Genomic DNA, 52,353 nt, shown 5'->3' with positions numbered 1-52,353 from the left:
TGTTTGTTTTGTATGTGCTATCACATATCAAAACAAAATGAAACGTGTTTAACAACTTTATACAATCAGTATGTGTCCAAAATATATCTCTCAAAACATCAGAATTCTCCCGTCTTCTTGTCCAATACACATAATTTTCTTGTTGTATTAACTTCAACAGATGCTGCATTTCTGTATACGGACCTCTCAACGATGATCGATAAGTACTCCTTGCTTTATATATTTGACTTGGAATTGTCAGATTAGCTTTATTTCTCTCTTTCAAAGCATTTAGGATGAATCTGGGGGCAAGCTTATACTTTGTCATGTCATTGACAAATTTCCTCTCTTCTTCATTTAAACGCCCCAAATAAGAATGACCAGTTACAGTATCAAGTAGATCATGATTATGTGTTCCACAACGAACACTAATTTTCCATCCTTCACCGACACTTAAGGGTATACATCTGAGAGTAAACGGACAATTTTCCTTATGAGAACAAGTCACTGTTGATTTTGATTTATATCTTCCACCTCTTTCGCATCCCAAAATCAATTTTTCTTTTCTTCCCCTCTTTCCGGTTGCTTTATCTGAACGAATGATGACAATTAAAATTCCATTTTCTCTTCCAATGGTTTTTGCCCATTCAAACACAGATTCTCGTGAAGGAAATACCTACAAAATATGTTTCAAATAAAACTTCAAATATATAGTTATAATAAAAAATTTATCCGTGATAGATTATCAGTAATATTTATACCTGATCGGTAATGAATTTGTCCATAGAATCTATTATATTTCTTGAGGCAGGAACCTCAACTCTACTCATACCTGTTTTCAAAAATAGTAATAAATATAAATAATAATGATAAATTTTAAAAAAAAAATTGAAAGTTTCGAAACTTTGACATTGATGTAAACTTTCGAAATTGCTGGAAAACTAGGTTTCGGAACTTTCAGCTTCAACCAAAGTTTCGAACATTTTGGGTTTCGAAAGTTTCGAATTGAACCAAAGCTTCGAAAGTTTCATCACACAAAACCTCGAAAGTTTCAGATTTAACCAAATCTTCGAATGTTTCATCAAATTCATGCTTCGAAGCTTTCATACTTAAGCAAAGTTTCGAATTTTTCATCAAATTCATGCTTCGAAGCTTTCATACTTAAGCAAAGTTTCGAATGTTTTGTGATTTCTGGGAAAATTGCATTTCGAATCTTTGGATTTTTCACAAAAGGTTCGAAAGTGTTGTTGAAATCTGACCTCTGATTGTTTCGAAAGTTTGAAACTTTCGAATAATAGAATTTTTTTGAAAAACTTTCGAAAGTGGGGGTGAGAAAAGAGTGTAGTAAATTTACTGATAAATTTTATATAAAGTAAAAAGGGTAGATTGGTCAATAACAAATTATGGGGGTGACAGGTAAAACTGTGGGGGTGCACAATACATTTCTCTATATATATATATATAAATGATAAGTGAGAAAAATAATCAAAATGTATGGCTTAAAATTAAGGGCCTGTTTGATTTTAATTTTAAAAACTCTATTATAGTTTTTAAAAATTTAAAAATTAAAAAAAAAATTGGGTTACATATTTTTAAATACTGGTTTATAAAAGTATTTTTAATATTATAGTTTTTAAAATTAAAAAAGGAAAACATGTAAAGAGTGTTTTGCTTTTCGTTTTTTCAATTTTAAATTTAAAAAAAAAAACACAAAAAAGTTATTTTCATTAATGGTATAATTGTAATTTTGTTGAACTTATAAAATAAAAAAATTTGCTCATGCAGAAATGAGAAGCCATGGAAACACTCGCGCGTTGGAGCACAAACCCTAAATTTGCAATTCCAACTCTATCTCATGATCGATCAAGTTCATCCACTTCATTCCCTCTTCTTGATCATTGTTGTGTTCTTCATTCTCTCTGATAATTTCTTTGGTTAGTTTTTTTTTTCCTTTCTTTCGGTTACGAATTTTTTGAATTTGGGTTTTAAATTGAATTTTATTTTTCGAATTAAGTTGGTTTCATTTGTTGATTTCCTTAGTTTTCTTTGTGTTTTGAATCATGATCTATTTGTAATTAATATTAGCATATATATGAGATCAATGAGTATAAATTTGGTGTTTATAAAGTCAATATTTTGTTTATGTGTTTTTTTGTTTGTTTGTTTCATTTTTCTCTTTAATTCTTGTTTGAATGAAGAGTATGAATTCTTATTACATAATTTTTTATGCAAATAATTTGTGACCACGAAATAAGACGTGCAATAGTTAGCATTACAGTACAACACATGATCCAACAAATCTAAACTTTAGACAGATTATAAAAACTGGTTGTTATGCAAATGTTTGTATTTAATATAGAATATCCAGAGTTTTTTCCATCAGTGTTTGATATTCTACCAAGTATAGCCTAATACACATTGATTGGAAAATATTATGAAATCAACATGTAAGAACTTAATATACATTACTAACACATTAGAATTCAATTGAGACACAAACAAACCATAATATATCAGAAATAATCAAACGGAATTAGTTAAACAATAAACATTTGAGTGAACGACATTAAAATTTGGTACCTCAACTATGAATTTGTAGATGGTGCTGCCAATTTCAGCTATCAATTTCCCATATAATGAATCATTAATGCATGGTAATATCGAACCCAAGCTACTGTTCTGTGAACTTCTCACAAATTCCTCAAATGCAGAACATGCATCATCTGCAAAACTGCATCCACATTGAAAATAGAGTTTAATGACTTCAATCATAGTTGCTATAATTCAAACCAAAAATGTTTGATGTGCATCCACTTTTTAATACACATGTGACACATTTAATCGCGTACAATAACGTGATTAATTAAGTTCACTAAAAAGCATAACAAATATTTGAATGGAAGGTTGATATGTTATTATGGCTGGTTTCCATGTTGATATTAATAGAAATTGAAACTTCTGCCACTGCACCTTTGTGCTTCTTCTCCCATCACCACCAACTACAATAGCATCACTCTTGTTCTCAACTATAAACTGGGTCCCTCATTCGTGCTTCAACTTCATAGGCAAGTGAGTTCACTGCATCTTCTCTTTGGTGAGGGAGGAGTTCGTTAAGAAGCTTTGTCACATTGCTAGCACCAAATATTTTGTGCACACTTGCTAATTTTTGTGGCTCTTCTGGTGGGAAGTATGGTGCAAAGATGCATCCTAGTATGCATTTTCTCCTTAAGAATTTGCACGCAACACATGGAGAATTGTAAGAGCTAGATGATGTCATTTTTATTTAGTTTATTGCCTTTCAAATACTATATTCATTCAGATCTTCACACTTCATCATATGATGCAACCTTTTAACTAATTCTTTACATTGAAACTTCTTTTTCCATCAAGATAAAAATTTCAAAGGTCACTTAATAGTTTTAAATTATGGCTGCATTTTCATTTTCGTTGTTTGAGAATTTTTATACTTTGAAGAATATTTTGATATTTTGTACTACTATTTTTATCCTTTTTTTAATTTTTTCAAGAAATATATATTTTTTCTTTCCCCTTTCTCTTTACCCTTTCTATACATTAGCTAGAGAAAATCAACAATGAGTTCTTTGTTTCAACTCTCAAACATGAAACTGAATTTATTAGGTAGCATCTTACTGAATTTATTAGGTAGCAGTTTATGCTTTGGTTTAGAATACATTGTTTTTTTTTTCCTCTCTCATTCTTGTTTATGTGTTGTTTCAAAGAACATTAAACTCTATTTCTATTTTTACCTCACAATTTAAATTTTCTCATAATTGATGACATGCTTGTATTGTTTCAGGTACATGAGAAAGCTTCTCAATTTCAAAAGAAGAGATGTGACCATTATAAGTTATTGGAAATCCTATTCAACAAAAATAATGCTACTGGAGTACTTCACCATTCATCTACACAAGACCCACCAAATACTGATGAAGAAAATGAGCTTGATAATCAATACCTTAACATTGGAAGTGCAAGTCATGTACGTGTCGATGAAGATGATTCAGACGATGATATACAAGCAATGGAGCGCGTCTGACGAAGTGGAAAACAAAAAGTACAAGTAATATCCAAAAAAGAGTCAACATCACAACAAATGGGACATGCGTTTGCAGCATGGGCTCACTCATCTTTGACGAGAGTAGAGAAGTATAGCAAGGATAAGAGCAGGTATAGGAGTGTGGAGGCTACCTCGCGTGTAACATTTGATTGTTCTCTAACTAAGTGTGTGGATGCTCTTGAAGAGATAGAAGGCATTCCATATGACATCTATGGAAAAACCTGGAAAAGTTTAAGGATCCTGATTGGAGGGAAATGTTTATGGGGAAACGTGGATGGGTACTTACACTTTAAGGATAACACGTTACTTGAATATGTGGTGATAATGATTGGATATATGTTTCTCTTAGTACTTCTTTTATGATCTTTATGGTTGCGTACTTATGTCTATTTCCTGAACAATTGTATGCATTTTTTTTATGAGTTGTTTTGAATTGTTTTGTTATGTTTTGAAATTGTATGCCGAGAACGTATAAATATAGTTACAGTCATCCCAAAACGAAATAAGTACAACCACCAAAAGAAAGATATCAAGTCCCTATACAACAAAGCTAATATGATCATACTCTAGCAACTACAATAACATGGGTGACCCCCACACACTCCACAAGTCCTGTATGACGCAACATCCATCTTCGAGGTAACCTCCTATTCATCAACATCCATAGACGGATCGCTCTCTTCAGAAATCAGATCCACCCACGAGATAGGTGGCTTCGGCGGCGCTGGAACCTCAAAACAGTCTGCTACTTTAGTCTTAGTTGGTAAGGGGTCATTCACTGGAAGATGAAACTCTGACTCGACCCGCCTAGATGGCCCTACGATCTCTCGCTCCACGGGCATCGACCCCTTATCCTTTCTGTCAGTCCCTGGTCCAACCATTGTATCCTCAGCTCCCACGGTGGCCTATGCCTCCACTCTAACTGAGGAATCCTTCGCATCTTCCCAAGCACTAATCAGGAAGGTACCAGATAATCGATCTTCTCGCAAGTGAGTTCCACAAGAAATACTGCCCCAACTTTCCTACTAGTCCTCACTACCCTCCCCGTATAATTAATGTATCCATATTGAAATTATATTTTAACATAGAAACATAATCATCAAATAGTAGATGCATGTATGATTATTTTATTTTACTATTTAATTCTAACTTTTCTACAATTCTCTCATATATAGTATATATATAGATATTCAAGAGACATATAAATAATTAAATATAGATTTCTCTCTTAATTAGTTGATCTATAAAAAAATAATATTCCATCCACTTCTTTTTATAAGAGACAATTGAATGAACAAAATATGAATCAAATAGATAAACTTTTATTAAATGTCACTTATAAAAATGGATAAAAGGAGTATCATTTTTTTAAAATCTCACAATTATTTAAATGCACATTTGACTTTTAATTAGTTGGTTTGCAAATGAATATATTTTAGTCAATTGATTGATGATCAACATATGTCCCGTGTATAGTTTGTACAATATATTTTAATTAGTATAACATTTTGTTTTACTTCTACCTATAAAAACATTTAAGAGATGCACTGATAATTAAATACATATTTTTTTTAACTAATTGATTCATGAATATTGATTAGTGTTAAATATATGTCCCTGTATGATTTAAACAATGAATTATATTTAGGTTAAATTACTCTTTTAGTCTCTTGACTTATTTTTAGGTTTCACTTGAATCCCCTAATTATTTTTCGTTCCGTTTTGGTCCTTTAATTATACTTACGTTAGTCAAATTGGTCATTTTCGTTAACTTCTGTTAAAAAATATTAAGTTTTGCGATCTCTTTCATACCGCTCATCTTCAAACTCATTATTTTTTCTCATTCATTCAAAAAATCTAGAAAATTAATCAAACTTATGATCTTCAAACTCATAAACTATCAAATCTATAACTTACAAATTCAAATCCATGACATTTGAAACTTAAAAAGAAAATGAAAAATTCCTAAGTCAATTCTTCTTCTTTAGAGTTCCCATATGAATTACAAATCTATTATTTAAAGGTTTTTTTTTAAATAAAAATTAATAAATTTATCATCATCATCTTCATCATCCAAACTTAAAAATTTATCACCCTTTAACTAAAAAATACATCAAACCCATAATCTTCAAACTCAACCACAAATCCAGAAAAAACTAATCAAACTAAAACATTTTAAATCCAAAATAGGTAGAGATGACATCAAATTAATGTTAAACATGAAATATGAAATTAGTGAAGAGTAGTGAATCTTCTTGTTTAGAATCCTTTGTAAATTACAAAAAAAAAAAAAGGTTTTTCATTTATATGAGTTTGAAATGTTATGAATTTGAATTTGAAAGGTTATGTTTGAAATAAAGATAACAATTAGATTCAGACCCAGTGGGTAACCACAATGGATAGGGTAAAAACCCGCATAATGGATATGATGAAATAATCAAACCCGAAAGATAACTATTTGCAAACTTTTTAAGAAGTTGATTATGATGAATAGATAAATAATTGTAACTTTATAGCTAAGAATTATGTCTTATTAATCGTGACTTTATAATTATACTTGCCATTTTCTATCAATTATTTTTATAGATCTCGAATAATATTATCATAGGACTTACAACTTCATAAAATATTATGATGGATATTTGAATGTGCATTGTAACGAGTGTTCATTTGAAATGTTTTGAGTTAGAAAATATTGGCTAAATACCACCCGTGGTCCCTTAACTTAATTCCAGTTAACGTTTTAGCCATTTATCTTTTTTTTTTCTTCCTGATTTGGTCCTTTATTTTAATTTTAAGTGACAATTTGATCTTTTATATTTTAAAATGTCAACAATATTATCTTTTTTTTTTTTTACAAAAATTCATCAAAATTTTCAAACAAAACTCTTAAAATTAATTATATTCTTCAATATAATAGAAATTTCATCAAATTCGTAACTCAAATCTTCAAATAAACTCATATTTTCATACTTTATTTGATGTTGTTAGGGATAAAGGACTAAATCAAAAAAAAAAAAGATAAAGGACTAAAACGTTAACTTAAATTAAGTTAAGGGACCACAGGTGGTATTTAGCTAAAAATATTTTGGTTGATAATACTTTAAGATTAGATTTAAGATATTTGGCTAATTTTTAAATTTAATCACAACAATATCATTTATCTATTGATCTATTTTAGTTAAAGCGTGAGTAATAGATATGAGTACGGACACTTAGGTACCCATAAGGTAAGGGTACGGGTATTAAAGTTGATATCCAAGTGGGTACAGACACGTGTATGAGTATTTTTTTAAACTGCGGATATGGGGACGAGTACTATAGTACCCTACCCATTGTCATCCTTAGTTTGAAAGTCATAGGTTTAATGAATTTTCAAGATCTTTAGATTAAAAAAGATCATATATTTCTGGTTATATGGATTTGAAGATGAGTGAGATGAAAAAGATGGTAAAAGTTAATATTTTTTGATAGAAATTAAGAGAAATTGCCAACTTGACTAATAGAAGTATAGTTAAGGAACCAAAACGGAACGAAAAATAGTTAAGAAATTAAAATAAACTCCAAAAATAAGTTAAGAGACTAAAATAGTAATTTAACCTTATATTTAATTAAGATGACACATTAACTAATTGATGGATTAACTAATTGATTAATCAATATCATATTTGAAATAATCAATTAGTGACATATGTTCTATATATAGGTTATAAAATAAGTTATAATTAATGTATTATAATTTTCTTAAATATTATCAAAAAATATATTATAACAACACTAATAACAAATGCATGTTTTTTCTCTTAATTAATTGATTTGTAAATAATTACTTTTTAACAAATTAATTAGTGACAAACATATATTCCCATGTATGATTTATATAATAAATTATATTAAGTTATGATAATTTTATACACTCATAATAAAATACATATTTATCACTTAACTAATTTTTGCATATATATATATTAATTGGGATTGATTTCGATTATGTCAAAATGTTTATGTAATATCTAAGTAATATAAGTAAATGATATGAAAATGTGTTTTAAAAAAAAAAGAAATGTTAACAAGTACCTAATATTAGGACACTTTTAAGACATTTAAAGTAAAAAAAAAAATATCTTTAAAGTTTGCATTTAACTTAAAATTAAATTGCCAACACAACTAAATGTGCGTCATATAACACTTCATGAATACAATCAAATTAAATGAAAAGAGGAGGATTTCTAATGCGTATGTATTGTAACATGGCTAGAGAAGTCAAACATAGGGTGATTGTGAAACATATGAATGTTATATTTCCACACACAAGACAAACACTTCATGCCTCCAAATTTTCAACACCAAAGTTTGGAAACTTGAACTTTTTATCAAATGTATATCGAGCTTAAATGCTTTACAGACAAACGAATCCATTTAACTACCCACCAAAATAAATTAAATAATTATATAATACCACTCGAAGGAGTCTCATGAGTTAGGGCGGTCAAAACTATTGGAAATGTTGTACAGGCAAACTTAACCGTAGGAGTCAAGACATTTAGTAACTACATGAATTATCTTCCAGAAAAATGTACAAAACATCACTATTTACAATAGGTATATGGACACTCCATTTCAGTACAGGTCATTCTGTTATCTTAGGGGTAACTTCGAGGTCCTCTTGAAACATAAAGTTGATACCTGGTTATCCATGTATTGCGTGCAGTGAGCCTTACTGACAGATCTCGAAGGCAGGGAAAAGTGGTGGAAATAAATCCCAAAATTCTGAAACATCATAAGCTACTTAGGGGCACATAGAGGCAATAGAGTAAAGAAATGTAAGAAAGTAAACTTCTAATGTAAAACATAGGGCATGTTTGGTAAAACATTATTTGATTTCATTTGATGATTATGTTAATGATTAAAAACAACTACCTTCTTTTTTCCTTGTTTTCTGTTATCAGTTATCACACGCTACTAGTATTTTTCAAATGCTAACTTAGGGTCACTTAAAGGCAATAGAGTAAAGAAATGTAAGAAAATACACTTCCAAAAGAAAACATAGAGCATGTTTGGTAAAATATTTATTTGATATTTTTGTTAATGATTAGAAAAATTACCTTCTTTTTTCCTTGTTTTCTCCATCCCTAAATAAGTGTTACATTTGTAAAACTCCCAATTTATTATTCTTATGCTTTATATTTAAGATAATTTAGATATACAAATGGATAATAAGGGTAATATGATAAAATCACTATTCTCTCACTTTCATTAATTATATTTTCATAATTCTTAAATGTGACAGTTATTTAGAGATAAATGGAACAACTTTTTTATAATCATTAGTTAAGGTCATGGTTTTTATAATCGCAAGTCAACTAGTAGACTCGAATGAGTTTATGATGATAGGAATAAACACAGAAACACGATAACAAACAATACGCAACGAATATAAAATTCCTCCAACTTACAATAACATGTAAAGAGCAACAACAAATATATGGTAGCAAATTGATCAAATAAAAACGCGTAAAGAACATCGATATTTTAACGTGGAAAACTCCTCAATGTAAGGGTAAAAACCACGGATCGTCCAGACCAAAGAAATAGCTATATTATAATCAAATAAGGGTATAAAAGAGTCTCAAAATGATGCACAAATTGTACCTACAGCCAGACAAAATAACAAAACACTAAAGCTTAAAAATGAAAAACACCCCCAAAACTGCTAATTTGCAAGCATTGTTTCTCCCTCTCCAAATGTCGTTTCCGCAAATCCGACCACTGAAAACGAAGACTTGTATGTTGCAAACCTGCTGTCCAAGAATCAGTTTGATCCAACGATTAATGAATGCACCATCAATGTTTTTTTGAGACTGATTTGACAAAATCAAAAATAGAGTTTACTATTCTCTTTTCTCTTTTGGTAGCAGCCTTTTGTTTTCAAAATACTCTCTTACCACACTAATAAAACATATCTCCACTTGAATAAGTGAGACACATAATAGACTACAATATTTGGGGCTTTCTACACATAGGAAGGGAGCTCAATACCTATTTCTCCCTCACAACTATGTGGAGAAAATCGTCAAACCGGCAATATCACAACAAGTTTCAAACTTTCCTCTTGGTAATGCTTTAGTCGTCATATCAGAACCATTATAATCAATATGAACTTTAGCCAACTCCGACAACTTTCCAAAACATCACATATCCAATGATATCTCACTTCAATGTGTTTGGACCTACTATGGAATGTCGAATTCTTACCAAGATGAATAGCACTTTGACTATTGACAAATAATACATATTTGTCCCGAATAAACTCAAGCTTTTGCAAAAACTTCTTCAACCAAATCAACTTTTTGCATGCTTCGGTAAAGACAATGAACTCTACCTTAGTCGTAGACAATGTTACACATTTATGTAATCTGAACTGTCAAGCCACAACTCCCTCTGCAAATTTAATCATGTAGTCTGAAGTGGACTTCCTTAAATCAATATCTCCAACCATATCTAAGTCAGAGTACCCCACCAAAATAGATTAGTCACCTCCAAAACAAAGCCTCATGCATGTAGTACCACAAAGATAAGGAATATGTGACCGAACTAGATCACCATCAGCCAAAATGTTCTTTCTCAAGTGTAGTCTTCTCCACCTTATCAATGTCTTCAATAGTTTGGTCTTTCATGAACACTACATCATGACTTATAATAACATTTTTCTCTATAGGATCATACAATTTATAGCCAAATTCATCATCACCATAACCAATGAAGATACACTACTTTGACTTTACATCCAACTTGGATCTTTCATCATTCAGAACATACACAAATGCCTTAAACCAAAGAATCTCAAATGATCATATTTGACGTTCTTGCAAAACCATACCTATTTGGTAACTCACTATTCAAAGTGTTCGATTCATCCTCCTTGATAAACCATGCAACCAAGGAGTTTTAGAAGTCTTTTCATGTGTTATATCTTGCTGTTTGCAATAGACATCGAAGGGTCCACAATACTCACCATTGTTGTCTGCCTCTCAACCAAAACATGAAATTGTTTGAATTTCTCCAACACTTGGTATTTTGTCTTCAAAGCATAAACCCATAGTTTCCTGGAACAGTCTCAATAAAGTAACAAAATAAAGTGCACCACTAAGATTTTACCTTTAAAAGGCTACAAACGTCAGAATACACCAACTGAAGCAACTCTAACTTTCTGAAGGGAGGATGTTTTTTGAAGGATACTTTAGTTTGTTTACCAACCATGCACTGAGAATATTTCTCTACATCTACATTCTTCAATCTTAGAAGCACATCCTTTTTGTCTAAATAATTTAACCATTTTTCACTTATATGGCTAAGCCTTTGGTGCCACAGATGATTTCATATTCACAATATCCACACTATTTTTAGCGACCAAAACTTTTGTCCAATACAGTTTACTAATTTTTTCTCCCTTAACCACAACCAAGTTACCTTTGCTGAGTTTTCACTTTCCAGAAGCTAAATGATTATCAAAACCAATATCATCAAGCATATGCCCAGAGATCAAATTGAAGCGAACATCTAGAGCATGTTTGCCTCATTTAAGCAACAATTGCATTCACATGTTGGTTTGCAAGCATACATCACCAACACCAATTACCTTAGATACACCATCATTACTCATCTTCAAAACTCCAAAGTCACCCTGAAGTATAAGATGTGAAGAACTCCTTCCTCGATGTAACATGTAGTGTAGCACCACTATCAATTATCCACATGTTCTCATCAGATACAAGATTAACTAACTCATGATCACAACGAATAACAAGAGCATCACTAGTAACAATAGTAACACGACCATCATCACGACCACTTTGTTTTTGCTTACCCTTCTTGTCTTTATACTCCTTTTTCCACTGAAAACAATTCTTTTGTATGTGTCATGTTATATGACAATAATGACACTCTACATTTTTGTATCTAGACTTGGACTTGGACTTGCATCTGCTATTTTCTCTACCACCCTTCAATTCTTTTTTATGACTTCTCCACCTATTTTAAGTGACAAGAACTTTAGATTGAGACGAAGAACCTTGTGCCTTCCTTCTCATCTCCTTATTCAAAACACCACTCTTAACCGTTTCCAAAGAAACAACACCTTTAAGAGCTAAACTTGTGATAGAAACCCGAAATATCTCCCAAGACTCTGGTAAAGATAACAATAGAAATAGTCTCAAAAACTCATTATCAAACTTGATACCCATTCCTGACATCTAATCAATAAGCCCCTGAAATTCACTCAAATGGTTTGAAATAGAAGTCTGCTCTTTATACTTCAAACTTATGAAACTACTCAGTAAGAACAATTTATTATTCTCTGATTTAAAGGCAAACAAAGTTTGTATCTACTCCCACATAGCTTTTGAATTTGTTTCATTAGCAATATATTTATAAACATTATCTTCTACATATTGCCTAACAAAACTACATATCTGTTGATGTTCAAAATCACATTCTTCCGTAGATTTACCATTCGATTGTCCAAGAATCAGCTCGATCCAATAGTTAGCGAATATGCAATCGATATTTTTCTAAAACTGGTTTGACAAAATCAGAAATAGAGATTACTCATCTTTTTTCTCCTTTGGTGGCTGCCTTTTTTTTTTTCTCAAAATACTCTCTTACAACCCTAATAAGATCCTGTTCCACTTGAATAAGTAAAACACATAATGCACTATAATATTTGGGCCTTTCTCCACATAGGAGGGAGTTCAATACCTATGATATGAGTCTAGGATGCCAAGACGAGTTGACTCACACTCAGACTCATTTTCGTGGTAGACTCGATTTGACTCAGATAAAATTGTGAGTCCAAAGCGAGTTCACGAGTACAATATAATTTTTGAAGAAAAAAAAAACAAAAAAGCATGATAGACCTCACTGTTTCACACAAAAAATCCCTAAAAGGAAGTTAGAAGATCTCTCTTGTGTCTCTTCCTTTCTGCCTCGCCTCTCTGTGCTCTACTTTACTTTCATTTTGTTGTTTTTATGCGTGCTCTACATTTGTTTCATTCTTGTTTTTTTCTTTATGCAGTAGGAAGGAACTACATCTTAATCTACATACTTTGTTACTTTGCTTGCTTTATTATGGAGTTTTTGTTAGGAAATCTTGGCTTCCTAACAGTTTGAAATTGGAATTTTTATGTAAATTGATGTTTTATTATGTATGTCATTTATTGGTTTTAAAGTTATTATTCAAGTCTATGAACCTTTCACGAGTCTACGCAGACTCGAAAGTCTGACAACCTTGTTTCAGATATAAAATGAAAACAAAATATTTCCTCAAACTAAACAAGACCTTAATTACTCTAGATGCATTGATGACAAAAAAAAATTCCGAGTCAATTTTTAAGAGATCATACCTCAATTATTGCCAAAACTGCGCAGTAATTCCAATCTTACTAGGTTCAAATTTCTGCATAAGGCAAGCCTCTTAGTCTTGACTGCATCATTTAAAAATAATACAAATCTGAGACAAATCCATCAACAAAAATAAATGCTTAAAAGCATTGTTTAAACTTCGACCTTTGATTTTCTAGACTTCCAGCCTTCTGACTTCCCAGGCTGGGGAAGATAAGAATATTTCTCAAAGGAATTTAAGGCAGCAACTCCATCCATACCAGAGTCGAGAATTGGGGAAAAACCCTATAGCAATTCAAAAGAGGTTACCTAGCTATCTATATATCACAACAATTTCAAAAGTAAAGATGAAACTTCACATGGGTATTGAATATCACAATAATCACTTTCTTAAATTAAATAAAAACAATTCAAGATATGCAAAAGACCGTTTTGTGAAGTTTAGTTGGTCCATGTCTTCAATTCAAATTATACTGTATCCGAGTTGCGAAAAAAAGCCTCAGCCATAAAATTATTGCTTTAGGCATTACACTAGAAAATGGAATGGGTTTTGTCTCTCAACAGCAATTAAGTATTAGCTTCATGCAAAAGAGTAACTAACGATATGATTCAATCTTACCACTTCCTTTGAAGCAATTTTTCCTGTTTCCTCGTGGTTTTTCACTTCCAAAGAATCAGAGAAAAACAATATCTGGGGAGAATATGTTAGTAAATACTACGATTAAAAGAACAGCAAACAGAAAAGGTTGACCCAGCTGGAGCTGGACCAGTTGAAACGGCAAATTATGATACAAAAAGGCACAATTAGATGTTAGAATCAAGCACAAGAGAAACAAGGTTGTCTAATATTGTAAAATTCACCTTGTCGAGTAACTGAACATTTGATGAACTGGTTGCCATGACCTGAACACCGAGCAAATTTTTGGAATTACTGCAAAAGGGACAAAAAATTGTGCTGAAAACACACCCATCTTCTGGACACCATATACCCTGATCCGGTGTATTTTTAGATATTCTATTGCAAATACGTTGATCAACAAATGAAGATTCTGTAACAATAACTGGTACACTCTTTGCTGTATCAGCGGTGTAAGTTTCCAGTCTCTTTTTCAAAAGGAATCTCAAGTGAACTTTTGATGATGAAATTAAAGAGCATGTAAGATATAGCTGGTTCTCATGTAGTCCCAATGGGTTTTTGCAGAGTGAACAAAACAGCTGTAACCTTTTGCTTAGTACAGGGGCAGGTGATGAACATGAACCAGGTAAATTGCTCGTTGGTAACTGAGAAGATTGTGAGTTCAAAATTCTCCCAAGACCACATTCAGTTCCATGAGTTTCTTCAATGTGGTTTATAAATGGTACGACCATGGGCTTTTTCCTTTTTTGACTATGAGAATTAACACTCAAATTCAAAGATGATTCTGTTTCTGGAACATTTTTTTCAGTTACATTCTTTTCAGGAGTGACTGTTATTGATGTTTTACTTCCAGTAGTTGAAGACACTGGAAAACTTGACAAGCGATCCATTGCAAATTGAGCAGAAGCCTCAATTATGGTGGAATCAGAATTGTCATCCTTAGAGTAATCGGAGCTGGCAGCATCATTGCCAATATCTAAACACGGGCTTTCCTTGACTATGGAGGTTTCTTCATGTGTAATTGTCACAGACAATGCCCCAGTGAACCTGTAAGAAATCTAAAGCTTTTTAGTAGATGAAAGGATAACTTTGGTCTAGATGCAAGTGAGAATTAAGATACTAGTAGAAAGACCTATAATCATAAGGTAAAATCCTACTAAAATTTCAACTTTTAATATTACACTTTAACAAAATAGTTCATCCAGGCCAAAATGATCAATTGATATCTTTATTTTTTCACCCAGAAGAGAACAAACTAGAGCACCAACATTGCCAACTACATAACCACATGCTTAAAGATCAGCTATTATGAATTTATGACTAAAGGTAAATTGATACATGTTAAGTCAATAGATATAGAATCAGCTGAGGTTGTGTGCACTCCAAGTTGCGCTGAAAAGAAGAGTGATATCCCTTGCATGTTTATAGGAATTAACTCAGTATTTAAGAATAAACACTGGAACAATATCTATATTAACGGGAAAAAAAGGTCATGTCCTCTTATAAGTGTACAAATCAAGGAATTAAAATGCTATAAAGAATGGAGCTGTGCTCCTTGCAGTAATGGATCGCAAAAAACTAGAAAGAAACAAACAATATCCCGGAACCTGAGGGAGGGCCAGCTTCATAATCTCAATACCACTCAAAACTCTGGATGCCCAAGAATGCCTATAGATTACTCCTCCTCCTCCTCCTCCTCCATGTGTCCTGTCTGTTATTTCTCACCTATCTCCTCACTTTCCACATCTCCTGATGTTACATGCTTCATCTTTCTCTCTTACACCCGCAGACCTAGACCCCAGGTCTATTCCCCTCTTCGTTCTTTATACTCATTGTGATGTGCACATTATTTATGGGCCTATCCATACTCCACCCTCACAAGTTTCACCTTGTCCTCCAAGTGAAATTCAGGAAAGACTTATCACTTTGTTGAATGAGGGTAAAATAGAAAGAAATATGGTGAAACCGTGTTTAAACTACACATTAGAGACTCTTTATATAGGATTAAAAGCAATAAGATAACTACAGATATTCTATCCCTATTTATAAGATATGAGATGATATAATGGAAAACTAATCCTAAAAGATAAACAAAGATATTCTAAGATAATATCAAGATATGATAAAATTGATGGAGGAGGGTTGCCTTCCATGGAGGTTGCTTGGGTGGGTTGCAGTTGCAGACAATAATCAGAAAATAAAATATTAAATATTCTTTTTTAGTACCCATTAATTATGAGCCTCCCATTCATTGTGGGCCTGTAACATGCCTACAATTTTTTAAAATATAAGGGCCAAAGAACACAAACTTGGTGGTATAACCAAGTAAGGATTCTAGTCAACACAGAATCCTTGAATTAGATATGTTCATCATTAGGTTTAGTTAACAAAAAACACACCGTCCAATTATAATAAAATGTTGAAACAAGGGGGAAACAAGAATACCTTTCTGTCAGATTACAGCATTGTATGTTGATATGGTCTTTGAAATTATATGTGTTACTACTCCTTTGACCTGATGGCTGACTTTCAGCAAGACTGCAAGAGTTTGGTATGGGAATGGCAATGTTATCCTCAATAACTGAGGTTTCTTTCTCACCTCCACAGCTAGACTTGTTCAGTTTCTGACTTTTCTTTCTTGTGAACCTCATATTTTCATCCTTGTTTTGGACTCCATCACCATTTAAGTCCAAATTCTGTGTGGCATGCACTGTATTCCTGCAATACCGCTCCTACAGCAAGTTAAACAGATCAATAATTATTTTCCACCAAGCCCAGAAGGGAAACAGGGAGCACTATATCAAGGACAAATTAAGCCAAAACGTCATGTACCTGGGCATTCTTAAAGAACAACTTTAGTCCTTCCAGTGACAAATCAAAACTGTCGTACACTTTCAAGGGTCTTCTTAACCACTTTGAAATTAATGCTTTATTCCTTTCTTCACAAAAGCGTTCATCTAATTCCACAATAATATTTACAACAATTATGATAAAAATGTTCGAAGAACAATATCAAATAAACCTTAGTTCAAGAATACATAAATGGGAAAAGACAACATGGAAACAAAATAAATTGATTCTAAACCAAAAAAATGGCTTGTGAGATGGAGCTGCCTGCTCTCGTGATTATTTATCAATGGCATGGTGTCTACAAAAACTCAAAATAAACTTAAAGGAATCAGTTTTGAACAAGCTGATGGAAAGAGAACAGTTTCAAATTTCTATTCGGTGCTGCTGTAAACCCTCATACTGCAACCACAGGGTAGTATTCCGTACTCTGGAAAACCTAGCCAATTCCACCTTCCTTCTCTTCCAAATTTAAAAATCAGTTTTGAAACTCTGAACCTAAAAGGGACAGAAACAAGATAAAAGGAGGGAAGGGAACTGAAATAATTGCAAGCTCAGCGTGATTACCCAATAGGATGATTGCTCCATAATCAAGTCTATGCCGTATACAGCGCCCTACAAAATGTAAATGGTAACCAGCATAACTAGAAAATATAGGTAACAAAAATCTGCTTAGGTTAGAATATGATAAATAAAACAGAACCAAGTTTTACCTGCTGCTTGATTTAAAGCTCGGAACGCTTGGTGGCAGTACCACTCATTTCCGCCTAAGAGTTGTTTGGATGATTTGAATGTGTCATTATACTTCTTCTTTAGTGAAACTTGAATATCATTTCTGTTATAATAAATCAGGCAGGCAGTCAGAGAAATGTATTCCCATTGTGGGTGCCTTATTAAGAAAAATTATTTATAAGAGAAAAGAAAGGACTCTTACATGTTTGGAAACGGGATACCAACAATAATCTGAGGTTGTCAAGAACATACAATTTTTAGTGAAAAATTACACTGATTACTGAAACTGGAGTGTCTATACTCCATAGTCAAACCCATTGTAGGCTAGTGGCAATTTGACCACTTTACCAATCATAACAACTAACCTTTATTTTAATAATCTGAAAATATACCTTATTTTAATCCACCTACTTAGCCAAATGAGACATGGATATTTCCCCGTCCATAAAGTGAAAAATTAATTTATAAGTAGAATGAAGGATACAACTAGTCTAGCATTATCATCGGAGAAATCAATTCCTTCAGAAACCTGCAAGAATTATAATAAATACAACCATATAATGAGACCATTTTCACATTTATGCTAAAGTTACATGTTGAATAAGAGAGAACATGGTATAAAATGGTGAAACTGTGTCTCAACTATATAGTGGAGTCAGTTTTTTATAAGCTTAAGGCAATAAACAAAATAAATATAGCGTCAGTTTGATGATCATGATAAGAGAGACAAGATATTAAAAGCCATCATATTTTGCAATAGGATAGAATAACTAAATCTTGTCTCCAATCATATCTTATCCGTCAAATTAGCATAAAGCTATTATCAATAATATTCAAACCCTTATTATTTTCTCTTCTCATTTTCTCTAAAATCCCACAACTTCAACATAGCATCTAGAGCCTATTTCGATCCTCCTTAAACAATCTTGCATTTGTTCCGCTGTCGAGTTCCCAACTGTTAGAGAATATAATCATAGTTTCTCTTTTCCAACATTCCGACATGTTTCACTCGTTTTCCGTTCAGTTCGCTACTGCCGCCGCTGACACTATTTCCGGCAAAAAGCGTCGTCATCTCCAGATCAAATCATGCCTGAAAGCGCGTCGCCAAAAGCCATCACATGCGCTCTCACGCGCTGCTAATCTCTCATGCGGGTAGATCTCACGCGCCGCTGTCTCCACAGCATGCTTTGACGCATCTCAGTTGCTGCTTGGTCAGCCAATCGCGCCTCAATCTTGAAGTTTCGAATCTGCCCTCGTATTCTAGTTTCAAGCTACGGTTAAACCTACTTCCATTGTGTGCGAAATCTCCCAATCTACACAACCCAGATTTTTTTAAGTCAAAAGTTGATTCACGCGTGTGCCTCCAAGATCTGTCGTCTACTCTGTCGCTGCTGGAAAAGTTTTCCAACAAGTTTTCCGAAACAACCATTGTCTCTCCTGTTTTGGATGCATTTTCTCACATCGTTGATCAATCATGGCTTCGTTTCATTAGAGTTGCGCTGCTTCCTCTTTGGTGTTTGTCACACAATTTAGTTCTTACTAATAGATTATAACATTGGCTTCTATTCCCACCGACGATCATTCTGGTAGTGTCCCTTTTCCCACAGATGAATCATACTAGTGATGACTTCTTTTTCCATTGATGGTCATTCTGACAATGTCTTTTATTTTCATGACTCACACTTTAGCATGACAATTTGTCCCAGATGCATTGGCCCCATTTTTGTCCCAGATGTACTAGCCTTGTCTTTCTCTCCTTGAAGCACGCATCTCCAATATTATTGGTTTGAAGCTTCCAAATGTAGTTTTTAGAAGAATGGACCTTACTTTGTTCAATTGCTTGCCATGAATTTCTCTCAGACTGATGATCATGTCGGCTATCTAGCTAGGCTATATTTATAGCAATTCTCTCCGACTTCACTTGCATCATTGAGTTGCTTTTCCATCCTTTTTATTATTTTACAAAGCAAAACATTATTTTCTTGTAAAAAGCTAAAACTTAGTAAGCTTTAGCTTGAGGGGGAGTGTTAGAATATTAGAAAATATCTTATAATATTTATTATATTATATTAGAGTATCTTGAGTTATTCACTAGGATCAATTTATAATCATAGAGATATCTTAAATATCTCATTATTATTATGATTTATTCTTAATTAAGGATTTAGTCTATGTTTCCCTATAAATATAGATTAGTATTGAGTCTTTTGTAATCAAGTTAGCATAAAACTATTATCAATAATATTCAAACCCTTATTATTTTTTCTTCTCCTATTCTCTAAAATCCCACAACTTCAACAGTTAGTTTTTCATTTTCATTCATCCATTGACTATTGAAAAGCTAAACATGATGTAACCAAATTTACTATCTTTAACCGATTCATTGATCATCATTCCTTTGACATATCTTTAACCTAGTAGACATTTGTCAGAGATCTATCCAAGGGGTGTCTAAGGTGTATCGAAGTAAAGAAAAACAAAGTTTTTTTGGACACTTGTCTAAGGTGTCATACAATTGTCGGACACGGCGACACATCTGATGCTAGAGGTGTTTGTGCATCAATGATTATAAACTTAAACACGCTAAATATGTCAACTTTTTATATTGCAATCTGGGTAAGAAAATATTTATTTTTCTTGTAACATTTAGAATATTCACATATGTAAGTTTTTTTAATAACTTCATCTTAATCATAGTTATTTTAATTAAATGAAGCACAAAAAAGGTGCTGGATAGCCTTGCTGATAAACAGTTGATTAATGTTTAGATTATAGGTTTTAGATCAAGGAGAAAAGAAAGAAAATAAAAGTTTTGAATTGTGATTATGTTTATTATTTGATATTATGATACAAAAGATAAGCATTGGATTTAATTTATATTTGTTAAAATATTATATTAGAATGTAAATAATTAGATTAAATGGGCTGTAAGTATTCCGACCCGTTAGCATTACTGTAAATTAGGATTGTTTAATACTCTTTGTCTATATAAAGAAATTCCGTTGTGTAGTTGAAACACACGGGTTATTCAATATGTATTTCAATACTCTTTATATTCAACATGGTATCTAGAGGCTATTGAGAGACAACCCTAATCGTCAACTACCTGGTGAACCCACTGTCTCCGGTGAACATTTTTTCTTTCTTTTTCGGCAAACCGTGTTCTCAACTCCGGTTTCCCCTCTCTGCCTTTGATACGTCGATTCCTCAATTTTTTGTCCATCCATTCACGCTCTACCGTCGTTGTCGTCACTGTTGTCACTGTTTATGACGATTTTTTTTTACGAACGACCACTCCAGCAGCGTCGTACACCCCAGATCAGCCAAACCCTTCAATCGCGTCATCAAAAACCTCCACACGCGCCCACACGCGCCACCTACAACCACCGCGCCTGATGGCGCTTCTGGCAGCCGTTCAAGGTGCCGCTTCTTCCATAGCACTCGCCTCGGCCTCCTACTTCCATATCTGCCCTCAGTTTCGAGTTACAAATATACGAGTTCCAGTTCAAACAGCCCCCTGTTTGCCAGGTTCCGACGCGTTTTTCTGACACTCTTTACTGACCATGACGTCTCAGTCTAAAACAAAGAGTATCTTCACCAACTACATCACTTCTCCTCTCTGTTGAAAAATTGAATGGATCAAATAATGATAGTTGGGCCACCGACATCAAACTATGGCTACGTGGTCAAGGTTACGAGGACCATCTCACTCAAAACCCTGAAAAGGTGAGTGTGGCTGAAACATCCAAATGGAAACAGATTAATGCTCAGTTGTGTAGTGTCATTAAGTCTACATTTCATCCAGATGTTAAACCGATTTTCCGTCCGCATCTCACGTGTGAATCGATTTGGAGTCAAGCAAATGCACTTTATACTAACGACACACAACGTCTCTACGGAATTTGTCACCAGTTGTTGGATATCATTACTCTAAAGACACTCGATGGCTCTATTTCTTCATATCTTGGCACCGTTCATAGTGCACTTCATGACTTTAATGAGCTTATCCCTCCTGCTGCAAGTAATCTAGTTGAACAGAAGGAGTTGGATCAACGCAACACCTTCATGCTTCTTGCACTCTATGGTTTACCCCAAGAGTACTCTGCAACTCGTGATCAAATTTTGGGGTCTGTTACTGTTCCGGATATGTCTACTACCTCAGCGATCCTCCTTCGAGTACCAACAAAACATCTAGTTGAGCATTCTATTACTTCAGTTCTATGTGACACTGCTGCCCTTGCATCTCAAAGACATAATCAAAATCGTTCTCGTGGAGGACCATCCAACTCTAAGCCTCATCCCAAATGTGAGCATTGTAATCGGCTTGGACACACTATTGATCATTGTTGGAAGTTGCATGGTAAGCTTCGCCTTCGATAAATGCAACTCAGCTTGATCCTTCTGCCACTATTCAGACTACACCATCTCCACAAGGCTCCCCGACAAATTACGAAGATTTTCTCCGATGGGTTCAGAGTCATCCGAACTCTAGTTCTCCTACTTCGGTTGCACACACTGGTAACTCGTCTGTTTACCTCTCTCACTGATCTTCTCTCGGCCCTTGGGTTCTTGATTCTAATGCGTCTGATCATGTTACTGGTAATAAAGGTCTCTTTTCTTCACTCTCTACATCTGGTTTTTTACCTACTATAACTTCTGCCAATGGTACTCAAACCCGGTCTCAAGGAGTTGACACTGTCCACATTCTCCCTTCCATCTCAGTTGCATTTGTTCTCTATGTACCTGGATGCCCCTTTAATTTACTTTTGGTTAGTCGATTGACTCGGTCTCATGATTGTATTATTATTTTCACTAATGATAATGTTACCTTGTAGGACTGGAGTTCGGGACAGACAATTGGCGTCGGATGTAAGTCACAAGGCCTCTACTACCTTTCTACATCTTCCAAGACGTGCTCTGCCACAGATTCCCGTCATATTATCCATGCTCAGCTAGGACACCCAAGTCTTGCCAAACTACAAAAACTGGTGCCTAGTTTGTCTAAGTTATCTACTTTACATTGTGAGTCGTGTCAGTTAGGGAAACAATCCGTAGTAATTTTCCTGATCGAATCAATAAAAGAGTATCTACTCCCTATGCTTTAGTTCACTCTGATGTTTGGGGTCCCTCTCGTACTGTGTCTACTTTAGAGTCTAAGTATTTTGTTACTTTTATTGATGATTACTCTCGTTGTACGTGGTTATTTTTAATGAAAAATAAAGCTGAACTGTTTTCCATTTTTGAGCAATTTTATCAAGAAATTAAAACTCAATTTCGAGTTTCCATTTGTACCTTAAGAAGTGATAATGCTCGGGAATATTTGTCCCATCAATTTCAAACTTTTATGGCTTCTAACGGTATTCTACACCAAACATCATGTCCTTATACACCCCAGCAAAACGGGGTAGCCGAACGCAAAAATCAGCATCTCATTGAAACCACACGAACCTTACTTCTCCATGGCAATGTTCCATTCCGTTTTTGGGGGGATGCAGTCTTAACGGCGTGCTACCTTATTAACCGTATGCCATCTTCTGTCCTTGATGGCAATATCCCCCATTCGGTCCTCTTTCCCTATACCCCTCTTCACCCACTACCACCTTGTGTCTTTGGGTTCACGTGTTTTGTCCACAATTTATCTTCTGGTTTGGACAAATTGTCAGCTCGGTCACTCAAGTGTGTCTTTCTCGGTTATCATCGGTCTCAAAAGGGCTATCGTTGTTATTCTCCTACACTACACCGTTACGTTACATCAACTGATGTTACCTTTTTCAAGTTTGTACAATATTTTAAACCTGCCCATATAGCTACTGAGCCCTATCAGGACATTAATCCCGAACCTCCTTAAGTAGTTATCCCTATCCCACCCACTCATATTCCTATCGAACCTGTCGATTCTGACCCCCAACCTCCACCACCACTACAAACATATCAGTGTCATCGATTATCCTCTGTTGTGCCTGTTCCTGTTCCCATTGTAGACTCTCCTCCGACGCCGCCTCCGTATTCGGCTCTGCCACCTGAGCATGACCTTCCCATTGCTCTTCGTAAGGATATTCGCACCACCCGTAATCCATCTCCTCATTATATTGATTTGTGTTATCATTGTCTTTCTCCTTTACATCACACTTGCTTGTCCTCCTTGTCTTCTGTCTCTATTCCTAAAACTACAGGTGAAGCATTATCCCACCCTGAGTGGAGGCAAGCAATGCTTGATGAGATGTGTGCTCTACAAAGTAGTGGTACTTGGAAATTGGTTCCTTTACCTCATGGGAAGTCGTTAGTCGGGTGTCATTGGCTTTATACAGTGAAGGTTGGTCCTGATGGTAAGATTGATCGATTTAAGGTTCGTTTGGTAGCCAAGGGATATACTCATATTTTTGGGTTGGATTACAGTGACACATTCTCGCCTGTTGCCAAAATGGCATCTGTCAGATTGTTTTTCTCCATTGCAGCAATTCGACATTGGCCTCTCCATCAACTTGACATTAAAAATGCTCTTTTGCACGGTGATCTTGAAGAGGAAGTTTATATGGAGCAACCACCAAGGTTTGTTGCTCAAGGGGAGTCTTCCACCATGATTTGTCAGCTACACAGGTCCCTTTATGGTCTTAAACAGTCTCTTAAAGCTTGGTTTGGCAGATTCAGCTCGGTAGTACAAGAGTTTGGTATGATCTGTAGTGAAGCCGATCACTCAGTATTTTATCATCACTCAGCCCAATGATGCATCTATCTTATTGTTTCATGGATGACATTGTTATAACTGGTAGTGATCAGCAAGGAATACTCCAGTTAAAACAACATCTTTCAAATATATTTCAGACTAAAGACCTTGGTAAACTCTGTTATTTTTTGGGTATTGAAGTAGCCCAATCCAATGATGTCCTTGTAATTTCACAAAGAAAATATACTATGGATATTCTTGAAGAAACAAGCCTATTAAATGCCAAGTCAGTTGATACTCCTATGGATCCAAATGTCAAACTCCTACCCAATCAGGAGGAGCCTCTATCAGATTCAGGAAGATATAGGAGATTGGTTGAAAAATTAAACTATCTCACAGTCACTCATCCTGACATTTCCTTTGTTGTCAGTGTGGTAAGTCAGTTCTTAAATTCTCCTAGCCAAGAACATATGGATGCTGTAATCCGAATTCTTAAATACATCAAAAGTGCACCTGGAAAATGTCTCATTTATGAAGATAGATGACATACTCAGATAATTGGCTACTCATATGCCGATTGGGCAGGCTCACCCATAGATAGACGATCAACTTCTGGGTTTTGTGTACTTGTCAGAGGAAATTTAATATCTTGGAAGAGTAAGAAACAAAATGTTGTTGCAAGATCCAGCGCTGAGGCAGAATACAGGGCCATGGCACTAGTAACATGTGAACTCATCTGGTTGAAACAGTTACTGAAAGAACTTCAATTTGAAGAGGCCAACACAATGATACTAATATGTGATAACCAAGCTGCATTGCACATTGCCTCAAATCTTGATTTTCATGAGAGGACCAAGCATATTGAGATTGACTGTCATTTTATTAGAGAAAAGATCGAATCAGGTGACATCATCACTAGCTTTGTCAATTCCAATGATCAGTTAGCAGATGTTTTTGCAAAGTCATTGCGAGGTCCCAGAATTAGTTTTATATGTAACAAACTAGGTGCATATGATTTATATGCTTCAGCTTGAGGAGGAGTGTTAAAATATTATATTAGAATGTAAATAATTAGATTAGATGGGCTGTAAGTATTCTGGCCCGTTAGCATTACTGTAAATTAGGGTTGTTTAATACTCTTTGTCTATATAAAGAAATTCCGTTGTGTAGTTGAAACACACAGGTTATTCAATATGTCTCTCAATACTCTTTATATTCAACAATACTAATACTAGAGTTCTAATTCTAATCAAATAGGAAAACATATCATGATAGTAATTAAAAAGCTTAAAACCCAATCCTATGAGATAATATAAATGACTACAAGATAAGAAATTAATCCTGATGTTGTGTTTGAAATTAATCTAAGATAAGAATAGAATGGAATGGTATTATTCCCCAATCCTATGAGATAATAGAAATGACTACTTTAGGTATAAACTACGCAAATAACTGTACTACTGTAGCACTAATAAGTTTCTAAAGTAGCGAAAATCAAATTGGGAGTACATGATTTTTAAGCAACGTCTAAAATAATAAAATATGGGATGAGTAAAATTGTGATGCACCTTTCCCCGACAAACACCAAGTAAAGCTGCTCCTCCTTTCTTAGAATCCTGTAGGGAGTCAACTGCATGGAAGTGATTTAGATCAGTTTTCTTAATCCTTCTTTTCCTTCCAGAAGCAGGTCTTTTGTCATGATGAATTGCGTCATAATAACCCTTCAATGCAAGTTCAAAATCATCTTGGCTTCCCCCCTTCGGTTCTGCATACCAAGTACAAACATAATACAGATTCTCAATGCAATGCCAAGACAACAACAACCTTTTAGATATTAATACCAAACCAAAATAAAATCCTATTGATTTGAATGTTTGCATTTCATACGAAAAAAAGGACCGGCACAAGAAAAGACAAATAAATCAACAGGAACTTCAATTTGAAATCTATTTTATAATTCACTGAGAGTATTAGGAAGAAAGTAAGGACGACTCGCCAACAAAAAGGGACTTCTCTGCATTGAGTCGAGACCATTGACCTGTTTCAGACCATCTGTTGCATAGTTTTTCCATCAATTTATAACTTGGAAAGAACACAAGACATCCACCTGAAACAATCTTGAAGATTTCCTCTAAAGATCTTCCAACTGCATCCTAAACCAAAAGTTTTAATAAACAGATGTATTCAAGAGGCAAGAATAGTACAAAAAGAGTGAAAAAATAGATAGAGTATGCATACCTGGAACGCATATCCATCTGCTGTTTTGTAACTTGCATTCAAAGGATAATTACCAGGACCAGTGGAGATTATAGCAGGCCACACCTGTATTCAAGAGGTTATCACTTAGCAAACAGGCACTTACATGACAGCGGATAATAAGCTTTAAGGATAAGAAAGAAACAGCCAAGACCTGTGAATCAACGTCAATTACATGTGGAGCTTCAAGACTAGTTTCAAACTTAACTCCAAGTTCAGAAGAAAATGATGTCATTGGTGACAGTGTCCTACAATACCCAAATCAATACGTAAGTGATACTAGAATGTTGTTAGGAAACAGAGATACTGATAACTGAATTCACTTCTATACAATTTTTGACCCTCATATGCCATGTGCTGTAGCAGTTAAGAAAATACATAGAAATCAGAAATATATGATATTGATATGTCATATTTATGATTTACTTGGGGACACTTTACTACAAATGTTTGATGTAGCATTGCATCACTGGAACTGTATTCCCCACAAATGCTTTTCACAGAACATGCCAATAGAAATCAGGTTATTTCTGCTACTCAGTCATACCATTTGGGTGTAAGTACCAACTTTATTATGCATGCTCAGAACCCCGGGGATTATGAGGAAAGTTAGGTTTAAATTACTTAGTCTGTGTAATATACATCAATTTCAGCTTTCGTGCCTATAAAAGATCTACCAGTTTTAATCCCTATGGAAAAGTTAGTTTTAGTCCTCCTTCGTTTTTGTTTCAGTACATGTAATATTTTTGCACAACATGATTGCATCCTTGTTATATGTGTACCATATTTATTAGTACCTACAATAGAGACAGCATGGGGACTGGCTCCCACACAGACAAGTTTTATAGGACTAAAAACATCTTTCGGGAATTAAAACCGACGATAATTTTTTTTAAGGACTAAATGAAAAAAGGTGCACATGACATGGGTTAAAGAGATATTGAAACCAATACAGTATCATGTAAATTTGGGGGGTTTAACATAATGTTTGAGAAGGTTAACTCCATCAGTATCTGAAAAAAACGGTCTGGGCTATTTCCCAGCCAGCCAGGTGCACGTAAACCCAAGGCAGGCCAGATATATATATAATTTCATGCTCACGTGAAACTGAATTTAAATGGCCTGAACATAATTGGCCCTTTATCAGTCTGGCTGATCAAGCTATTCTATAGAATCCCAGCTAAGCACTGGCATTTTAGTACAAATGTCTGGAAACTGGCTGTTTAACAGGCATGTGATGTGCCTATCAGGAATGCATGTTTGGAACAAGAGTAAAAAAATTACAAAAAATACACTAGGCCCCTGGATGCAGATTTGCAACGCTTACCCAGAAGTCAATATGACTGATAAAGAAAGATCGGCAACATCTCTAAATACAACTTCTGGATTCAAGCACCACAGACTTAAAGTATGTGTCCAGTTTCCAAAAGCTCTTCCTGACATAGAATCAATGAACGATACTAATATTAATGCAGCAATATCTCAGGCAGAGACGGCAGATATATACTAACTATTTGAATCTTTTACAGAGCCATTAATCAATTAAACCTGCTACTGGTTTCACAAGCATACAAATAAGAGCCATCATTTGTCTTCACAAACTAATTACAACGTTTTATATATCTAAGTTTCAAGCCTACTTTTTCCCATATTAACAGATTAAGTTCTAATGACAGAATAAAGTTCAGTTACCTACTTTGTGATCATCAACTTCAATATCACTACAAGTGCCCAAACATTACCTTAGAACTTTTGTTATCCTCTGAGCTTAACCCTAGCTTAACAGGTGATAATTCAATTACCCCAAACTTATAAGAACTACTGTAGCCAAATGACCCGCATCTTTAGTTGATGTAGAATATAAACACACTATAAATGATTTGACTCTTCATATTTAAGATTAAAACAACTTTTAAAATGTCTCTACATGAATGTGTTTTATTTGATGGTTTATACTCTACCATTTGAATTTGATATCCAGAATGTCCACTCATATAGTAAAAACGATTACAAACCATTTCCTATTCAATTACATGTAGATAACAGCATTGCCATTTGGGGTTTTTCGCTTGACATTATTGATTTCTGCAATTACTTACTATCATGTTTTCTAACACTTCGCTGAAGGGCAAGCTGGTAATCCAACATGTGAGATCCATTTTTTGAGAAGAAATAAGATAGTGATGAGAATAAGCCTGAAATGAGAATGAGTTATAAAGATCATTCATTGATAATATTAATAACAAATACTCTTAGGTAGGTAAATAGCTGAAAAATGTAATGCACATATTTAAATAATCTTGAACCTTCCAATGTTATCACTGACATGCCACTTAAACGTGGTGCTTCCGTTTCCAAGTCTGTAGCAATTTTGATTGCCTTGATAAATGATCAAGTTGTCAAATAGCATTCAAACACAAGAATATCCCATAATGTCAAACAAATGAGATACCTTAGTAGCACATTCTATCAAGATAGGGAAGCACTGCTTTGAAATATTTGCTTCTTCAAGCTCTTGTAAAGCCTTATCACCTGTCCAACTATACATACAAACGGCTTATGTTATTAAATCCCAGATATAATTTGCAAGATATAGCTTTTATATTATGAGGCTCAAGAGGATATATAGATTATATATTTTTCAAATATCAATTCAAACTGAGGCAAAAAAAAAAAAACTGCATTATGTACAAAAAGCTTAAAGCAAGCATCTTACAAATGAAAACAGGCATTCAAAGTTGTTACAGTTAACAACTATAAATCTATTATCAAAAGGAACAATACAATAATATGTAAAGTGACATCAAAATAGTGACCAAAAAGTAATGTGATTTGTAACACCCCAAACTACTTTAAGGATTTCATGTTGTCCCCACAAACCAATATGAGTCTTTTCAGCATGCTTTGTCCTCTCTCACATAAATCCTGGGAAACTTCCATAAATTCACTCATCCAAAGAATGCTCCAAGTCAACCACTCTTAAATGTGGAGCTCTTGTGTAATAGGCCACCAAAAAGATGCATCTTGTTGGTATAGGCAGTACCAATCAATCTTTATAAGTCTTCCTTTAACCTATAGTCTCATACATACATGGCCTTAGAAATTAGGATTACTCTCATTTCGATGTGATTTGGTTCATTCATGTGTCCTTTTGCCTAGAAGCATCCCAAGTTCAATCAGGCCTCACATAATTTCTCGAGCATATTCTTGTTCCTTATTAAGAGTTAAACTGATATAAAATGTAAGATATGATAAAAAATTAATTAACAATTTCATCCAGGCATATCAAAAAAATAATATCATCCCAGGATAGAAGGAGCAACAATGTGTTTCTAATAAAATTGTATGGCAGAAGAACAAGATGGCAGAATCTCCTTATTTAAAGTTTCAACCAAATTATAGTTATATTATAATATAATGTTATTCTATCCAAGTCAAAGTTTGTTCAGAAAGTTAATAATAATCATTTAAATTTGGACATATCCAATTTAAATCTGAATCAGCTTTTAATTTTTTGTCCCTATTTTTTGTCCTATGTATTTTTCTTAGTGTGCGTTTGGATTTATAGTGGAGCGTCAAACTTGACTTTCTCTCCTATCATATGTAATTTTGGCAATGTAGTCGATGGCAGATGGAGGAATATGTCGGAAGGTCAAAAATCTGCCATATAAACATGCCATTGCAGCCTATGCTCTGCCTTTAAACAACTAATAAACATGTAAACAACTAATCAACTCCCTGACATACTCTGCCTTTAAATTCAAACACTATATGATGCTATTTAATTAAGAGAAAAAAATATTATCTCTTCTCCAAAATCACACCTTACATTGTTTGTTTATATCAATACAATAGCACACAAACTTCTATGATACTCGGGATCTATAAAGAGTCTCAAAATACAAATTACAAAATGAACAAGCATATTTACAAAACGTAGATGCATACTGTTGAAATTGTGGGATTTTAGAGAAAAGGAGGAGAGAAATAATAAGGATTTGAATATTATTGATAATAGTTTAATGCTAACTTTATTACAAAAGACTCAATAATAATCTCTATTTATAGAGAAACATAGGCTCAATTCTAAATTAGGAATAAATCATAATAATAAAGAGAGATATTCTAAGATTCTCTATGATTATAAATTGATCATAGAAAATAACTCAAGATACTCTAATATAATATCAAAGATATTTTCTAATATTCTAACACATACAAAATGATAAATCCCTTAACTTACCATGACACATAGTGCTGAAAGTCACGTTTTTCTAGTTTAGTTTTCTTCTGTTCCATCCAACTAGTAAGGCCCTGAACAGATACAATACTTGTCAAAATATACATTCACTGTGGATAAACTTATATAGTCAAGCATTTCAAACCTAATATCTAATCTGGTTACCAGTGTCAATTCATATAGGGGCTGGTAAACTGCAGTATTTGAAGGACAGAGTTGCTGGAGCTCCATCTGTAGTTCTTTTGGAAGTATGAACAACTAGTTAACATTGTTATTAAAATGATAAGAACAAAAGCTATAAAGATTCATAACATACTGTCCAAAACATCCTCTTCAATATCCACACTACCAGCATCACGACTAATGTCCTCTATATTGCTGCAAAGTTCAGACATGTAAGGTCAGTTATATAGAGAAAAACATATATAAGCTACTGCCAAAGTTTAAAAATTTGTCATTCAGCTCTAGATTGGCTTGCATACAACTGATGTGTAAAAAGCATCTGGAACTTATACATAATTTTTATAAAAAATAATAATGCCAGTGCAATTTAACCCGAATCCTAGAACTGTCTTGTTGACTTTGCAAACAAATAGAAATGCTGCACAGCTTACTGAGCTTCATCAAATATCACGATGGCTCCTTTAATATCTACATCCATTGCTCCCCGAATGACTGGATTAATTATGTAGTTATATGGACAAAATACCAACTGTGCATCATCTGACATAGAACGGGCAGCATAATAAGAGCAACCTGAGAGGATGTAGTGCAACGCTTGTAACTAACAAGGATTAGCAGAAATTTTTAAATAAATAAATAAAAGACAAAAACAACAACAGTAAAAATATAACCTTTCACCGATTTTCCAACTTTTACAAGATCTTCTATGTCATGCACCTCATTGCATCCTCCTTTTTGAAGGGATCGGTGAACTTTGACTTTATGTGCATTTCTGCTTAGATTGGAAGTTTCTGATTCCTGTTACTTCAAGAAGTGTGCTATGAAGATATATAGACGGCATGTGTGGATAAGAATACACTTACTTGAACTCTGGACATCCTATTGCCTGATCTTTCAGTAGTAGTTTACTGAGAACATTTGTGATATATATCAGTACGAATAATAAGAATAAATTCTCATAAAATAAAAATTTTGAGGTAAAAGCAACCATTCTTCGTCAATGTTCTCTTTGCTGCGTATATTTTTATTGGTGCAGTAATGTTTCCGTGATGCCTGGCAAAATAAGAGGGGAGGAAATACTCAGCCAGATCCATATCACTTTAAAATTATGCTACTAAATGTAATATATCTCTGACTCTTAGTATATGCAAAGATGTAACAGCTAAAATGACATGGTAACCTGGTTGAACAAAAATTCACGTAAACCCTTGCTAAATGAGAATCCTTATCATATTGGTTGGTATCTCGTCAACAATGCTATAAAAATAAATTGTAATATGATTCACAAACAAAGAAAATGACATATTAATATTACTTAAGAGTTTGAAAATGACAATGATAAGTCTCAAATACATATCCCTATCAAACAACATAAGAATTTTAAAAATTCAAGGTTCACATTCTTCAAAAGGATGCCAAATGATATGATATATTGTATTAGCTGAATTAGGAAGAAAAAAAAACACAAATTTGAAAGAGTTCAGATCAATGACAAAGACATCAACCTACCAAAACAGCCATCGGCACCCTGTATGACGTTTTCTGCAATTCACGAACCACTTGAGAAATTTGTGAGTGCGTTCTCCTTGTACATGAGACAAACAAAAAATGTAGTTAAGTGAATATGTGCGTATTTTAAAATAGAGAGAACACTAGAACGTTGAAATTCTGGAACAACCTAAGATAATCATCTCTAACAGTGAGCAATGATAATTATGTGAATTGCATGAAACAACGATAACGATTGAATATAGAAAATAAATCTCCATTCATTAATGAATAATTAATAATGCAAAAAGAAAATAATAATAATAATAATAATAATCAAATGAAAATAGTTTAAAGCATACGTTGCATAGTAAATAGTTGGAGCTGCATTTTTCTTCTGCTTCTTGATGGTGGCATCTGGATTTTCTGATGCTGAAACCTCGTCTGGAAGAAATCCTCCATCGGAGGCCGCGAGAGGATCGGTTATTGGCTCCGGAGGGGGTTTAAAATGGTGCTGCCAAGCGAGAGAGGAACAAAGAAGCGAAAGGGATTTGCCAGTACCAGTTGGAGACTCGAGCAACGCGTGACAATGTCCTTCTCTCTGAGCTTGGTTAAGAGTGGAGATTACTCGACCCATAAATGCAAACTGTGACCCGTACGGTTGGTAAGGAAATTCGACTTGCAGACCTCCGATGTGGTACACATTTTTAGGGTTTTTTGCGGAGAAGAACATATTTCCTTTTACACACACTTCGATTCAATATTGGACCTCTGTATTTCTGATTTTCCATCGTGTATATGTTTAGGCGGGAAACCTGTTTCTGTCTGAATTTTATAAGGCGGCAAGCGTTCTGGTTCACACTAAGCTAACTCAGTTCCTTTGTTTGAATTATTATTATTATTATGTTACCATTCAATTGTTTATTGAATTTTATTTTGACACATATTCAATGTAAAATGTGTTTTTTTAAATGAGTAAATTAAATTTTTACGGAAAAATTCATATCTCAATTTTCTTCTACTAACTTCTCGGTAGGTAATATTTTTTTATAGAAAAATCTGAGGTAATTATTTGCAACCCCTTATTTATTTGTGAACCCCTAGTCTCAAGAAGATCAATAGAAAACACATGTTTGAATATGTTTTGTTGCATTTTCCAAGGCTTTTGGCTGTAGATAATAGTTTCTAAATTTTTTGTGGTGAAAATAAAAATGTGAATTTTTTGTAGATAATTTAATTGTTTAAATTAGAAAAATTACTGCTAGTCTATTTAGCATAATGTCAATTATAAATGAATTTAAATCTTTGGAGTTTGACTCAACCCACCATTTTAATTATTTTTTTTATGCTTCTTTAATTTATATTCTAAATAATTATATAAAAACTGGTGTGGTTTTTTTTTATGCTTTTCTTTATTAAACAATTTTTTTGTTAGTTAAGTTTGATAACATATTATATTAAAAGTATACATTATTTTGTTTACCTCTCACAAAATTATGGTTACTTGCATTCTCTTTTTTTTTCTTAATTTTTTATTTGAATTTCTTACTTTTTGTCTTTTATAAATAATATTTTATATTATTATTAATTATAATTAATAATTTTAGTGATTTATTTATTAATTTTTATTTTATATTATTTAATATATATATATATATATATATATATATATATATGTGAGTAGAAGGTTGCATCTCCAAAATACGATCAACTACTAGATTCAAAATAAATTTCTTCATATGGTTGCATCCTTGTAAAAAATCAAAATAATTGCTTTTGGTATATTTTTTTCAAAACGGGATATTTTGGATTTAAAAAAAAAAGGAATACTAAAAAAATATCATAAATCAAACATGCACTTTTATTTTTTGTTATATTCATAAATAAAGTAAATTGAATAATAAATTTGTGGTTAACAATCATTTTTTTTTCTCAAAGGGTATTTTTAGTTAGTGATAGAATAACATATTAGACTTTGTATAACGAGAAATACAAGGGGTGTTTGAATTGTGTTTCTTTTTAAAATCTGTTTTCGCGTGATTAAATTTAGGTAAAGAAAAACAGAGCATATAAATAAAAGTATAACATAATAACACAATTGATTTATCCTAGTTCACCATCTACATAGTAGTTACGTTCAATCACTTCAACGTGAATGATTTAATCCACTAATTCACCATTGAATTGAACTTACACTGAACACCTACTAGTTAAACTAATTGTGTTCAATTCTTTTCAACCTTCTAGCTTGGTATAGTCAAGTTGTTGAGGAAAACAACCACTATTGGATTATGTTACAAGTTCAAGTCTTCTCAACCTTCTAACTTAGTACAGTCAAACTGTTGAGGAAGACAATCACTACTAGGCTAAGTAACAAAATAACAGGTTTAGGTTTTCTGACTTCTAGTTTAGTATAGTCAACTTGTTGAAGAAGGCAACCACTACTAGGTTAGGTTGCAAAATAATAGGTTTATGTTTTTTGAAAAAACTCTCTCAATATGGTGTTTACAAAGTTGCACTTTCAGAATTTCTCAACACTTGGGTAAAACAAACTATTATGAGCAAGAGTGCGAGGTGGATATTTCAGCTTATTGCAATTTTTTTCTTGTTGTTGTTGTCTTCAAGTGAGGAATGCATATCCTTTTATAGAGACCTTTAGGGTTTCTGGTTATTGTCCTTATTGTAAGAAATCAACGTATATCATGAATTTTTGTATCAAATCTTTTTTAGATTGATTTTCCAGAGAAAACTTTTCAAAACGAATCTCTATAAATGATTTTGTGTATATCATGAAGTTTTGAATCAAAACTTTTTTAGATTGATTTGTCGTTGACAAAAATTTAAAACGAATCTTTGTAATTTAATCAGCGTATCATGGTATGGAGATGAAAGAAACAAACGATAGAATAATCAGAGCATGTCTAATAGATCTTCAGAAAAATAACAGATTCAAGATGATTATCAAATGATGCACAAAACTTTGTCTTCTTTGGAGCATTGGCTTTAATCAAAACGCTCACTTTCACCACAACATTGACTTTCATCAGAATGTTGACGTTCTTCAGAGTGTCGATTTCATAAGAGAATACACTATAAATCAAAGTCATATGATTAGATACTTGATGTAATTGTTAGAGGCAAACAATCACTTACTTGTCAAGGTTATCAGAGGTAGACGAACAAATTCAGATTGTAGTCATCGGAGGCAGACGAATTAGAGCATAAATGCATTCATAAGAGTCAATCTGAAACAAAAACATGTCTTGCATTCTTTAGAGGCAATTGAAACATAACATATCTTGCATGCATCAGAGTCACTAGAGGCGCATGTCAAAACATGTTCACCATAATTTAAAATATGGAATAGAAGCGGAATCTTGGTGTTCCTTTGTCTTAGTCCAATCATCAAAGGATACAACATAAGATCCTACAAAATTCACTTGATCTAGGAACTACACACTTAATCAAAACGTTAGTGCTTTAAATTGTTCTCACAAACTGATTTTGTTATCATCAAAATAAGTAAGGGTCATAGTTCTTCAAACCAACTTTGTTCTAACAGACTCCTGTGATGTATTAGTTAAATATGGTCAAGGAGATTCAGTTATACACAATGGTTGAGTTCTACAGTGGATCACCTTTATAAATAGTTAACCGTAGATAAATACTTAAAAATCATTTGAAATTCTAACGACAATCAATGATACTCTTCAGAAGTAATAATTAGTGACGCTTCCAGTCTTTATGAATTAGACGTTAGTCTAATTGATATTGATTCAATACGAGATGTATATTTATTTTTCTTTATTTTTATCGAACTTATGATATTTAAGTCAATATTTCATTCATTTTGGTTATTTATTATTTTTTATTCATTTACATCGTTTATCTTTTATAGGCGATGAACATTAGTCTTTTTCATCATCATCATCGTCGTCGTCATCATCATCATCATCGTCATCGTCATCATCATCATCATCATCATCATCGTCGTCGTCGTCGTCGTCATCGTCATCGTCGTCGTCGTCGTCATCATCATCATCATTTGCTTGCTTTGAATACATTTATCAGAATTGATTTTCCATAGAAAACTATTATTAGGTTGAATTCATGTTTTTGGAAAAAAATGGTAGTCGACAAATATTGACGATTTTTAGAAGAAATCTCAATGATCAGATGTTGTTATCTATTCAAACGTTACTATGAAGAGGATAAACTTCTATCACTTATAAAAAATAAATGACAAAAATGAAATATCAAAACGAATATTGAGTAAAAGATAAAAGACAAAAAATATATTTAACCTAGAGATTCTATAAGTCAACTATAAGTTTTATTTATATTTTATTATATATATATATATGGAAGGGCTATATATATATATATATATATACTACGTCAAAAATAGTAATAATATCGCTCATTTTACAGCGTTTTTCTAAAAAAGTGTTGTTGTTGCATGTATTAGAAAATACGGAACTTTCAGAAAGAGAAGTCTGATATCGTGAAACTAAAAACAAGAGAAATCATAAACCAGAAATGCGAGAAACCCATAAACTTAAATTTCAGAAACGTGAAACACAAAAACTGGCCATTAGTTTATTCTTCTTCCTGAAACACAAAAACGACCCTTAGGGCCCGTTTGATGGCCATAATAAGGAGACAAGATATGATGCAATAATCTGATATGATACACTAATCAAATTTTTTAAACATATCCTACTTGAGCCTTATTTTCTAACCCTTAGTTTAAAGTAGGTTAAAATAATCCTTCTTCAACCTGATAAAAAGTTAAGAAATATTTTCTTATTTTTGTCCTTTCCCACTCACTTTTCTCTCTCATTCTCCACCTTCAACTTGTCGTGTTCCCCTCCCCTCTCGCACTCTCCATTGTCGCTCTCCTCTCCCTCTCCACCATCGCGCTCTCCCATGGTATTGTTTTTTCCTATTTTCATATTTGCCCTAATTTCCTTTCATTTTCTTACTGCGTTGATGATTTTTTTTCTATGATTTTATGATTGTTTTCTATTGTTGATGTTGGGTTGATTTTATGATTATTGACGTTGGGCTGATTTCATATGAATATCTTATTCCTCTAGATTTTTAATTCCTCTGGTTTTATGATTATTGATGTTGGGTTGATTTTATGATTGTTGATGTTAGATTGATTTCCTCTTTTCATATTTGCCCTAATGTTTTTTGATTTATTTTATTCTACAACTTGATGAAATTTATTATTGTTTTTTTTGTGTGTTCATATTGAAAAGTTGAAAATATTAATTTCTAATTCAGATGATTTCTGATTTTGGATTGTTTTCTTTGTTAATAGTAACAAAATACTAATAATTACATTTTTATTTGACAACTCTATTTGACTATAGGTTATTATTATCTTGTGGATATTGGATATACAAATAATGAAAGATTTCTTGTTCCATATAGAGGGTGTCGTTGTCATCGGAGTGAATGGAGATATGGGTATACACCATCAAATAAACAATAGCTTCTTAATATGAAACACTCTATGGTAAGAAATGTGATAGAAATAACTTTTGGATTGCTAAAAATGTGACATACTACACTTAGGAGCTTGTCCAGAACGATTGGGTGAAGCTGCAAATCGTATAGGTGTAGTAAATATGTGTTTGATGATTCAAGAAACATTATGAATGAGTTGAAGAAAATACAACTAACAGAACAAGAGCGTTTTGTTGCAACAGACAAAATATTATATGTGCCACATCGGTTGCTCATTTTTGGGGTTGTGATGATGTTGATTGTCTTGCATTTGTTAAGTTATTGATCTACTAGTTCTATTTTTGTACTTGATTTTACTTATCTAACTTATATACATTTTATTTTTCTTGGTTTGTTTTGTATGGTTTAATGAAATGTGTAAGACAACATATTATTCTTTATGATACTTTATTGCTACTACGTAGTCAATAATTTTAATTTGATATAGTGTGTTGGAAATTTTAATAATATATGTGTTTTTAATATTATATTTTTTTTTAGTAACATAAATAATTTTTTCAGGTTTGATACGATAACAACGTTCGAAAAGATCCAATATTGGAAACAAGAGATTGTCTAACAGTCACATTATCAAAACACATATTTTAGAATTATAATTGAAAGATATATTTGTTGACCAAGGTGAATTTGAGATACGATTCAAAAACTCAGCAACAAAGTCATGAACCCTCATTTCAACTATAAAAAGTGGTTCAAGGATAAAGAATATATGACACAAAAACCAACAACACTAAACACCTCAGAGCTTATATTTTCTAAGTACTTAGAATTCAAAGGTTCAAGTTTCAGCAAAGGCACTTGTTCAAAGCTACATCATTTAGTGCTTAAGTGTTGTAACCCGTGTGTGAAAAATCAATGTAACAATACTTGGTAGAAGCAAAACACAAACAATTCCAAACTTGTGTAATCCAGCTCGATTGTGGCTTTAATGTGCCTCAAGAAATATATCATTTTTAGGTTGTGTTGAGAAGACTTGACTAGTAGGGTCAAAGTGTTGTTTGCCTCATAAAGTCTCTTAATTCAGACTGTTTTGAGAAGACTGACTTGTAGGATCAAGTGATGTGTAATTCAAGATTTTGAATTAGTGGATAAATCCTTCTATGTGAGGGGACTCGACCTAGCTACCAAGTGGGTAGTGAATCAAGATAAAATCGGGTGTGTTGATTATACTTCTACATTATCATTATGTTGTTGCTTTTATTTAATTTAAGTTATGTTAAGTCACCAAACCATAACTAGAATGGGAATTAAAAAGGGAAAATAATTAACTTAGACAAACACAATTCAACGCCCGTACTCATATTTGTGCATCTTCAATTGGTATCAGAGCTTGGTCTTAAGCCCATACTCATATTTGAGGTAAATTTATGTAGGAACTTGCATCACAAAACACAAAACATGGTGATCCGCTGTCACAAATGAGTCAAATACAAGTAAGAAAAACGCAGCGTATGGGCAATAACTCAAGTCATCTCGCAACAACTTCTGAGTATATTAATCAAATTTAGAATCAATGAAAACAAAAAAGGAGGGGTTTCGAATCTAGGTTCAAACAGATTGAGGAAACGAGAATTTCTGACCTATCACATATTCTATCAATGGGTTCATTTTCTAAATTGTGATTCAATTCATGTTTAACTATAGAATTGATTAAGCAAGCATAAATCAATCATATGTGAATTTTGTGTCTTTGACCAGATTAAGCATCACAATAATTAATGGATTATAGTTAACAATCAAGCGCCGAAAAACTACAATTGATTAGATTAAAAACTGAATTCTGCCAAACTAAATTTATCAATCCTATTGAAATTCGTATTAAGCAATAAGAATAACAATATAATCGAATGAAAAGGAACAGAATCATCAATATGAAATTAACATTATAAAATAAACCTCAAGGTCTTCATGAAATTCCAAAACAGTAGATTAATCTTGGGAATTTAGCCTTCCATGAAAAATAATTAAACCTTCTATTATATGTGAGTTCGAAAACAAAATGCCGTAAACCCTAAAAAAAACTAAAAATATATAGTACTCATTTTGGGCTTTAAAACAAGTAGCTCGATACTAATTATTATTATAAAAAGCTCAGATCACGTAGTCAACAATTTAGACCAAGTAAAGTTTCAATTTTGTAACAACCCACTTAATTAAAATTATTAAAATAAAGATTTTAAATATATTAACATATTAATTTGTAAATAATGTATTTTATTAAAAATGGGAATAGGCAAAAAGGGTAATAAGGAAATTGTCCAAGGGTCAAAATAGAGAGATCCCATTATTTTCCCTCACTTAAGTCCTTCCCGGGAAAAGCCTGGAACAATCGTCTCATTCTTTCCTTTTCATTTTCCGAAAATGGGGAGAACATCCCCAAACTGTATTTTTCATCATCTTCCTCAACTCCTCCATTTCTCCTTCTTTTTCAAAATCTCCAAAAATATTACTTTACTAAACTTCATAAGACTGGCCCAGACCTATTGCATGTGTGGGTTCAACCCTCAACTTTCAATAATTGACCAAATCACATTGAAGAGAAGACAGTCAACAACAAGGAAAAACTCCCAAACAGTTGGAGCAAGACGCAAAGACTGAAGAGGTAAAGAGTTGGAAAAGTAGATAACTACTCCAAATCAACTCAAATCGAAGGGGGGAACTTCCATAGAAAACGGTGAGTTATGTTACATTAACATTCACTTAAATTCTTTACTTATTGTTAGAAATTGTTTTGGGGGCATTACGGGTTAGAAGAACTTAGAGTGAGAGAGGTGGAATTTTTAGCATATATGTGATTTGAAACTGCACTCAAATGATTTTAAAATGTCACACATGTTGATTGTTTGATCATTGCATGATTGTTGTGTTGGAAATTTAGGAACTCTCAGGATTTTGAGAAAAACATTTTAGTTTAATGTGCGGATCTGGCTATTGAAGGCAAATTGCGTGTGTAGTTTTGCCTATGGGTGTCATTATGTAACTTTGGGGTTTTGCCTGTGGTTGTTGTTTCAAAAACCTAAGTATTTTTACCTCTGATAATTCTTTTCTATGTTGCTGCCTCTGATTCCTAACTCATGATTTTGGGCATCCTACCTCTGATGATTAAGTTACGTTTTTGGGCATGTTGCCTATGATGCTATTTTTCAACTATGAGTATTTCTGCCTCTTGTTTCTCCTTCAATTTTTTTGCCTCTAATAGTTGTTTTATGGTTTCATGTATTTTGCCTCTGGTAAATTACTTTTGTTTTGCCTTTGGTAAAATGCTTCTATTTTGACTTTGATAATACTCTTCTACTTTGCATATGATTTTTCTTCTTCTACCTTTCTTCCGATTTTCTCTTTCCATTTGCATATATCGTTTCCCTTTTGTCTTTCCTATGATCAAGCTGCCTCTGATCCAAGTCCCTTTGATTCTGCATATGGACATGTATCCTTTGATTCTGCCTCTGAATACGTATCCTCTAAGTCTACCTCTAGACATGTATCCTCAAACTTTGTATTTGGTCACATATCCTCTAACTCTAATTATGCTACCTATGACCTATATGCTTCTGGTAATGTTGCCTCTTGTTAGAGTTTGCCTCTAGTCATGCTGCCTCTGATCTGTAATACCGCCTATATTTAGGAGTTTTGCCTCTAGTTAAGTTTTCCTCTAGTTCTAGCTCTGATCATGGACTTAAGATTTAATTCCCAATTGAATTTCACTATATTGTTAAGTTATTATAAGTGTTATAGAGTAATTATGCATTGCAAACATAATATTATCAAGGCATTGCATACATAACATCTGAAGTGCATTACATTCTCATTAATCAGATCATGCATGGCCTTATTCATGGTAGGACATTCAAGTTTGTTCCAGGCATGGAACAACAGGTTGAGGAAAACAATTAGGATACTGGTCGGGGTTTGGCTAGACCACCTTTACCAATCAGGACTCCATTTTCTTGGTGATCCACATCAAGATATTGGACGACTTTTCCTTGTTTAAAGGAAAATATTTAAGGTCATGCATAGTTTTCAGAATCACAACGAAATAATTATTTCAGTTAAGGTTTTATGAAAAATTGAAATTAAGAGTTTCATCATGAGATGCATCATAATTTCATATTTTTTATGCATATTTATGAAAGAAATATTTTTAAACTACCCCTCCCTTTATTTTCAAAATTCACTAAGATTTTATCTCACCCTGTATTTTTTTATATACATTAGTAGCTGAAGGTGACTAATGCTCAATCCTAATACCAGAGGATGATCTGCAAGCCCTATTTTGGACATAGTGCTTTATTTTTATTTGATGTAACTTGATGTATTAGGGAACAATTTTATAATTCCAGTATTGTTGCTGTAATTTAATTAAATAGTTCATTAAATTGAGTTATAAACTATGTTGTTTAAATGTAGTTACAAGTAACTTTAATGATGCATACTATTGATATGTAATACATGTTTCTGTTTTATTGAGGTGTATGGATTCAATTGCCAAATTTTAGATAATTGGTAATGGGTCTTACAGATTTGGACTTCTGCTCCAACATAAAAGTTGCAACTTTGACTCTTAGCTTTCTAGGGCCTAATCGTACGCATCAAGTTATGGCCTACAGTGCGAGCAAGGATCAATATTCAAATAATAACATTAAAACTCAATTATGACCCAAAGTTTAGAAATATGCAAAAAAAACTAATCTTAGGCCGAAAATGGATTTTAAATGTAATAGTACAAAGACATGAACATGTACCAAAAATGCATTGATCAAATTCCCCCACACTTAACCTTTTGCACTTTGAGAAAAATAGGGCATGTGTTTCCACAAATTCTCATGAATGCCAAGTGTGTTGATTATTATGACCTCGAAATAATCAGAATATATCAGTCTTTAACAAATTAAAGCAATATAGAAAATCGAATACGTCTAACATACAATTAAGATCGAACATACAATCATACGATGCAAGATTTATTCGGATTCATACACACAACGGAATTATAATGCGGCATACAAGATTAACAATTAAAAGTAAAAAGGATAAGGGATAGAATGCACCAAGGTTTATCCTGGTTCAGTTGTCAATAAGACAACCTACATCCAGTCCTGACAATCCAACTGGATTTCAGCTTTTTCTCCCATAGAATGGATTGTGACTTGTTTACAGATTGTCCAGTTTCCTCGAAACCTATCTATCTAACACAATCTCTTTCCTATTGCTTAACCCCTTGATCCTTGCAGTCACTCGGCAGACTCACACAAGATCAAGTCCGACTCCTTCTTGATGAGGCCTCTCACCCAAGAAGATCGCCACCAGTTTCTAGCTGGATTTTTCGCAGTCGTTTCTTTACAGAGTATTTGTTACAAACAAAATAAAAGAAGTACAAAAAGTGTCTTCAATCTTGATCAATGCATCTCACACGAATCTGGTTATTCAATGAGTGTTTATGAGAACATTGTCTTTTCTCTCAAGAATACTTTTTCAGCTCTCTCAGTGATTATGGATAATCGTTTTGGTCCTGATCTGAAAAAGCAATATCAGAATGTTAACAATATGTTCTTAAGAGTTCTTCAGTGTTCTGAAGTATATTCAAGATGTTTTTCATGTGTTATTGAGAGAATGATTGAAAACAGTTTATATAGTTTCTGAAAAACAACTAATAAATCGATTCATTAAAGTGATAAAACAGTCCTAATCGATTTGCCAATCGATTGTGTTTAAAACAGTGACTTAGCTATTTTCATGTTAATCGGAGTGCCAATCGATTTGGTAGTATTTGCCTGAAAAGTTCTTACCAGTTGTTCAGTTCAATCGATTTCCCAATCGATTGAAACCAAACTTAACATGATTGAAATTCTCACAATAGATTGTCCAATCGATTGTGTTTGTCACAGGGCATGTTACTTTTCAAATATTATATAAGCAATCGATTTGCCAATCGATTAGCCTAGTAAGTGGATTGTCCCTGTGACTTTCCCAATCGATTTGTTTCAATCAGTTTTACTTTGTGATGTGCACAATCGATTTGCCAATCGATTAGCCTAGTAAGTGGATTGTCCCTGTGACTTTCCCAATCGATTTGTTTCAATCAGTTTTACTTTGTGATGTGCACAATCGATTTGCCAATCGATTAGCCTGTAAAACAGGTTGCCACTGACTTGTGCAGTTTTTATTTCTAATTGTGCCAGTGGATTGCCTAATCGATTATACAACCACAAACAGTATGTTTCCTTACAATCCTTTTTATGAAATCGATTTCCCAATTGATTTACTCAGTGAATATTCAACTTTTGTTGATTTCTTGAGTTCCAAGCAATTTGTCTCAAGCGTGTAGGGTTGAGTTGTTGTTCTTGAAATCTTAGTTAAAATGTTAGATTTATCATATGATGTATGAACATTGTATGTTTGTTAATTATGTCAAAATTAGGATTAAAATGACTAAAGTCCAACAAAGTGGTAAGCAAATTATTTGTTAAGCTTCAAATAATATGCAATCATGATTTTTTTTTTTATCAAAACCAAAACAAACAAGAGGACACATTAACTAAAGAATTCATTATAAGTGATAGAGTCCTCACATGATATAAAATTCTCTCAACCACACAAATTTTTGGGCTACTGTTTACACTCAAAGCACATCATGAAAGCTAGCACTACCATAGTCTTGACAAGCCTCTAACATCTATACTTGAAACACATGCACATGATGATCAAAATGTCTTTATTAAGGTTGTAACGGGGCCAAGGTAGGGGTGAGATAATCCTAAAGAGACCAGGGCTAAAAATCAAAGAAGATAAAAGAATAATGATTAGGAGAAAAAAAGTTACATTGAGAGGTAACTCAACAAAATATCATTAACTTTTATTCTCACACCCTCTTTGTTCACAACACAACCATTTTCCTCATTTATTCATCAAATCTTTTTTTTCTTCTGAATTGATACTACTAAAATCTAACCAAACAAGTTGAGCACCTCCACACTTATTTAAAGAAGAACTCCTTTATCCCATAAGATTATGTCAATTCATTGTTTTTCACTTTTAGGCTTGTAATGAACTACGTAATAGAGAATGGGATAAATAGGCTCAGAGGGGCTTAAACAAAGGATAATTGCAAGGTAGGCTTATTTGCCCAATAGCTTAACAAGAAACAAATTCCTAGATCATTTCAATATATGCATGCAAACAAGAGTCAAGTCAAGTTCTAGCATAACTAGCAATCATGAGTTAGATCACACACAAGAAAAAGAAAATGAAAAAATGTATTCCATCCATAATAAGGCTCAAATTCTCACAAAGGTTAATGACCTATCTCAAATGATACATAATTTAGTGTTTTAATCCAACTTATTATACCAAGAACGCAAATATACTATCCAAATCATGCCATAAACCTTCAGTGAAATAACTCACAACATTTGCATCCCCAAAATATGATGAAAAAGCATACAAAGTAAACAAATTTTTTATTTTTATTTATTATTATTATTATTATTATTATTTTTAAATGAAATCCTCTAACAAACAATTAAAATCTTAAATGATACCCCCACACTTAAATTACAGCCTGCCCTCATGGAAAGTAATAAGTATCAAGTAAGAGTAAGAAAAGGGAACTCCCTATTCAAACTGCAATGTAGGTGGACTTTTCCAAGGAGAGTTTTTCTATGGTAGTATCTTCGAGCACAGAGCTCTCATGGAATAGTTTGAGGTGTTGTCCATTCACATTGAACACTTTATTAGTGTTTCCACTTTTTATTTCTACTGCATCATGAGTAAAAGTGTTAGTAACAACAAAAGGGGAAATCCACTTGGATCAAAGTTTCCCCCTACCTGAGAGGCATGACATGAATGAATAATGGATTAAGCCTCATGGTGGGGGACACATCGCCAAATTACCTGGTCACTATAAAATTTCCACATATGTGTATCATCCCACACATAGTATTTGGCATCACTTTTAAACTTGTGTATTTATGCTCTAGATGCATCTACAGGAAGAACTTTAGTAACTAGATAATTAACTAAATCAACAAACCAAGGAGTTACCTTATGCAACTATAAAAGTTGCTCATCAGGAAGTCATCCTAAATGGGGGTGGGTCTTCATCCATTTCTATTCTGCTCAAGTTATCTACCACCATATTCTCAAGTCCACTTTTATCTTTAATCTCCAAATCAAATTCTTGGAGCAACAATATCCACCGGATCAATCTCGGTTTTGCTTTTGGTTTCTTCAACAAGAACTTCAAAGTTGCATGGTCAGTAAAAACAAGTACCTTGGAATCGAACAAATATGATCTAAACTTATCAAGAGAAAAACAATAGCTAAAAGTTCCTTGTTAGTGGTAGTATAATTAGCTTGTGCATCATCTAATGTTCTAGAAGCATAATAAATAACATGGACAACCCTGCCAATCCTTTGTACAAGGATTGCTCCCACCACATAATTAGATGTATCACACATAATTTCAAAGGGGAGGGTACAGTTGGGTGGATGAATGATGGGAGTAGAGGCCAACATTGTCTTTAAGCAATCAAATGCCTTATTGCATTTGTCATTAAAGGTGAAGGTGACATCTTTTTGCAGCAAATTTGACAACAGAAGAGCTATCTTGCTGAAATCTTTGATAAAACGCCTGTAAAAACCTGCATGGCCAAGGAAAGAACGAATGTCGCAGATGCAAGATGGGTATGGCAACTTAGAAATCTTATTCATCTTGGCATGATCCACTTCCATCCCATTTTTAGAGATCACATGTCCCAAAACTGTGTCGTTCAATTATAAAATTACATTTTTGATAATTCAACACAAGGTTAATTTCAACGCATCTATGTAAAACTCTACCCAAACTATTCAAGCATACATCAAATGAGGAACCATACACAGTAAAATCATCCATGAAAACTTCTATACAATTTTCTATAAAATCAGCGAAAATACTAATCATGCACTGTTGGAAAGTGCCAGGAGCATTGCATAGGACAAATGGCTTCCTCCTATAGGAAAACATGCTGAAGGGACAAGCGTAAGTGGTATTTTCTTGGTCCTCTAGTGCAATATGGATATGAAAATAATCTGAAAAACCATCAAGAAAACATTAATGTGACTTACTAACCAATCGTTTAAGCATCTGATCGATGAATGGTAAATAGAATTGATCCTTCCTGGTTGCCTAGTTTAACCTCTTGTGATCGATGGACACTTTTCAACTGTTCTGCACTCTTGTGGGGATAAGTTCATTATTATCATATTTGACCACCATGTGTCCAAATTTCTTAGGGACTACCTGTATTGGACTCACCCACTAAGTATCAGAGATGAGGTATATGATGCTAGCTAGTAAGATCTTGGCCACTTCCTTTTTTACAACATCCATAATTAAGGAATTAAGCCACCTTTGGGGCTGCCTAACCGACTTTACCCAATCCTTTAGTATCCTATGCATACATATGGATGGGCTAATACCAGGAATGTCAACCAAGGTCCATCCAATTGCTTTCCTGTGCTTTCTTAATATTTCCAACAACCTCTCTTCCTATTCGTCTTCAAGTTTGACTGAAATAATAACATGTAACTTTCTATTCCCCCTCTAAATATGCATATTTTCAGGAAGTGGTTTAAGCTCTGGAGTCGGTGGCTGCTCAATAGAGGGTAGAATACTAGTGGATGAAGCTAAATCTGCAAATCAATTATGTTAGTATAATTATCAGAAAAATAATCAATCAATCTACAAAGCAGCTTCAATATTAGAAAACACATAGCACAACTGAGTATCTATGCAAAAATCACAAGTGTAAGTGTCATCAAAACCAGACAGTGAAGAAAAATTAGTAGAAAACATATCAGGGTATGTGTCATCAACCTATTCAGCAAGTGATTCAATTTGAAAAATAGAATGCTCTTTCATTGGTTGTTTCATAGCATCAAAGATGTTAAATTTTACAATAGTATCACCAAATTCCATGGATAGAGTTCCAACATGAACATCAATTTTTGTTTTAGTAGTTTTAAAGAATGGTCTGCCTAAGATGATAGGCGATTTGTTGGAGTTAGTCACTCCCTTCCATGTCCATACTATAAAAATCTACAGGAAATATCAAGTCATTAACTCGAACAATTACATCCTCCAATAGTCCAGGAGGGCGAGCGTTGCTTTTGTTCACTAATTGAATGGTAACACCTGTATTCTGTAAAGGTCGAAGGGCAAGAAAATTAAAAAAGATGTAGGCATAATATTAATGAAAGCTCCTAAATCTAACAAGGCATTTTTAAATTGACTATTGCCAATGGTACATGGAATGGAAAAAGTTCTTGGATCTTTGTGTAAGACATTGAATTTTCTAAACTCTAATTTCTGTAATTTTATTCTTTTTTGTGTTGAATTGCTTAAGCTTTTAGTCCAATTTTTATTTTATGAATTAAGTACCAAAGTATAATTTTGTTAGAGTTAATAATATATTTTTGGAGGACCGATTAAAATTCATTATTAGAGTATAATTTAATTAAGTTACAAAAAATTTATTACCGATCAAAATTTTAAAATGTCACCTGTTGTTGATAAATTTATATGTCAATTGAGTTGCGACGAGAGTAGATATTTTTATCAAATTAGATTGAGATGTGAGTGAAGTGATGTGTATAAGAGTGATTAGATGTTATAATGATGATTTTATAATATACCTAATCATTTAATATATATATATGAAACCAACCGAGCACCAGGATGCCACTTTTCCCTTTCAGCTTCCTCCACCTTCCTTTGCTTTCTTTCTGTTTCAAACAAAAGTAGTTTTGGTTTTAAAAAAAAAAACAAAAAAAAAAACTTCCATTTTCTACTAGATCAAAGCCTCCATTCAAGAAGTGTTAGGAAGGAAAGATGCTCCTCTCTACAAGGTGGTGCTTGTGAGCTAATTTATTTGAGGTGAAACACTTACTTCTTCCTCCTTTTTCCTAAATTCGTAAACTTTATATGGTGGGGGTTATTTGTTGTTGTTGTTGTTGAAAGTTGAAATTAGAAAGACGTTTTTTTAGATTTTTGATTTAACAGATGAGCAAAACGATTAATCCACTAATTCGAGTTTCAGACCTATCACATATTCTATCAATGAGTTTAATTTATAATTCGTAATTCTATTCTTATTTGACTATAGAATTGATCAAACAAGCGTAATCAATCCCATGTGAATTTAGTTTCTTTGACTAGATTAAGCATCACAATCATCAAAATATTACAATTAACAATCAAGCGTTGCAAAATTATAATTCAATTAAATTAGAAACCGAAACCAAATTCTGTCAAATGAATTTAATCGATCCTATTGAAGTTCAATTTAAGCAATCAGAATATCAATACAATCAAATAAATTGAGATAGAATCATGAAGCGAAATTGACAGTGTAATCTGAATCTCAAGGTGTTGATGAAACTCTGAACTCATGGATTAATCTTATAAAATTAGCCTTCCATGAAATTAATATAAAAAGTGTTTATTTCTTGTAGTAATATGAATCCTAATATTTCATCCGTAGAAAAGAAACAAAATTGCCAATAGATAGTACTCGATATTGGGCTGTAGGGTTTAAAAAATAAGTGACCCACTATCTAAAATTATTACAAAAGTCTAGATTACGAAATATGTACTTTAGGCTCAGTAAAGTTCAACATTGGACTTTTATTCCGAAACAAAAGTTGTAGCTTTGATTTTTAGCTTTCCAACGCCTGCTCGTATGCGCCAATCTGATATCCAGAGCTCAAGTTATGGCCTACAGAGCAAACAAGAGTCAAAATGAAAATAATAAAATTATAATTCAAATTTGACCCAAAGTTTAGAAACAAGCTGAAAATATTATTCTAAGCTATAAAGAGCTTTTAAAATACCAAACTAAAAAACTAGAAACATGTGCCCAGATGCTATGATCATTTACCTACAACAATAGTTTCCACACAAGTATTGGAATAGCCCCATATGAGGCTTTGTATGGGCGCAAGTGTCAGACACCTTTGTGTTGCTATAAGGACGGTGAAAGTATGATTGTAGGACCTGGGATGGTGCAACAGACTACAAATAAGATTAAGAAGATAAAAGAGAAAATGAAGTTCTCACAAGATCGACAGAGGAGTTATGCAGGCAAGCGTCACATGCCTTTAGAATTCGAGCAGGGTGACCATGTGTTTATGAGAGTCACACTTACGACTGGAGTTGGCAGAGCCATAAAAACAAGGAAATTAACCCCAGAGTTTATTGGACCATACCATATTACTGCACAAATTGGACATGTGGCTTATCAGATTGCGTTACCTCCATTGTTGTCCAATATTCACGACATGTTTCACGTGTCGCAACTAAGGAAATACATTTTGGATCTGTCACATGTGATCGAGCCATATACCATTCAACTAAAGGATAACTTGTCATTCGAAGTATTACCTGTAAGAATTGAGGATATGAAGATTAAGCGGTTAAGGAACAAAGATGTTTCGTTAGTCAAAGTGATTTGGAACCCAACTATTAGAGATGCGACTTGGGAACTGGAGAGTAAGATGAGGGAACAACACTCTGATTTGTTTATCGACACGTAGTTTTGAGGAAGAAACTAATTTTAGGGGGGTAGTAATGTAAGACCTTGAATTTTCTAAACTCTAATTTCTGCAATGTTATTGTTTTTTGTGTTGAATTGTTTAAGCTTTTAGTCCAATTTTTATTTTACGAATTAAGTACCAAAGAATAATTTTGTTAGAGTGAGTAATATATTTTTGGAGGACCGATTAAAATTCTTTATTAGAGTTAGTAATATAAGTTATTAAAATTTTGTCAGAGCCATAAAACTGTTGTTGTTGTTGTTTTTGTTTTTGTTGTTGTTGTTGTTGATGACGATTTTGTTTGTAATGGTTAAAAAAAAGAAATTGATCTTTGATGTGTTTGAGTTACGTAATGAGTTATTTTCAAATAAATGAGTTTGAACTGAAGTTGAAATTTTACAAAAAAAAAAATTAGAGTTGTTAAAGTTGTGAAAAAGTTCAAATTTTAACTAAGGTAAAGAGTTTGAGCAAAAAAGTTAGATTGGAATTAAAATGTTTAGAGTTAAAAATATTACTCTTTTAATTACTCTTAGACTGAGTTGAAAAAGAAAGAGTTTAGAGTACTTTATTAACTCAAATTTTTTGGTGCTTTAATAATCGAGTGTGTGTGTGTGTGTTTAATTTGGAAAATATTCGTTTTATTTAGTTTTAACTAAATAATGTAGATTATTTTATTTTAAAAATTTGGTGTGTGAAAAAGATATAATTTTGGAATTTTGTTGTGTTTGGATAAATTTTAGTTGTGAACAAATTGTTATAAATATTTATGTTTATGTAATCAGCTCCTTGAGTCTCAAAAAGGAATCAGGACCGTTGGCACCGAGTTAGCAGTGAGAGAACTCTGTTATATTAATGTTGTCGTGTTGATTAAAGATGTTGGTTGGTATGACCTCGAAATAATCGGAATGTATCAGTTCTTTAAGAAATTAAATCAGTTTCATATACACAACGAAATTAAATTGCGGCATACAAGATTAGCAATTGTGAGTAGATTGATAAGAGATTAACCAAGATGCGTGCAAGTCAAATTATCAGTTTAAACAATATTACCTAACACAGAATATGTTTAACATGCATCTAATATTAATCACACATAAAAATTTTGCAAGATAGAAAATTAAAGGAGTTAAGGGTTAGAGAAGATTGCACCAAGAATTTATCCTCGTTCAGTTGTCAACGAGACAACCTACATCCAGTCCTGACAATCCAATCGGATTTCAGATTTTCTTCTCCAATAGAAAGAATCAATTACAGATTGTCCAGTTTCATCCCCGAAACCTATCTATCTTAATGATCTCTTTCCTATTGATCACCCTCTGATCCTTGTAGACACTCAGCAATCTAACACAGAATCAAAGCACGACTCTTTCTTGTTGAGCTCTCTCACCCAAGAAAGTAGCCACCAGTTTCAAGCTGGCTTTCTCGCTTTCGTTTCTTTTCAAAGTATTATTACAAACTGAATAAAGGAAGAACAAAAAGAAGTCTTCAATCTTGGTCAATGTGACTTCTCACGATTCTGGATATTCAAGGATTGTTCATGAGAACCTTGTCTTTCAAGATCACTTTTCCAGCTCTCTTATTGATTGTTGATAATCTCTTTGGCTGTGATCTGAAAAAGCAATCTCAGTATGTTAACAATGTGTTGTTGAGAGTTCTTTTGTATATCAAGAATATTCAAAGTGTTTATCAGATTGTTATTGAAAGAATGATTGAAGACAATTTATATAGTTTCTGAAAAA

General features: G+C 33.2%; 1 protein-coding gene across 4 annotated transcripts; it reads right to left on the bottom strand.

The window, feature by feature from the left end:
- Positions 1-8,332: 8,332 nt before the first annotated feature.
- LOC101488528 (uncharacterized) lies at positions 8,333-33,353 on the bottom strand. 4 transcript variants are annotated; one of them, XM_012715718.3, is made up of 28 exons: positions 32,866-33,353; positions 32,525-32,600; positions 32,004-32,068; positions 31,879-31,923; positions 31,687-31,787; positions 31,447-31,588; positions 31,149-31,210; positions 30,998-31,071; positions 30,836-30,906; positions 29,045-29,132; positions 28,899-28,971; positions 28,692-28,787; positions 27,920-28,028; positions 26,747-26,840; positions 26,575-26,658; positions 26,333-26,489; positions 25,905-26,101; positions 18,157-18,201; positions 17,875-17,903; positions 17,654-17,775; positions 17,508-17,555; positions 16,926-17,050; positions 16,539-16,825; positions 14,318-15,140; positions 14,076-14,147; positions 13,622-13,741; positions 13,459-13,511; positions 8,333-8,827 (listed from the first exon to the last, which is right to left on the bottom strand). In XM_012715718.3, exons 1-27 carry the CDS (start codon positions 33,234-33,236, stop codon positions 13,464-13,466), a joined length of 3,624 nt encoding a protein of 1,207 aa, XP_012571172.1. In that variant the 5' UTR covers positions 33,237-33,353; the 3' UTR covers positions 8,333-8,827; positions 13,459-13,463. The 4 variants fall into 4 exon arrangements, with proteins under 4 accessions (XP_012571172.1, XP_004499955.1, XP_073220619.1 ...); XM_004499898.4 differs by having other exon boundaries at positions 13,459-13,539; positions 32,866-33,352; XM_073364518.1 differs by lacking the exon at positions 8,333-8,827 and adding an exon at positions 9,491-9,855.
- Between the last annotated feature and the right edge of the window lie 19,000 nt (positions 33,354-52,353).

Source organism: Cicer arietinum, chromosome 8, assembly GCF_000331145.2.
Source record: "Cicer arietinum cultivar CDC Frontier isolate Library 1 chromosome 8, Cicar.CDCFrontier_v2.0, whole genome shotgun sequence".
Classification (NCBI taxonomy): domain Eukaryota; kingdom Viridiplantae; phylum Streptophyta; class Magnoliopsida; order Fabales; family Fabaceae; genus Cicer; species Cicer arietinum.
This window is presented reverse-complemented; position numbering and strand designations above follow the sequence as displayed.

Coding starts and splice junctions, on each gene's coding strand:
- LOC101488528 (XM_012715718.3), bottom strand. CDS start 33,236: ATGTTCTTCTCCGCAAAAAACCCTAAAAATGTGTACCACATCGGAGGT. Junction 31,924..32,003: donor GAGAACATTGACGAAGAATG/GTTGCTTTTACC, acceptor AAATGTTCTCAG/TAAACTACTACTGAAAGATC. Junction 29,133..30,835: donor TTTCAGCACTATGTGTCATG/GTAAGTTAAGGG, acceptor TTGTATGTATAG/TTGGACAGGTGATAAGGCTT.